Source organism: Lytechinus pictus, chromosome 12 (genome assembly GCF_037042905.1).
Source record: "Lytechinus pictus isolate F3 Inbred chromosome 12, Lp3.0, whole genome shotgun sequence".
Classification (NCBI taxonomy): Eukaryota; Metazoa; Echinodermata; class Echinoidea; order Temnopleuroida; family Toxopneustidae; genus Lytechinus; species Lytechinus pictus.
Genome location: NC_087256.1, coordinates 10,238,029 through 10,310,117, shown reverse-complemented (window position 1 = coordinate 10,310,117; position 72,089 = coordinate 10,238,029). Strand labels below are relative to the sequence as shown.

The 72,089-nt window shown below is 35.0% G+C and overlaps 4 protein-coding genes across 8 annotated transcripts in view; 2 read left to right on the top strand and 2 right to left on the bottom strand.

The window, feature by feature from the left end:
• LOC129273289 (1-phosphatidylinositol 4,5-bisphosphate phosphodiesterase epsilon-1-like) overlaps window positions 1-17,196 on the top strand; it is a 51,604-nt gene extending 34,408 nt beyond the window's left edge. Inside the window, exons 23-33 of one of the 2 annotated variants that reach the window (XM_064107737.1) lie at window positions 5,288-5,412; window positions 5,859-6,022; window positions 6,919-7,180; window positions 7,827-8,026; window positions 8,984-9,109; window positions 9,557-9,748; window positions 10,586-10,657; window positions 12,577-12,723; window positions 13,624-13,839; window positions 14,636-14,723; window positions 15,390-17,196. In XM_064107737.1, coding sequence (XP_063963807.1) covers window positions 5,288-5,412; window positions 5,859-6,022; window positions 6,919-7,180; window positions 7,827-8,026; window positions 8,984-9,109; window positions 9,557-9,748; window positions 10,586-10,657; window positions 12,577-12,723; window positions 13,624-13,839; window positions 14,636-14,723; window positions 15,390-15,529 — 1,732 coding nt within the window. In that variant the 3' untranslated portion in view covers window positions 15,530-17,196. The remainder of the gene's footprint in view (window positions 1-5,287; window positions 5,413-5,858; window positions 6,023-6,918; window positions 7,181-7,826; window positions 8,027-8,983; window positions 9,110-9,556; window positions 9,749-10,585; window positions 10,658-12,576; window positions 12,724-13,623; window positions 13,840-14,635; window positions 14,724-15,389) is intronic. The other variant, XM_064107738.1, reaches the window with a different exon arrangement.
• Window positions 17,197-25,314: 8,118 nt separating this feature from the next.
• Window positions 25,315-41,815, bottom strand: LOC129273513 (ciliary-associated calcium-binding coiled-coil protein 1-like). Of its 3 annotated transcripts, none has more exons than XM_064107740.1 (11): window positions 41,553-41,815; window positions 39,927-39,992; window positions 37,759-37,830; window positions 35,541-35,567; window positions 32,429-32,535; window positions 31,563-31,732; window positions 30,640-30,781; window positions 29,995-30,067; window positions 28,573-28,762; window positions 27,502-27,602; window positions 25,315-27,111 (listed from the first exon to the last, which is right to left on the bottom strand). In XM_064107740.1, the coding sequence occupies exons 2-11, from the start codon at window positions 39,978-39,980 to the stop codon at window positions 27,028-27,030; spliced, it is 1,020 nt and encodes a 339-aa protein (XP_063963810.1). In that variant the 5' UTR covers window positions 39,981-39,992; window positions 41,553-41,815; the 3' UTR covers window positions 25,315-27,027. The 3 variants fall into 3 exon arrangements, with proteins under 3 accessions (XP_063963810.1, XP_063963809.1, XP_054766533.2); XM_064107739.1 differs by lacking the exon at window positions 41,553-41,815 and adding an exon at window positions 40,531-40,769; XM_054910558.2 differs by lacking the exons at window positions 35,541-35,567; window positions 37,759-37,830; window positions 39,927-39,992; window positions 41,553-41,815 and adding an exon at window positions 34,083-34,264.
• A 2,101-nt stretch (window positions 41,816-43,916) lies between these two features.
• LOC129273288 (EP300-interacting inhibitor of differentiation 3-like) lies at window positions 43,917-65,319 on the bottom strand. Of its 2 annotated transcripts, XM_064107498.1 has the most exons (10): window positions 65,228-65,319; window positions 62,588-62,766; window positions 54,258-54,387; window positions 53,143-53,223; window positions 52,495-52,640; window positions 51,671-51,789; window positions 50,213-50,309; window positions 49,471-49,662; window positions 48,500-48,637; window positions 43,917-46,945 (listed from the first exon to the last, which is right to left on the bottom strand). In XM_064107498.1, the coding sequence occupies exons 3-10, from the start codon at window positions 54,358-54,360 to the stop codon at window positions 46,865-46,867; spliced, it is 957 nt and encodes a 318-aa protein (XP_063963568.1). In that variant the 5' UTR covers window positions 54,361-54,387; window positions 62,588-62,766; window positions 65,228-65,319; the 3' UTR covers window positions 43,917-46,864. The 2 variants fall into 2 exon arrangements, with proteins under 2 accessions (XP_063963568.1, XP_063963567.1); XM_064107497.1 differs by lacking the exons at window positions 62,588-62,766; window positions 65,228-65,319 and adding an exon at window positions 60,728-60,888.
• On the top strand, window positions 60,384-63,097 carry LOC129272919 (uncharacterized). The gene is made up of 2 exons (XM_064107499.1): window positions 60,384-60,425; window positions 62,243-63,097. Exon 2 carries the CDS (start codon window positions 62,294-62,296, stop codon window positions 63,008-63,010), a length of 717 nt encoding a protein of 238 aa, XP_063963569.1. The 5' UTR covers window positions 60,384-60,425; window positions 62,243-62,293; the 3' UTR covers window positions 63,011-63,097.
• Window positions 65,320-72,089: the final 6,770 nt, after the last annotated feature.

Below are 72,089 nucleotides of genomic sequence, written 5' to 3'. Positions count from 1 at the left end.
TGTAGTTCATGATATCGGCACTACCGAAACAAAAGAATGTCTGGGCGGCAACTCAAACAAATTCCTTCCGAAAAGAGCAGGATACAGATGGTCAACGCCCCGAACAAAAGGAAGATTAGCGTTTATCGGCAAGATTACCTATTGAATGCCCTTCGTACTTAGCAATACAACAAGTTTTTATGAATACTTTTCCGACCAACATACTTTATCTAAAAAAAAGAAAACAAAATTGTCTCAATTACCAACAAAACAGGTGCTTATGACATCGGTCAGTGATCCATTTTGCATAAAAGCGCTTCCCCTGGGTGATGATGCATATGAGGATGAAAGAAGAATCATTTAGGGAAATTATAGAAAAAAAATGTTTATATGTCACGGTGAACGAGAGAGAATGAGAGACAGAGACGGCTAATAAAAATATATTATTTAATTCATGTCAATATACAGAATGAATTTATAATAGGTTAGGTTCTAAAAGCTCTTTATCTTATTCTCCTTTTTTCTCCCAGATGATTTTTTTTGCATTGAAAAGTTGACGGAAACATTATCACTTCAAATTATAAAACCAACAATGAACTAAGTTTCCTCGCCTGAAATGGAGGAAATAGAATGATATATGATGAGAAATTACGTTAAGGCACCCACTATAAAGAAAACGCGTTTGTCTGGCGTGTCACCAGACAGAACCCGCTCAATCCTACAAACTTTTATTCATGTGTGACCTACACCCCCCCCCCAAAAAAAAAGGTTGATACCGACCCAAATTTTATCGATTTTCCTACTTTTTCGCGAATTTCTTTTATTTACCGGCGAATTGCGTGGTAGAAAAGATTTCATATAGAAAAAAATTGTTTCCTTTACTGCAAACATTTGGGGCGCTTACCCTGGTTAGCATATAAACCAAAATATCTGATTTTTAAAATAAAAAACAGGGGCCACTGAGCGCTTTGATAATGGAGGGGTTGAGCTGAATGTGGGAGGGAGTGGACTTGCCAAAAAATCACAAATTTATATAGACTTCGGATTTTTTTGTACATGTTTGCTGAAAGGGGTGAGGACTGAAACTTCCTACCAACTCCGCAGCCTCTGTACTATTAGATAGAGACAAAAATGAATTCTAACTATTAGGAATGTTTTTTTTTTTTATTTATTACTTTGTTTTCGGTTGTGAAACCAATGAGACAAATTGAAAATAGAACAAAACGAAAGAACAAATAAAAAAAACCCTTTTATTGCGTAGGCTATAATTTATTCAAGAAAAAAATACTTTCTCTTAATTTCAGTAATTGCTAGCATGGCTCTTTTTGAGGGAATAGTAAGATAAAGAAAGAAACGTAGAAAGTGACAAGAAGAGAGTTGGGAGGTATGATTTTTGACTCATAATTTTAGTCACTTTTATTCGATTTAACTCTTTGAAATAATTTCAGGATATTACAAATCGAATACCGGTGCGCAAAGCTCAGGAACAAAATTATTTTATTACTATAATAGCTGCGTGGAAAATCGTATTAAATGAGACATTTGATTTATGAAAAAAATATAAAAAAAGAAAATTACTTTTAGTGAAAGATTGAGGTCTCTGTCTTGCCATAACCCTAAGCCCCAAGTTCACAAAAAATAGTTTAGTTGTGCATTTTCATACGATGATGATCATCATCGTATTGTCTTTTGCGAAGATATCTACCCACGTTATCAATATAGAAAATGGAAGATGATACAGAATTTATTATGAAATGACAGTAACAATAGTAATTTTAAAAGGTTTTCGGGACATTATTTGAGAAACTGGGGGAAAACCCCCAAAAAATTTCGACATAATGACCACGATGCAATAGGACGAGAGGCCCATCTCCGATACAAGTTGGTAAAAACGAGGCATTCTCTCGGAAGCGTTTCCGATGAAGAGAGAGGGAGAGAGAGGGGAGGGAGACGTTAGATGTAATGTAAAATGACAGGTACTGAGAAGGAAAAATCAGAGAGAAAGGATTGAGGGGATGGGGGCGGGTATATACCTCGTAATCCAAATCGGGAAGACGGAAGACGATATGTACAGATATAATTTAAATGAGAAGAACTCAGAGAAAAAAGCTGTAGAAGGGAGGGGCATAGAAAGACGATAGATATAAGGGAATGAAAGCGGTAGATAATACATTCAGTTTATAGGTTAGAAACCAGAGAAAGGGAAAACGAAGAAATCCCTTATTGGTACCGTTTTATAAATACATTATACATGTACATTTTATATTGACAAATGCGCAAAAATTAAACACATTTACCATCCGCCAGTCAAATAGGAGGATTTCAGTAGCTTTTAAGTGTTATTGAAAATTAGTAAACAAATTTTATATAAAACGGGCCCCTGGTAATTTTTTGAACCCCCACCCCCTCCCGCTTTCCCTCGTTCTCTCATCCGATATTGCTCTTATTTTTGTCTTCTATTTCAAAGGAAACAAACAGAAAATAAAGGAATTTAGAACACCGTCTATCCTCCGCTCTTTTGAAAATGAAAACGTCCATGCAGTTCTTGGTCTCGGCAGTCCCCAAACAAAAGAAATTCATGGCGGACACTCAAACAAATTCCTTATAAAAAGAGCAGGGGACAAATAGCCAACACCCTGGATAAAGGAAGATTAGTGTATTTCGTCAGGATAATATTTAGCAATACAAAAAGTTCTTAGGAATACTGCTTTTCATATTAGGACAGCAACATTAAAAAAGTAAATGATTACTCAATTTATATTGACAACACATGCAGGCGCTTAGAACATGGCAAGAACATTTTCTTCTTGAGCATGACAGTGCTTTCTTCACAAAAAAAAACACAATTTCCCCTGGGTGATGATACACATAGGGATGGAAGAAGATGCAAGTGAGATTAAAAAAAGAATAGAAAATGCAAATCGAGATACATCTATAGGAGAATAATAAAACGACAGAAAGGATGGAAGGGAAAAAAGAGGAAATAGACCAAAAAGGTATAATGTAAACCATAATGTGCGCTTTTGCTATTGCATGAATATTTACTTAAAAAGAATTATAGAATACTAGTCCCCCACCTCAATTTGTAATTCACGCCATTTTATAGAATGAATTTGTCATGTTAGGTTTTGGAAGCTCTTCATCTCATTCTCTCCTTCTCTCCCATGTGAAAATTTTTGCACTGAAAATTCGACAAAGCATAATCAGTTCAAACGCTAAAACTAACAATGAACTAAAAGTTTCCTCGCCGGAAATTGATGAAATAGAATGATAATTTACGTTGAGGCATCCACCTGAAAAAACCATGTTTGTTTGACGTGTCCCGACAAACCCCTCTCAATCTTGCACCTTCCCCCCCCCCCTAAAAATGTTATTAATTTTTTCGCCATTTTTTTTTTTTTTTTTTGTCTTTTGTTTTTCTGCCGAATAGCGTAGCAGAAAAGGATCCATTTAAAGAAAAAAAAAGACAGGTTGACCTTATATTTTTTACGGCAAACATACTATTGGGGCGCTTACCCTGGTGAGCTTCAAAACTCAAATATTTAAAAAAAAATGGATAAATAAAAGGGACCGCTAAGCGTTTTTTATAATGGAGGGGTTGAGCTGAATGTGCGAGGGAGTGATCGGCCCCTAAAAATCATAAATTTATGGACTTCGCGTTTTTGTATACGTTTGCTGAATGGGGAGGGGGGGGGGGGTGGACTGACGCCTCCTACCGACTCCAACGCATCTGTATTTAATTGAACGATTAAAAAGATAGAGACAAAACGGGATACAAATCTTTCTTTATTTATTACTTTTGTTTTCGGTTGTGAAAAAATCCAGAACGGTTAAAAACGAATAAAATGAAAGAACAAAATAAAACACTTTTAAATTAAAAGCATCTGAATTAAATTTAGATGCTACCATTTCAGTAGATAAAAATAATTTACTTTCTCTCATTGTGACAAAGAGTAATCGGTAGCATGGTTATTTTGGAGGGAAAAGGGAGATAGAAAAATGAAATGTAGAACGAGACAAGGAGAGCGTTTGGAGGTATGATTTCAGATCCACTATTTGAGTCATATTTACCCCCTTCGCTCTTTGAAATTGCAACAGGAAAACAAATCGAAGACAGGTACGGTATGCAATCTTCAGGAACAAAATTATTTTTTTATTACAAACTATAATTCATGAAAAGAAGAAGCCAAAGGCGATTTTTAGTGAAACATTGAGGCCACCGTCTTGTAGCCCAGAAGCCAAAAATCACAAAATAGTTTCGGACTTTCGTTGCGCAGCATCATCATCGTACTTGCAAGGGAATATTCACCCTTTTTTATTCATTCTGGAAAATGAGGTATTTGGTATGCTGTGATTTTACCCAAAACGGATTATCGTCGTAATTATACACTTTGCAAATGATCTGTATACAAGGGGGTAAAGAGACCATTCATGAGTAGCGTGACAATAGACAATGAAAAAAGAACCAGAGCAGACAACAAAGCGGTATCGATCGAACCCGACTCGTCCGCGCGTGCTGATTGCCCTTACGCATTTTTGTACACACTGCCTATTGACTTGGGAAAAAGCGAAGATTTGACAAAAAAACACGACTTCTTCCTCATAAATTTCTTAATTATTCTGTTGATTTGAGAAGCGAGACCTTTAATTCTAGAAAGAAAAATGTCTGACCTTTCATCTTTACATTTACTAAAAATCCTGAAAATACTTCAGTTTGTCGCAATTAGCAATAGATTAGGAAAACACCGCCACAGATCCATATACCAGCAATGTACAAAAACAGCTCCGCCGCAGGGAGAGGTATCCGGTTTCGCGGGCCCGCACGCAAAGGGTTAAAGAGATATTGTCTTGTAAAGGAGGGGGTGAGACGCAGTCAGACACGGCAGGGGCAAAGTGTTGGAGAGTTGTTGCTGAAAACCAGGAGGTGCATGTGGATGAAAGGAATAGTACTTTGCTGGATGAGATGGTGGTGATGGCCCTCAGGCTGGAAATATGGTGTTAGTGGCTAGATCAGCGTTTAAAGTTGCGATGGTGGAATTGACAGTTTCTTGGGAGACACTGATGGAGAAGACAAAGGGAGTTGGATAGGTACATGTATGCTAGACTGAAGGTAGAATGTGAGTAGCATGAATGGGGAGCAGAGGTACATGGTGTTGTGGTTGGATGCAAGGGGTTTTCTGGGGGATCTGTGGGAAGTTGGAGTCAAGCAATAGGGTGAAGGGGTAGGGATTGGGAGAGGTGATAGATGGGAGTTGTAAAACCACTTCATTTGATAAAGGTTCACCATCCTTAACCATAGTCATTGCACGCATACTGAATATCAGTTGATGAGGACCTATCCAGCAGGAATGCGGATTGACTCTTCTAATTATAACCCGGTCATCTATTGGTCATTTGGAGTTCAGCTCGTAGCTCTCAATTATCAAACTGACGGTAAGAATAAGTTTATTTACACAGTCCAATATAACACATTCATCAAATTTGTTTTCATTTTAAATTTCACTCGAATTCCATCAAGTATGTATAGTTGGCCCCCAATATGTGGGACTTCCTTGAAATGATTCGTCTCCGCTTTTGGTTTCATATAAAAAGATGTAATGCTCTGAAATTATCATGGCTTGAATAGTTCATGAGGTAAAATAATACTGCGAAAATAGGTGTTGGACATATAGAAAGGTTTATTTTACAGGATTGCCCAAATATTTACCTTACATCACTGTAAGGTCTGAAATAATTTGATTGATATTATTCATTAAAACAAAACTGAAATCACAAAAAGCACTTGGTATGCTGTTCATTTCATAATGAAACCACACAACATCAGAATAGACCTGTAGAAAATTAAATCACAGAAATGTTTATTCTCTTTCTATTGTTAGATCCCAGCCTTCAGACGTACTCTTCCATGTTTGAAAGGACAGGTAACAGTGGCTATGTTCTCAAGCCTACGATACTATGGGACAAGAGCCATCCGGCATTCAACCGATTCAATGTGTACAATAAATCATTTGACGGCATGCCCATCAAAGAACTCACAATACAGGTAAGGATGGGATTTAAACATGAATGTCACTAAAAGAATCCTGGGGGGAGTTCCGATTGATATTTAATGGCTTTAAAAATTTATGGAAAAATCAATGCGCTTTATAAAGAACCTAGAGTAATGATTAAAATTTATCTGATCATGTACTTACCATTCAAGAATTGCCCTAAGATATGTTGATTTGGATATTATTTGATGGATTTTTACTATAAAAATTGTTAATAAGTGATTTAAGTACACCTTATTCTCAATTACTATAAACATTAAATGACATTCACTTTCGGATTTTGTTAAAATCACTTCCAGAATTAAAGTTTACAGAATAGTGTAGGAATCAGATGCCAGTATACTAGCAAATACATGTACACTGTATATGGAAGCAAGTAAAAACGTATAGATCATTTGTGTGCCCAAGGAAATGAAGAGCTTTGAACCACATAATGTCATGATATGTTATTATTACATACATGTACCAGGCTGCACAGGTCCATTTTAAAGAGAATAACAACTCTGTTAATTTGTCATTACTGTATCGACTAGGAAAATCTTGATTATAATTGGATGCTGAGCCTGTGACCATGGTAGTTGCCACAGTGGCAAAGTTACAATACCAGGGACCTGTTCCATAAAAGTTACTATGATTATGTTAACCTAGCCATCCAATGGTAACTTGCATGGAATCCTTGATTCTGATTGGCTGTTAATCATCGTTACCATGGTAGTTACAATGGGAGGGCAAAGTTACCATAATAGTAAAATTTATGCAACAGGGCCCAATAGGGGTAACTCTTTATGAAAGAGGTCTCTGATTTGCTTTTATGAATACTTGAGCATATGATACACACAATGTAGATTTTGAGGAAGAAAAATGATGATCTATTTCTGTTTTGAATTAGATTGTGTCTGGACAGTTCCTGAGCCTTACCAATCCTCTTGGCAGTGTTTACGTGGAGGTTGAAGTGATTGGTGTCCCTGCAGATTGTTCCAAGTGGAAAACAAAGGTTGCTTCAAGAAACAGCATCAATCCTATATGGGAGGAAACATTTACATTCCAAGTGTCCTTTGAAGAGTTAGCGTTTGTCCGTTTCACGGTCGTAGACAGTAACAGTTCTAGTACCCTGGCCCAAAGGAGTGTTCCCTTGGTACATCTTAGACAAGGTTAGTATGGCTGTCCTTGAGTCAGTGTTGTCTGTTTCATGGTTGTAGACTGTAACAGTTCTAGTACCTTGGCCCAAAGGAGTGTTCCTCTGGTACTTCTTAGACAAGGTTAGTGTAGCTGTCCTTGATTGAGTGTTTGTCTATTTCACAGTTGTAGATGGCGTCAGTTCTTGCACCTTGGCTCTTAGGAGTGTTCCATTGCTACATATAGACAAGGTTATTGTTGATAAAATGTAATTAATAATAAAAAATATAACATAATAATTGCAATAATGGTTAATACCATTGAAGCATTGACTTTGATTGGTTGTTGAGCCCTGTAACAATGGTAAATGATATTGATGGCAGAGTTAACATAAGTGCAAGTTTAAGCAAACAACCCCTTGTAAATTAACACATTAAACCAATACAAAAACAAATTTCATGGCTTACACAGCAAAATACTGGATTTGTGTCATTGGAAGCAAAAGTAAATGTCAAAGAGTCATGGCGTTGATTAAGTTTTTTTAACCCTAAATAGGCTTTTAATTCTGATTTTGGTTCTTACATTGTATTTTCCATGATTATTATTCACCATTATTAGACTGTTCATTATGATATGGTTGAAAGCAACAATAGTGTTGATGTAAATCGTTGATTGTTGTAGGATACAGACACCTTAGGTTGCGATCGTCTCAGAACGTGGCCCTTGAGATAACAACCCTCTTCATCCATTCTCATCTGGAAGAGATTCAAGATGTAGCAACTGAAGCTATCAATGAATCAAGAAGGAAGAGACAGATGCTATCTAATATGCTCTATTATCATATAGGCAAGGATTCGGATGTCAAGATGGAATTCAAGGAGGTAAAAGAAATTATTATCATCATCATGACCAGTAGCAACATCATTATCATCATTGTTATTGTCATAATTGTCATCATCACCATCATCATTATCATCATCACCATGGCATCATCTTCATCATAATCATCATTATCCAAAGCATGAATTTATTAGCCGTACCTCAAATATCAACAAAATCATATGGCGAACGTTCATTTGCTCATGCAGCCCCTGTTTTATGGAACAAACTCCTAAATTCCCTGAAAAAGATCGATTTAGTTAACAAATTCAAAACAGCTCTTGAAACATACTTATTTAAATTGTACCTATAGCCTCAACAAAATGAACTCAACACTTCTTTTCCTCTCCTTTGTTTTCTCAAGCGCATAGAGACTATTTGTTATGTGCTATACAAAACTGACCATTATTATTATCATTATTGTCATCATCATCATCACCATCATCATCATCATTATCATCATCATCATAATATTGTGGATTAGAATGCGCACACTGTCCAAAGATGCTCTTGATGCTAGTCTTCTTCCTCGTTTTCATCATCTATTCAACATCATCACCTTCTTCATCATCACAACAATAGGATTCATATACATTATTACCGGAATCGTCATCACTTTCTTTACTATCTTTACCATCAGCAGCATCAACATGTGATCATCATTGTCATTTTAGTTGTACGTTTGCTTTGAGATTGAATCCAAATAGCCAAAGAAATTAATTATAATGGCAATGATTTCAGCCCAATATTCCAGAGAAGTTACAGACTTGTCATTTTGCACTATATGGGAAAATATTGATCCATCCTGGAAGCTTTTGTTTTGAAGAAGTGCCTATCATTTATTCTTGACCCCTTAATTCTGTGGTTCTCTAGGGTCTGTACAGGGCCAGTAGATGTATCAAAAGTGTTAAGAATACTTTTTTCATGTTGCTCTGTATTGTTTTTTGTGGTATGTTCAGATGGTTGATGGTTCTGAGGTGAAGAGAAGAGCGTTTCCTCTGACTGTGTTTGGAGTCTTAGATGGAGAGGATAGCACAACCTTGAAAGCAACGCAAGAGACAAAAGCTCATGAGATAGTTGCACAGGTTAGTATCAAACATTTAATCAATAAATTGTCATAAGATCAGTTACATTGCAATTATTTAATTCCTTGGCTCTGTTCAGGAAAATGAAATGGATCTCTGTGCTTGAAAAGGTTCTCTATAATATTTCTTTCCAAGAAACTACAGCCTTTGAGTATGCAATAAATGCTTTGGGACAGAGTTCAAAACAATAGAATATTGCCCATAAACAATACAGGACATTCATTTGAAACATTTTTCATAGACCATGGCTCCTCCTTTTTAGTGCCTATGCAGCTATTTGATATTCTTCATATATGATTAATTTCTAATGGTAACCTCAAATAGTTTTGTATGATTTTCTTTCTTAAAAAAATTGCAATAATTTGCCATTCTTTCTTACACACATATAATGTTGTTTGATTTTTAAATTCAAATAATTTAACGCAACAAAATGCATGTATATTATAGGCCATGGGTCGAGCAGACCGCCCTCTTGAGTCCATGCATGACTATCTCTTGGTGGAGGAGGTTCAAGAGACTTGGGATGATGAAACGGAAGGAAGAACTGATGAACGAGTATTAGAAGGAGATGAGAGAGTTATGGAAGCGCAGGCCAGCTGGACAGGAAAAGGAAGATTTCTCTTGAAGCATCTGCCACAGGTAACGAGCACCCATTTTCTATTTCGTATGGGAATCATGATGATGAATAGCATTTGTATAGCGCCATTTATCTGAAAGAAAAATATTCATCATATTACATTGGCCTGTGTTCTGAAGTCTGGTTTAATGTGGATCATTAACCCTGTGCTAAAGTTATGGGAAGCTGGGAATATCAAGATTGCTTATCATATTGTATGTGTTCTTTCTTTCCCCATGCTTTGAAGGGGAATCAATCTATTTGAGTTAATATCCCCTGATATTAATGAATAAATTTAGCACCAAGTGTGTTGATAAATTGAACTTGTGATGATAGAGGTTTGTGTCATAATTGGCTATCCATAGCTTAACCATAACTTTGGCCTGGAGTTCATTGAGTTCAGAAGACTGGCAATGGTATTTTCAAAATGCAGTACCTATGAAATTAATTAAGTAGACCAAGTGCAATGCAAATAATCCTCGCAATATTTCCATGTTTATGGAAGTGGTGAACTAGTTTTAAGAAAAAGAATCCACAGAGTTTGAAATAAATTGGTTCATTAATGAATGTGGACATACCAGGTGACCAAATCTGTATTAATCTCACATTTTTTAAAATATTCAGTTGGTGGCCCAGGATAATATAATGTAGAATTCAGAGATCCTGAATTTTTTATTTGAATATCTGACAAACACTCACAGTCATGTTAATTTGTATGTAATACCAATATACCATACATACTTATATATTTGTCCTAAATAATATTACTAAATACTAATATAGATTAATAGATGAGTACCCCATACCATCAGCCTACTAACACATTGTGGCTTCATCCCCCCTTCATGCGTATCATGTAGGAAGCTCAATCACCACAGTCAGCTTACGACCTACTGAGAACACCCCGTTCCTTGTTTTACAGAATGTACCGGGTAAACCACCACTCATTTCATCATTCAGTCTTCTTCACCTTGTCCAGGGGAGTGTTTCATAAAACTTGTTACAATAACAAATTTGCAATAACAGTTTAAAGCTACTGAAATCATTCAATTTGATTGGCTGATTGGTGGTAAACTTGTTATAGAAGTTGTGCATTTGTTATTATAACAATTCTTTATGAAATGGGACACAGTTTTCTTTCAAATACATATTCCCTTCCCTTCCAGTTTTGTTTGTATTCTGATTAAATGAAGTCATTTTCTATTCAATTCATTTTTTCCCCCAATTAAATGTTATTATTGTGATCATTCACCTTTCTATTGTTTCCTAATGCTTTCGTTCATGCAGCATGTAGAATTGAATTTCACAGTGATTGTTTTAATTTTTTAATTTTTGTTTTATATGTATTTAATGAAATATTGTAAAACATTTCATGTACAGCACAAAAAATATTCTGACTCTAGAATATTTTCTCATATATTTCCACTCAGAGTAAATGTTCATGCACTTTTCAAAGAAATCAATTTTAATTTTAAGTAGTCCATACGTTCATGACCACTGAACAGGGATGTATTTGAGGCCAGAAGTTGTGAGTTACGAGGTTGCTGGAGAAATCTTCTCCCATAGACTTCGAACTCATGACGAGGGTCGAGAATGAGGCCAAGGCGAGCAAAAGGTAGCCATGAGGCTGGCCTCTCCTACATCCCTGCCACTGAATGACATTTCATTATAATCTTGGTGACCGTTGTAGTATGTTTACATTCATGATCTTGATATTGTAAGAAGGCTCCTACTCATCCGCTTTGGCACCCTTCCCAACATACCTTTGACCTTTTGCAAAAAGAGTTGCATGTTATAAATCTTCACCCATGATACACCTACATGTACATGCACACCTCTGATTATTACAAAATCATTGCGTTTCTTTTCTTTTTCAATTATATCTTGTCTGACTACATCCAATCACTTTCCAGAGACTGCCTTTTTATTTCATACCATACATGTAGCTGTTCACATGTATAAGAATGTCTTTACAACCAACCTACATTTCATGAAATTTCTTATTTACATTGATATATATGAAACGTTTGTTTCTAAATGCTGATCGTTTCATTGCAACTCTCTTTTTTAGGTTATAGGCAATGTTGCCTTACTTTTGTTGAAATAATTATGTTATTAAAGAAAACTTGCAATGTGAAACATTTCTTTTTAAATGCAGAGCATCTTACTATCTTCTGTTTATTTTGTATTTATTTTGTATGTTTGTAGTTCTATGTGTTTTTATATCATGCAGGCCCCCCATGTAAAACAGTATTTCAGTTACTGAAGATGGGGCTACCCTGCTGAAATAAAACTAAATGAATAAATAAACTCTTTAATTGAGGATATTGGCAATATTGTCACACTTGTAAATTGCCAATGTACTTCTGTGTTGCAAATGTTGAGCTGTGGAGCATGTAATCTGACATTCATGATATTCAAATTCAGTATTAAAAATTGTGTTAGCAATGTTTTACATGTATATTTGTCTCACTCCGAGTTGTCTAATATATTTCACTGAGTTAATTTCTAATATTAACATATTAACGTCATAGAGACTCCCATTGGCAGTGATATGCACTATACAACCAACGTTGTATTATTGTTATTATATTGCATCTGTTACGCAGAGTGAGGAAAATTTTAAGGTCAATAATATGCTTCTACCATTGGCTTAGACGTTTTAATCCCTCTCTTTGTATATTTTTTCTATGACATTATTGTTGTGATTATTAGCTTTCTATGTTATAAAACTAAATATTAATGAGATTAATATGATGTAGATAAATAATAACTATTCAATGTTTAAAAAAAGCAAGAAATGTGTTTATCTAAACTGAATGTAACCGTGATATGTTTTTTTTATCTTCAGAGGCATCGTTCTGATGAATGGACATCAATGGATAGCGATGGGAGTGATAAGACATTCTTGGTTTGGGTTTACAACGTCTCTCAGGATCAGCCCTATACGGTCTTCAGAGCTCTTACAAGCAGTACAGCACAGGATATCATAGCTCAGGTAGGTTTAGTGGCGGATCTAACGAGGTTGAACACAATACCATTCCAGGGGCCATGTTGTGTTTGCTCAGTAGTCGGCCTCTTAAAACCAATGTCTAATCTGGTTGGATCTGTGCCTGGGTAGGCTTAGTATAAGCCCTCATCTTACAATCGATCTAATCAATCTTAACTATGGTAAGCCATCAGTGATATAATTCTTTGAAACAGCTAAATTGTTATGGAAAGCCATCAATGATGATCACAATGTGAGAGCATTTATGCATAAATAACTGTCATTAAAAGATTGTCAGAGCAGTGAGGCATACATTAGGCCTACTGTTTTTAATGAGAAAACCTTGTGATTAAACATATGCTTAGTGATGTTGGGATTGCTTGCGTTCTGTAGATGTCATTTATCTGATTGATTACAGTCTTTGTGATCGAGACAGGGCCGAGGTGGTTCATTCATTTATTTTGTCCTTCCGTCAATCTTTTACTAATTTTTTCATTCATTCATTCGCTCAATTTATTTCGTCCATTTCTAGGCTACAGAAAAAGCTCATAGCTTAGACGCTACATTGTAATTCTTCCAGATTCATGCTTTAAGATTTGTACAAGGAATGAAGGATAAATTGATTGGTTGATTGATCAGGTTAGTGATCGATTGATCAATGACAAATTTATTGGTTGATTCATTCAATCCTTCTTTCATTCATTCATTCATTCATTTTTTAATTAAATAAATTATCTCTTTTCTTTAGGCTATGGCCAAAGCTCATAGACTTGACACTAATCCTTCCAGCTTTGTGCTTGTCGAAGATGTGTACAAGGAATGGAGGAATAATTGATTGATAAATCAATTCACTGATTTATCCATCCATCCATTCATTCAATCAGTTTTACTTAATTTGCTATAATCTAGGCTATGGCCAAGGCTCACAGACTTGACGCCAATCCTTCCAGCTTCGTACTTGTTGAAGATGTGTACAAGGAATGGAGGAACCCCGACACCAGCACAGCTAAGAAGAACATTGCTGAGAAGGTTACAAGCAGGGTTTTAGATGATGAAGAGAACGTTGCTGACATTCAGGCTCAATGGAAAACACCAGGAAGGTTCTCCTTGAGAGAAAGAGATGAGGTACATAAGACACTCATGCTTTTCACACTGCACATATTTTCCTTAACCTCAGGAAATTGGTGGGGCTAAGGTCTTAGCCCCACCAATTTCCTGGGGTTAAGCTTAGGCTGCTTAGCCCACTTCAGTTTCACACTACGTTTTAGCAAAGTGGGCTAGCACGGTAAATAGTATGGTACTATCTGGCCCTGCAAAAAGCAGGGTTTCATGCTTATTGTGGTGCTAACACCACAATTGCGGTGCTAAGAAATGCAGTGTGAAACAAAATCGGGCTAAGAAAAAGTGGGGCTAAGCATTAGCCAATCACAGGAGTCGAAGTTGCACATTAATCACGCTCTGTGTGGCAAATCATCAATATTCATGAGCTGTGCGATAGTCCGGGGTTAAGGCGTTAACCCTGGCTAAGCAAATAGTATGGGGTTAAGAAAGACAGTGTGAAACAAAAAAAATAGTATGGGGTTAAGGAAATGCAGTGTGAAAAGCATGTTAGAGTTACTCCTGGCACATACTGCCCAGTGGCTGATCATGTATCGAATCTATCTGAGCAATGCCTGCATATTCTCCATGACTTCTTACACTTTTGCCGACTTTAGGTTATCAGTTTACATGTACATAACTAGCAAACAATCTGATAGAAACAAATGCCAGTTCAAGTACATTATTAATAATAAGCATGTCTATTTCTTATAAAGGATCATAGCAGTAGATTATAAATTGCATGACATTCTGAATTCATTTGTAAACATTTTTTTGGTATTTTTTGTAATGATGTTGATAACTGTAATTACTGTGTTTCTAGGTGCAGGGAAGAGGAAGCAGTGGTACCTTTAAGAGGATTAAGAAGAAATCAAGCAGCAGTAAACCACCATCATCAAGCCAAAGTGCAGGTATGAACATTTGAGCTGATTCTTTGTTTGATCAGATGAGATCCACACTCCTCTGATAATGTGCAGCCCAATGAAATATTTTGCTGGTTTATCAACTGCATATTTTATTGTTCATGACAAGCATTAACCCCCCCCCCCTCCCCCCTCTGGTCTTATTTGAATGGTGCGCTTGGTGTCTGAAATAAAACGCCTGTGCTAATTGGGACCAGCAAAGTTGACAAGCAGACAATTTTTCAAGTATGACAAATATAATTATTAATTCACAATACCTTGGCATAGCAATTAATGTAACTTTATTTAATGAGACTAACGAGCCAAGCAGACTTGGACATCTAGTGAGGCATAGAACATACTAGTAAATCTGATTTGATTAGCAGTAACAATGACGTCAAATCAGTCTGAATTATGTTACAAAATAAAAGATACTACATGTAGGCCTACATAAAATTATTCATGTTCATGTTAAATCTTGTGTAACATTCATGATTTCTCGTATCAGGAAGTCAAGCGTTTTGCATTATTAAATTACATGTAGTAATTATTTTCGTTAACTTTTCTTATTAATTGAATGGCATATCTAATTGACTTCGATTGAACAAAAATTGTGCCATATTGATCTCAAAACTATGCATCATTTTTCCAAATCTGTTTGTTTTTCTTTTTTAGCATCATCAAAGTTGAAGAATCAGACATTGCCTCGGAACTTCAAGCCTGATGAAAAGAAAATGGAATCGATGCAAGCCGAGAAGGAACCTCCTCCCAAACCAGCTTCCCTCCGAAGTCGAATCAAACTTTGGAAGACGTGATGGAATTATTGTTTTATTTTTTTACGTGAATCATCTAGTAGGAGGGAGTATCATCATGGCACCAGGGACCCCGATTCATAAAACCTTTAGTAATAACAAATTTGCAGTAGCAGTTTTAAGCTGCTATAACCATTTGATCTGATTGGCCGATTGCAAACTTTCTAAAGAAATAGGGCATTTGTTATTCTAATGAGTATTTATGAAACGGGACCCAAAGTCAGTAACCCTAATTTGTAAGAGGGCAAATGCTGACTAATATGAGTTATGATGTTGATGATGAACTGCTGTCATTTAAGAGAGGGAGAATCAACATCATTCTAATAACAGGTGTCTAAGACGTCTGTTTAGGGAAAGCAAATCTTTGATTGTCTGAAAGTATTCAAGTGTATTCATGCCAAAGTCATTTATTAATTGCTATCTGATAGCACCTGATGTTCATGTGTCCAAGGATAATTTTTCCTGACTTTATCATGTTCTTTCTATTTCAGATGGATATTAGATTATTATAGTTGTATTAAGACTTTTTAGAAAGGTCTTGTCTTGAGCGTTGGGATGCGTAGAAGGTATGCACTGCTGTTCACGCTATGGGCTGGTTCTCATAAGCATCCATGCTCACTTTACTGGGTAGGTTAACCCAATCAGATCACATTACTATGTAATGTATTACTCATTCTGTACTTATACAAGTACATTGACGCTTTATGATTTTAAATTACTCTGTTTTGAGACACTGTGCTTGCAATTATTTGAATTATTGTAAATGTTCTGTTTATTTTTCTCACCTTTAAATGTCATGTACTTGACCCGTGTCACCGTTGATATTGTTTTTATAAGAAATGAGCATTATGTGTCATATATGACTGAATATGTGTTAACATCTATTCATTTCTTCAATTCGCTTTTTTAAAGTAGATCTAGCAAGCAATGTAAGTTGGTCCATGACTCAGTACTCGGCAGTGGTTATACTTTGCATAGTATACTGTACTGAGATAAAGTATTCCATTGCTATCATTCACATCATAACAAAATCACTTGACCAAGGTAGTATCCAGTCAGATACTCTTGATAAAAAATGTAGATGTACACGTAAAATATTCAATAATTTCATGGTTAAAAGAATGGCTCTAATGCCTCTTGTATAAGACATTCGTTTTACTATTTGACCCCGATGCTTCCATGATACTGTAGTACAGTGCCGTGGATTCATCAGGGTTTGAAACTACAACTTCCTTTGAAACCAATATAAGACTTTGTTGATTATTTGTTCTGATCAATTCAATATAACACTGTTTTTAAGGGTTTTATTATTCTTTTCTATCATATGACTCTGCAGAATTTTTGCACAAAGGCATGATGAAAACACATAAAACTCCATTTGCTTGATGATATTAATATAGAAATGTCTTATATATATCTTCAAGAGCCCCCAAACAAGTATTTTTGTTGAGATTTTCTCTGGAGGATTCAGTAGAATAGTTTCTCATCCAGTTTTTTATACGTTTTTTACAAGTTTGCTTCGACAAACGAAAAAGAAAAACAATTTTTTTTTACTTATTAAAGGACTGCACAAAGACCACGACCTATTTATATACTATAATTCTTCCATCATTACACCCTCCTTGAAAATCTAATCAAGTACAGACAGGTTGCATTACAATTTTCAACTGAAAAACAAAAACTATTACAAGTATTTCCATCACCAAGACTACTACCACCACTGCTACCACCACCACCACAAGTACCACCCCCATATCACCACAACTACCAGGTGCGTATCCAGCATCAGATCCTACAAAGCATTTCATGGGCCCAATTGTCTGGGGACAACAGTGACTCTATTATGCTTAATTGTGCATTGGCCCATACATTTCTTTGTCACAGTTGATGCTGGATACGCTATTTACTACTACCACTACTACTACCACTACTACCACTACTACAACTACTACTACTACTAATACTACTACTCTTACTCCTATAGAGTACCAAAGTGTGACTCATAAATTTTCACTTTTTGCATATCAGCGTTTTTTATACCATATTTTGTTAGAGCATGATGAAAAACCTCCACAACCCAAATTTGGTGGGAATCGGTCCATGGGGCCTCAAGATATGACCTCATGAATACATAATTAGCCTCATTGAAGTCAATGTATTATTGGCCGAACAAACTTCAATGGGGCTAATTATGTATTCATGAGGTCATATCTAAGGCCCCCCATGGACTGATTCCCAACAAATTTTGGTAGTGGGGGTTTTTCATCATGCTCTATCAAAATATTGTATCAAATACGCTGAAATGCTTAAACAAAAATTTGTGACGTCATCACTTTGGTACTTTGTTACTTCTACTTCTGCTACCACCACGACTACCTGTAGTACTACTACTTTTACTGCTACTAATATTGCAAATACTATGTCTGCTACTTCCACTTCTACTGCTACTTATACTACTACTTCTCCTACTTTTTCTTCTACTACTACTACTATTAATATTGCTACTACTATTTCTGCTACTACCACTGCTAATTCTCCTACTACTACTACTACTACTACTACTACTACTACTACTACTACTACTATACTACTACTACTACTACTACTACTACTACTACTACTACTACTACTACTTCTACTACTACTAATAATACTATTGCTACTACTATTCATGCTACTACCACTGCTACTTCTACTTCTCCTACTACTACTTCTACTACTTCTTCTACTACTTCTACTACTCCTACTACTACTACTACTACTACTAGTAATACTACTATTTCTACTCTACTACTACTACTACTACTACTACTACTACTACTACTACTACTACTACTACTACTACTACTATTGCAACTACTATTTCTGCTACTTCCACTTCTACTGCTACTACTACTACTACTACTAATACTACTACTACTACTACTACTCCTACTACTACTACTACTACTACTCCTACTACTGCCACTAGTAATACTACTCCTACCTCTTCTTTTTTCTTCTACTACTAGTTTTACTTCTACCAATACTACCACTATTTTTACTGTACTACTAGTGTGTAGAGTGCTACACGGTGGATTAGTCTCCAAACTTTGAAACAGAGGGTTGTGGACAGGAATTAGCAATGGCGTAAATTCCTTCAGCAGGAAATTGATCCACAATGTGCTGCACTCAACTCAGGTGAGGTAAATGGGTACCTTACGGTAATTTATTCCTTGAGTGTTCTTAATAGCTGCTCTGCTAAAGCCACTGTAATTACACTGCAGAATGTTTTAGAGTTAAGTGCTGTATAAACAAGCATAATTACTACTACTCATGATATTACTACCATTACTACTACTACTGCTACTGCTACTTCTATTATTACTACTACTAATAGTAAGAGTACTACTGCTGTTAAAACATTTTCTTGTAATAATACTATTCCTACTACTAATGCTGTTAGTAACCATACTACTACTACTCAAGGTATACGTAGAGGTGATATGGCTGATTGGATACCACAAGGTCCGGGGTTCTTATTTTTCATCTTTTAAAAAGGAAACAACAACTACTACTACTACTTCTACTTCTACTACTACTACTACTACTACTACTACTACTACTACTACTACTTCTGCTGCTGCTGCTACTACTACTATACTACTACTATTACTACTACTATACCACTACTACTACTACTACAACTATCACTAATGCCACTGTCTCTACTCTACTTCTACCATTGATATTATGAATATGCTTATCCTTACAATACTACTACTAATTCTATATACTACTTATACTACTATAGCTGCTACAACTACTCTTACTAGTGCTACAAATATGGTTATTACTGCTACTACTAATACTACCTTATACTGATATATAACTATTTCCTCGACCACAACAACACTACTACTACTTCTATATACTACTAATACTACTATAGCTGCTAAAACTACTCTTACCAGTGCTACAAATATTGCTACTACTGCTAGTACTACTACTACTACCTTATAGTGATACATTTCTATGTTCTCAATCATCAATACTACCTCTGCCAATATACTATTCCTACTTTATGTACTACTACTCCTACCACTGGTGTTACTACTACTGCTGCTTTCGCTGCCATTAGTACTTCCTCTATTACTAATGCTACTATTATCCCTATTATACTACTATTACTGCTAATTTGATCCTTAAATCAACAACTACTATTACTACTAATAACAATGATATTATGACTACTACTTCTACTACTACTACTACTACTATTACTACTACTACTTCTACTACTACTACTACTACTTCTACTACTACTACTACTACTACCACTACTACTACTACTATTACTTGTATTAGTAGTAGTATTAATATTAGTAGTAGTAGTAGTAGTAGTAGTAGTAGTAGTAGTAGTAGTAGTACTACTACTACTACTACTACTACTACTACTACTACTTGTACTACTTCTTCTACTACTACTACCACTGCCACCAATATTGCTGCTGCTTCTTATACTACTACTACTACTGTTACTACTACTGCTACTATTGATATTCTACTATTTTCTCTACCATCAATACTACTTCTACCATTATACTACTGCTTCTTCCTATACTTCTGCTCTCACTACTATATGTACACCAACTACTTTCACCACCACCACTACATACTGCTACATATATTGCAATCAGTACTGCTGTTGATGTGACTACCACTACTACTATTACTCATTATTCATGTCATATCTACATCTACAGCTGATATTACTATTACTTCGAACATTATTAACATTACTGCTACAGTGTACTTCTATTTCTGATGATACTACTAGGCCTACATACTGTAACTAATTACTACTCTTTTCCCTATTTTACTACTATTATCAGTATACTATTTCAGCTATTACTATGACACTTAATATTACTACTTTTACCACTACTAGGTCTACTACTAGTAATAATAATAATTACTACTACTACAACTATTACTACTAGGACTAATACTACTATTACTATTACTACTACTTCTTCTACTACTACTGCTACTACGAATACTGCTGCTGCTGCTGCTACTACTACTACTACAGGACTACTACTTCTACTGCAACTGCTACTTGTACTTCAACTAAAACTATGACTAATCAATTAGAGCTTTACTACTATGTTACCTACTCACCATCATATTACCCTGTATACTATACTACTGATACTTTACTTCTGCTGCTACAAATACTGAGGGGGGGAGGGGGCTCTCACTGTCATTAAAAGGTAACCCCATACTCGTCCAAAAATGGGCCCTAAACACTGTGAATCATCCTTGTTCACACTACTTGCTTGATTTGATGAAATGTATACCCTTTTCACCTGTCCACGGTTGAAAAGTATACCCTTTCTGATATTGGTACCCTTTTCAGTGTATTTGTGCACATAGCCCCCCCCCCCCCCAGCAAATACCATCCTTTTCCATCATTTCTTCTATTTCTTTTTTATCCAAACTGCTCTTCACTATTTACATATCTCTAATGGTAAATTCTGTTGAAAATATGTGAACCATATTAAAAGCCACAAACTTAAACTGTTTTGTATCTACCATTTAGATTTTTTTTTAATGTAGACATTCAGGCTGGACACGACAATAATTTTCATAATTGCACGAAATTCAAAGTTTAAGATTTCTCACCTATTTTACTTTAAATCAAATTTAGGCTACTCAATGACTACAGAGCTTAGAGTGTGACTTGGTCCATATATACCTGTGTTTTTTCTTCTAACTCCCATTTCTTTAAAAAAAAATCAACCATTGTACTAGTAGTTTTGTAATTTTTGATGGCTTGGTGAAAATACTTTATGTAATTATCTAAAGCTAGATCTGAAGGAAAAGGTCTTGACACTACTGATTCCCTCATATTTATTTATTGTGGAGTGGCCATAAATTGTGCAATAATATGATAAAATGTCTATTTCAGTTCTTTTCTTGTAAGAAAATGAAATTTGGCTTTATTTGCAACTCTTATTGTATGAAAATGGCAATGGCTTTGACAAATCATTTTATGTGAATCATACTTAGGGTATTTTATGTGTAGGGAATTGATTGTAAAAAAAAAATACTCAAATGAAAATATATGTATATTTTTTTGAAATTTTTATATGTTTCAGAATAACATTCAGTCTCATTTTAAGTTAATTTTTACCCTCATATATAAATTACAAAGCAGGTCTTTATGTACATTCATGTCATGTTATTGGTGTATTTTGAAATATTTCGAAACACGGCAAATCCTATGAATAGTACTGCAATGCAGATCACAAAATGGTTAATGATAAATAGATGATTATATAGATATTGATATTCAACAAGATTGTACTTGCTTTAAGCTCATGATAGACAATATATCTTTTATTCTTCTAAAGGTATATGGCAGGAATTGACTGATTTAACTTTAAAAATTTATGAAATATCAATAAATTCATCAGTTCTCTGTTTTTGTGGCATAATTTTATCTAATATTGTTTTTGTGTTCTTTAACATGTACATTGATAAAACATTTTAGAGGAAGAATGAGTAATTTGACTAGCATTTTTTGCAAGGCTCTCTTTTGGAAGTATTGAGGATTTGTAAGACTTGTAATTGCTTAATGGGAAGATTACTTTTGAAAAGAAAATGAAAGAGAAACGAAATTTTATGAACAACTTTTGTGAGGAAAGCTGATGAGGCATTTGAATTCTTTCTTTATCATGCATATTTAATGGGGAACCGGTGATAATTTAACACTTTAATAATGATTAATCATCGTTTTGATGATGAATTTAACCATAGTAGTATGATGTGAATTGATATTGATCAAACACGGTGTGGTTTACAACCAGTTTTTTTGTATCAAAAATAAAAAAAGTTCCCAGATGTAGCTCACACCGCACACGTGTGTGACCAATTAACTTCTGGTAGCTTAAAGGTAAGAATACAGCAAGAGGGATAACGCAAGTAGAAAGTTTTACAATGATTTCTCCTCAAAATGTAAGAAGAGAATGAGAAAGCGGTGCAAGCGCTAGCTATTGTACGAGTAGGCCAGAAGGTGTTGGGTCACATTTTACTTAAGAGGAAGTAGAATTTCTAGGTCAGTGCACAAAGTGAGTGGTAAATTCACGCCACGCGCTATATCCTGGAAATTTTTGTTATTGCCAATAGCGAGAACTGACCAGCAGTTCAACTTCCCCGATTGTTTTAAGCCACTGTGATTATATATTTGGTGTATGGCAAGAAATGTGGTCTTGGGCACTGTCAACAAAAGTCCAACCGGTTTCTTCCTGCTGGAATCCACTCAGCATCTTTTAATCACTACTCCTGCCACGTTTATCATAGACAAAACAATGGAAAATGCAGGAAAGTCACTCTAAAAGAAACTGGGGAAGACTTCCCTCAGCATCGTTTCATCACTACTCCTGCCATTTTGACATCTAGACAAAACAATAGGGAATGCAGGAGAGCCACTGAAAGACAATGGGAAAGATTCATCCTCAGTGCCTTTTCATCATTATTCTTGCCATTTTGACAATGATAAATCAATTGGGAATGCAGGAAGCCACTGTGGAAGATGCTGGGGAGAACTGATGCTTAAATATGAATCACACAGTCTAATATCAGACCTGCCAACCAGTACGTTTTGGGCGAATTTAGTACGTGTTTGCAACCAAAATACGGCAGTACGTTTTTTCTTTAAAAAATATGTTTTTGTATAAAAAACAAAATCGTAATTTATTGAGAACAATCGTTTCTATATGTCTCTATTTCATAAAACTAACACAAATATGGTTATTAGATCAATGTAATTTCAGGTAACTTGTTTTTTTTTTTCAATCATTTTGTTAAAACCAGGGTGAGATATACACATGTTTAAATGTTTTTTTTTTTCATCTGCGAGAGCAGTGCGCATTTTAGCTTGCATGCAGCTTGAGCGCCGCGATGAGCGAGTGCGCCATGCATTTTATTAAGAAATACACTTTTTTTAATCACAGAATACACTTCTTTTAATCACAGAATACACTTCTTCATTCCTAGAGGTTGGCAGGTCTGTAATATATGTACTTGACCAATTATTTTGAAATTAAATGACAATGGGCAAAGAAGCAATTTAGCTAAATGGTTATAGGACAATATCTGGGATTAGACCATATGGGAATGGAAAAAAACAACAGAAGACCAAGTGCGAATTTCATTCTTGTGGCATGATGAATAGACGAGTGTACTCAAAACATGCAATTTAATTGCATTAGTCATTTTGTGAATCGAGGTAAAATGAAGAACTTGTCCTTACCCTTCATCATAGTTACATCATCTATGCGGCATATTTGAAGTCCCTGTAGATACATGTATGTGTATAGTGATTACTGTTTTTATAACATTTGACAACTCAAAACTTTCTCGTTCACTTTTGTTCAAACTGTCTTTTATTGTTACTCTGAATTTTCTGTTGTATGTTTAAACAAATTTCCACCCCATTGGATTCTGCTTAACTTCATTACATTTAGCTTTCTAGAGGTGAATATCGGAGATGATATGGCCAGTGTTCTTTTTATTGTTTTTGAAATGGTATATGATGTTCAAATTTTTGTCATTTTCATCTCAATTGAAGCTATCTGCCTTGTGATTTTTCTGAACTTTTTAAGTAGAGAATGGAAATTGACAGATATTATATAGAAAATAAAAATATTGCACAAAGTTCAAACTTAATTGCTCTTTCAGCATGAAGAGTGTTTTGTGAATACATTGTGATATTAGAATGCTTCATTATTTATTTTCTAGAATACTTTTATTGCATAATTTATATGTGCAGTTTATGCCATGTTCTCAGGCTTTTGATTCCGTATGAAAAACATATTTCGTAGAAAAATTGATAATAAATGACTTATGTTCAAGTCCAAAGAAAGCGAATTTACGTAGTGTGTGTAGCTGGTTGTAATTTTGCCTTCTGTATCTTTTAAGATTTTGATAGAATGAATTTATCTATTTATTGGAACATGAGTCCAAGTCTGATAGTTGCGAAGGTTCTAGGACCACGAGTTACTGAACGAAGCTGCTCTACAATAATTAGCAGAAATACATGTAGAGGGAGGTTTACTACCATGGCAAATGAAATGAGTAAATTGTTTGGGTGTACCAATGAACAATGCAATTATGCATTCTGCCGTTCACTGACAAAAGGAAGCAACTCTTTTTTTTCCTTCAAAATTGACCTTTTTTCTCGAGTTGAGATATTTCCTTTATGCTACTCATGATGCTAAAGGAATTGGGATCCCATAGTGCTCAATTTGTGAAATATAAATGTTTCAAAAGCAATTAAATATATGTTTCCACATACATTGTAAACGCAATGACACAATGACTCATTCCGTAGAGTTGCTTCATTTTGTTTGTAGATGGGAGTACTTAAATGTATTTGAAATAGGTTATGTACTCAATATTCTTTAAAACAGCAGATTAAAATAGAAATTAACTCTAAAAAAAAAACAGATTTTTTTTAAATTGTTCATTATGTTATGTGGTTTTATAAAAGTGAGCCTCATGCAATTTTTTATATCATCAGATCACTGCGTACCACTTATCATGTGCATTTGCACAAAAAGACAGCTGTCAAGCTATACAAAGTCTTTTACAAATTTTGAGACTTTAAGTTGTATTTATATCATAAATTTTATTTAAGGAAAACATGTATGTACAGTGAATCTAGAAATTTTGACCAAGGCCATATGGCCATATAAAAGCATAGCAGGTCACACAACACATGAACCGTCCCAAAATATGGATCATTTTGTAAGAAGTTATTATATAACTGCAACCATACCAGTTTATAAAACGTCCCTTCAATGAGAACAATCTTCAAATATATCTACATAATTTAAATAAAAATGCAATATAAACATAGCTTTATTTTTCATACAAGTATTTACATGAATACACAATGTTTTATGTACAGTCAACATAAGTTTTGCATACAAATATCACTATTAATCCTTAATTGAATTTGAAGACTAAAGAAGAAATCACAATATATCATGCAGTTCCCGTCACAAATTTGTGACAACCGGCCAACACACTATTCATTTTCTTTGATATTTAATTGAGTAAAACATTTTCTTCACATTTCCTCTTTTTAAAAAACCTGAATAGTGTTGCATACATCTACTGACAATAAGTTTTAAATAAATGTTTGTTCTTCACACACCCCCCCCCCAAAAAAAAAAATGCATGGTGCAAGAACAGAAGAAAATACATTTCTATAAATTGGTACACTACATGTACAACAAACTTTGTTAAAATAATTGAGTCACAATTTCATTCATTCACCCAAGTGGTGTAACATTCTGCTTCACACTAGTATCAGAACTCAGTGCTAAAGTGGTTCAATGGTGAATCGGACAAAAACAAAATCCATGTTCTTCAATATCAAATGCTATCCACAATTCTGGGGAGAACAAACCTTGGGCTCAGTTGCTTTATTTGGAGACCATAGGGACAAAATAAATATGATTCAATTCCGTAAAGCATACTTTCCAATGATAATTTAATATTTTTTTGTGTGAAAAAAAAAGACATACAAACGACTGTGTATAGACATCCTTTATTCCTGTATCTGATAGTATTCTGCAGTGTGATAGTTAGCGTCTTGGTTATGATCATAAATTTCAAACACAGATTAAATTCATTTGAGCCAAAGTCAGAAATGGCTATATATACAGTATAGATATCACAGATGCAGATACAAAACTCGGGTTTTGTGGGTACATGGAGGTACATCAGTTTATGTGGCATATACATGTATACAAGCGTTGTGCATTCAGCTGTGCTGGGAGCTGCCACAATCATGTATTTGTAACTTTGCGTAGGTCATTTTAATATTTGATCATTCTAACATTTGCAATGAACCACCAACTGACTACACAACTGTAGACTGATTCCTATATATATATCCCTTTCTTTGTCAGGGGTATAATAAAATGGTTACTAGTATATGCTCCACTTGCATATATTTTTATTAATAGGGGCGCATCCTGCATTATTGAGAAACTTTATGGAATTGCTCGGATATAATTACAAATGAAACACATTTTGGAACAGAGACACATCTGCTATAGCACGCACCTACACAGACAGACAATCAGTCTATAAAGACCACAAATTTGTTTCCCCTGGAATTGAATTCCCCATTGAAACATGTATTATAGGAACCTGTCCAAAGACCCCATTTTCCTTGTATATGGTCTTTCTATACAGGAGTCCTTGTACATTGACACTATCGTACTGTACAATAACATGACTTGTTTGTGGTATTATGTACCAATCCATAAAACCTCGGTGGTATTTACCCTCTATCAAATCATGTCAATGAACAAAAAGAACAGGGATCAAGAATATGCCAATTCTTAAGCAAGAAAATACCATTTCAAACCCCAAAGGATTTGTCATAGAATAATTACAGGTAAATGAAATATACTGTACTTGTCTTGCAGGACAGTGTACTATGTTTCAGCTATTCTGTGTATTCTGTTTATCCTTGTGATTATATCTGCTTCCCTCTCTTTCAGTTTCAGTGCAACCTCAACCTATGATTGAAGACAAATAAAGGGACATAAGCTAAGCATTAATACATTTTTCTTCAACTAACTTCTATTAATATTTAGGAATAACACATGAAATGCATTGTACATGAACAGTTATCAACTGAGAACTATATTTCCAAATTGATAATGTGATATTGAGAGACCAGTTTATAATGCATACATTGTGACAAGATACAATATATTGAAACAAAATTAGAAATAATACAATAATATAACAAGGAGATGAAACTATAACAATAGCAATAGATGAAATTATGTCAGTAAGTGGTCTTGAATTCCATAACATTCTGCCACTTGATTTAACCTCTTGTCAAAGAAAGAAGTCAAACAATAACAGATATGAGAGATAGGAATTAAAGATGAATTTCTTACCTGTAGCCCAGCAAACATTTCTTTTGCCACCTTATCAAAGACAGTCTTGACTTCCTCTACCGTTACTCCAGCTAGGACATCCTTTACCTCATCTCCATCACCTTCAAGATACAAATACAATACAATCAACTTTATGTAAGACATCCTTCACTTCATCTCCTTCACCTTCAAGATACAAACACAACACAATTATCTTTATGTGGGATATCTTTTACTAAGTCTCCTTCACCTTTGAAATACTAACACAATACAATGATCTTAACGTAAGACATATTTCGCTTTATCTCTGTTACCTTTATACAAACTTAATGCAATCACCTTTAGGCATTCTAAATTTGACAAATTCAGATGTTTCTCGAGACTTGACTTTTCCTTTCTTTTACACCCTTCTGTTAGTTTTAAAATGATGTACAAGTGAAAATATGCAGACATACATGTATATTCTTTCATTGATATCAAATATTAAACTGTGTGACTCTATGTATAGCTGCATGCTGATTTCAAAATCAATATGAAGTAAAAATCTGAAGGCTTACCTAAAGATGGAGCAATACATGTAATTCTTTTGTATGAAGTCAACACAATTTGAGGTAGAAAGAAAAAATGTTAATGCAATGCCGTGTCTGACCAAGCCCAAGTATTCAATTTTCCATGTATAATGGTACAGGCAAACCTCCTTCACCAACAACTTGTGCATGTGTATATGCACCGAGTGTCTATAAACATCACAAATTTGGTTTCCTTCAAAAGAAGAAGATTTTTTGCCAATTTCAACATGTCCATAAAGACCACCTGCTCATAAAGATTATATTTATTGTTTTGCTTGGGTGGAAATTGCATACATACAAGTTTGACTGTAATAATAATATTATATTATTCATTATATTTTTCCACATATAAAAATAGCCTTTTGCTACATTACAAAACAGTTGAATATGTGCGAGACAGGTATGGGAAAGTGCAGGGTGTAACTCTGTTTTGGCACTGAAAATATTGCAGATAATCAGGACAACAACAAATGTTATTCATATCAATACATGTAAGTAATGACTGGTTTCCCTGATGACTTACCTTGTTCATTCATGTCATCTCCAGTTATCTCTGGAACCTTCTCGTCAGCATTCTCATCCGCTGCCTCCTCTTCTTCTTTTGTTTCTTGAGGGGGTGGGGCGATGTGGCTGAGATAGACAGCTTCTTCAATTCCTTCTTCCAAAGGAGGAGGGTATGGCATGGAAGCGGCAGGTAATGTCTCAACACACAGCTGGGAATCAAACAAATCAGAGTCAGCACACTCAATCGACAAACCAATTAGAAGCAGATATGCCAAAATTTTAATCAACATTTGGATTAACTCAAGGGGTGGACAATAACTTAATCATTTAATTGAATACTGTATAATTTGATCATAACCAATGAAAGTTTTCTGAAATAAAAAGATTTTTTTTTACATGATTCTAAATCTTATTTTCATAACTTCATAATCAGAGCTGCCAAGTTGTATTTTGCATTTTCAGTATTCTTATCCCCCAAAATCAGTATTTTGACAAAAAAAATCAGTATTTTTACCGTGTGAGATAAATATTTTGTATTTTTCCCCAAAAAAGTGTATTTCATAATAAAATGCTTGGCGCACTCGCCCATCACGGCGCTCAAGCTGCATGCCACTGCTCTTGCAGATGAAAAAAAAAAAACATTGAAACTTGTGTATATCTCACCCTGGTTTTTACAAAATGATTGAAAAAAAAAAACAAGTTACCTGAAATTACATTGATCGAATAAGCATATTTATGTACGTTTTTTTACAAAAAACATATTTTGTAAAGAAAAAACGTACTGCCGTATTTTGGTTGCAAAAACGTAATACGGCTAAAACGTACTGGTTGGCAGGTCTGCATAATGCAAATCAAATCTGAATTATATTTCTGACCTTTTTGTTATATCATTTTAAGTTTAAAACAGGTTTTTCTAATACACAATTATCAGAATCCCAGGCTGGTATTATCTATTAAAATCTCACTTTATTATGCATGTCTCAATCAATCACTTCTTTCTCATTTAAATGTGAATATTTTTAAGTGTATATACAATCTTCAAATGTAAATAACATTCAATGTAAACATTGCACAATTATTCTTTGGACTACAGCATTGTATTCTGTTTTATATCTAATAAACCAAATTGAATTGAATTAGAAAAAAAAACTGTTATCACTAAACTTACAGGCATTTATAATATGATGAAACAAGGATTTCATTCTGACAATATGCCTTTGTCGATTCAATTATTGTCATAATAATCATCTCTATCCAATGTATACATACCTCCCATCACTCATAGATCTGTACCTTTTGCCAAACCTTAACAAGCATTCGTTAAAGAACCTTCTTTCTATTTTTTTCAAAGGATATGATTTTGAAAATCATAATGATTAATGGGAACATTTTGATCTACATGTACTTTTCTTAACGAAGAATATGATGTGTCGGAACTTACATCAGTGCAAATTATTTGTTCTTCTCTTTCACCATGATGAAGGAACTGATACAGACTGTAATGCTGGAATAATCTATGAAACAAAAAAAAGCATAGAGACAGAGTGACAATGATTTAGAAAAGATGGTGAACAAACTTCATTGATATGTTATAATATCATCATGCCCGTCAAAAAAATATGTGGCAACACCTGCCTCATTTGATGAGAACTAATTCATTGAATCCTAATGCTGACTGAAGAATGAAGAATTTAGATTTCTTTTATTATTCAAATTCAGCTTGATTCAGCTTTTATCTCATAAAATTATGGAATTTCTAATTGTTTCAGAAAAAAACCTATTTAATAAACTAAAAAAAATTATATGAAAATTGACATGACCTAGAAATTTCAACATGATTGAATATTCATGAAATTTGCTAAAACTGCATATCAGATAAATCAAAACTTACAAAAAGACATAAATCATTATCTGTGAGAGTTTCATTGAATCCTAATGTCTGTTTCATATCCCTACCAAATCTCGTTTCTATTTGTTTCATGTCTTTTTATTGTGGATATAAAAGACATGAAAACATTTACAGAAAAAATTATCTACATATTGATCATTGTAAAGAGCATATTGTGTGAAATTTCACTCAACTTACGTAGTTTCTAAGAAGCTGGTAATGAGTTTGGCCTGCTTTAAGCTCAGAAAGTCTAAACCTCCATTAGCTTCATCCACATTGGTACCAATACCAACCATCATTTTCCTCAATTCAGTCAGATTTTCTGCAGCTGTCATATTATCTGTTCATAAAGAAGTAAAACCCAAACTTTTCTTACAAACCAAAACTTGATAGATATGGCTAAATGTTAAATCATCTGATGCCTTGATCCTTGGATCTGATAAATTTATTTTAATTTTTTTTTTTTTTTTAAGTTCTCTAAGTACTCAAAATTCACCATTCTGCATTATCTGGGAAACCTAGTTCTCTGCAGGTACATGTAGTTGGATCAAGTTCATTAAGGTTGACTACCAAATCTGACATTCCACTCATCAATACCTATGTGTCAGGGATTGCATTAATCCAAGCCTTTGACGCCACTTTCACTTGGCTCATTTTCTCTCTCATTGGCTTCAGAGACTTGTTGTGCCCTATTTTGTAGAGTGTTGTGGCCCAGTCTCCGGACTTTGAAACAGAAGGTCGTGGGTATGAATCCCAGCCATGGCATAATTTCCTTCGGCAAGAAATTTATCCACATTGTGCTGCACTCGCCCAGTGCCTATTAATATGGCGGCTTAGCTACAGCCGGGGTAATAATATGATACCAAGTATCAAAGCGCAGTTGAGTATATGCACACAGTAACTGCGCTATATAAATGGACATATTATTATTATTACATTTCATCTCCCACATTTGTTCTGTAATAATAGTGATGTGCCTCTAATAAAGTGACCTTATCCTTAAAATGAAATTCATAGCCTGGATTTTTGTTCCATTATAAATAACAATGACGATTATCACAATGAAGAAACAACAACGATGCTAATAATAACGATTCTGGATATAAATACACAATGATTACCTTTGATGTTTGCCATGAGTGTATGTACGACAGTAAAGAACCCCGAGACCTGCTGAGCATCAAAGTTTTCTTCTTTAGCCCACCAGAAAGCAGACGTGTAGTAATCTAATAAAGTTGCATCTTTCAAGTCTGTTTTGAAGTCAGAGAGTGACAAGATCTCAGACAAAGACCTAAAAAAAAATTAATGGATAGGTTTATTCCCAGATTAATCAACTCAATATAACAAAATTCTAAAAAATGTATTCAGATTGAAAACCAATAAAAATAATCAAGTAGCATATGTGGTATATGTGGTTATTATATTCCATTTAAATACAATAACAATTAGAATAATCATTAAATCTATATACATGTATTCATGTGGTAATCGTAAACCCAACTTCTGGATAATACATTGTAAAACGGAACATCAGATAATTGTAAAATCTTTGAGATGAAAAACTTTAATCCTTGACAGGGACATGTTGAGAATTAATTGAATGAATGGAAGACTGTCAATGAATAACAAATATAACACATTGAAGTAATACGAAAAAAAGCAAGAATGATACCCCCCAAAAAAAAAAATTATAATAATAATTAAGAAAAATAATAATAATAATGTATAAATGAATAAATAAATAAATGAAATTAAATAAATAACATAAGAAATGAATAATAAAAATATCAACAAATCAACAAATAAAAATAAAAATAAGACCAGAAAATAAAACCAGAACAAAAATAATGATAATAATAACAACACTTTCATCAATAAAAGTAATAGTAGTAGTTTCCAATCATCTGCACAATAATATTATATTGTAAACAGACATTTAAGGACTTCCTCCCAATTTTACAAAAAAAATAAGACCAAAAATTCTTACTTTTCAACATCTTCTATTTCTAATGCCAATAATGATTGGACTTGTGAGTTGGTGAGAACCTTCCATGCCAATGATTGCTCTTTCTCCACAGCCTTGGCTTCTTCATCCTAAGATATAAACAGATAATAACCAGTAAAATGCAACATAATTACTGTAAAACGTTCATTTGCCATGCAGTATCTAGTACCACAGCACTTATTATAAAATAATAATTGTTTACAATCAATATACAAATTTCATTATCTAATAGATAATTTTAATCTATGAATTCTTCAAAACGGCACTTCGTAACATAGCTCATCGAAGCGGTTCAAGGGTCACGCCTATTGTATTGGTGGTGTTTACAAATGGATCGAGGGATCTACACGAGATCTGTCTGGTAAGAAACCTCTCATTTTTCATACTATCATATTTTTTACCCCTTCAATTCATATGCATTAGGTATATGAAAGTTTATAGGGTCGTCTTGTCTTGTCTTTCCGTTAATGCCCACAATCATTATATTGATTATTATGGCATATGAACGTCAAGATTGACTTGACCTGAATTTTGCCGGGACCGGCAAGTGCAATACATCGGGTGATCACCCTACTCTTTGACTAATAGTGTATTGGTTTTAACGTCCATAGGTTGTGACTCTCCTATACACGGGACCAATATTTGCATCCTTTCCGATGGACGGAGTGTTTTCCAACTGCATTCACACCTGCACTGAATACAGAGGTGAGGCACGCTAACACTCACACGACGCTATAGTATAGGCTAGCATCAGATTTTTTGTCAGACGCGTTTCGGCATAAGCAGGACTCGAACCCCTCACATTGAGATCTACAATCTGAAACGCTCTAACCGACTGAGCTACGCCGACTACGCTGCCTCCTTTTTGCTAAAATTAGAGTATTTAGAAATAGTATCTAGAAAGTTAGACCAAAAGCTTCGGTCTCTGTTATGTTGGTTGTTCAGCTGAACTCCGTTGGCAATACCGTACTCACCAAATACAGTCTTTACAGAGACCGAAGTTTTGGCGCGATCTGTACAGGGGACTCAATGGCCATATGTTTATGTGTATTAATTTCGGATAAAACAGGGCAGTGAAGTTGCGCGACAGCCGAGGTAAACTAAGTCACTGTTTTTGTTCCTTAATTTAACTTGATTTTCCCCGTTTTTTTGGCAATTAATGCCAAGAGGGAATATTAATTTGCATTTCGGTTAAATTTCAAAAATTTGATTCATTGAAGACAAAAATTGAAGAGCCCCGACGGGGGGATTTTGCATTGTAAGTCCCCGAATGGTGGCTGCACGATAGCGAGCCATCTGTGAAGGAGGAATTTTTTTTTTTTTAATGTTAAAACTCCTCGAAACAGACGGCTGCCAGCCGTCTACTAGAAAGTAGATCAGGTCTAGTTCCTATTCAGACAGTAATCTTTGTCAGCGGAAGCTTTTTATGTTTTTATTGCTTTTATATTTTCGATTGTCGACCGCAAAAAAGGGCAGAGGCCTATTTGAAACTATTTCTGCAATTCTGTGTCTGTGATACTGTCTTACATACAACGCAATAGATGGGACTGTTCATAAAAAATAAATCCGGCCCGATTAATTACGTCAAACCCCGGGGCAAATTTCAAACCAATAATCCTCATATCACTTTTCTTACATTCATGGTTTTCCAGTCTACATCTTTGTAAGCATCTGGCCCTTTACCAGTTGGTTGAATCAATATTTGAGACGTTTTGCCTTTCCCTTTTCTGGACGACATCGTAATCGTTGCTACGGCGATAGACGCAGTTTTTTTTATTTTTTTTTTGGCTAGTTAAGTTTGACGCAAGCTGGCGCTATAAATTTTCTACCAAGGCCCTATATATATATGTTTATATATATATATAGGGCCCATAGAGATGTATACTAATATAGGGCCTTGTTTTCTACGAGATCTTAATTATGGAGGTGCCGTGGCCGAGTGGTCTATAGAGGCGACCGCCTTACGATTGGTCTGCGACCCGATTTCGGAATAAAATGTAATAGAATTTGATGCTAATATTGAGACTTGAAATATCATACCGTGTAATATTCTAAATCATCGTAAGAATACCTATGTTCAAATATGTGACTTTGCTATCATCCTTCTTAGAATAAAAGCGAATTTAATATCTGGTCGTAATGACGTCATATCAGTCGTACGATTGGCTACGATTTGAAACTAACTTGGCCTTTACTCCAAAATAAAGGCTTGCAAACTTTCAAAATGGTTATATTAGTATTCTTTTAATTAATTTTAACCTCAAATGAAATGATATGTTCCATTCACATTTTCAGAAAATGAGCAAAATGCAACTTGTTCCAAAATCGGATGGCGAACAGTCGTAAGGTGTGCGGTGGCCTTAAGGCGCCTGGCTATACATAAAATGTCCGGGGTTCGATCCCCGGCCGCGGCACCTATGCCCGTGAGCAAGGCATTTAATATACAATGTTCTTTTATCCTTCTTTCAAATAATTGGAAATGCTATATGCATTATTGGTAACTAAGTGTGCACTTGTTTGTTTTAAAAAAAAAATTATTCGCGGCTCTCTGTAATTTAGAATCTGACACGTGCCCCGGATTCGCGCGCCACTAGCAGGTCATGGACACTGTCAGGATACCAGAACATGATCAATTTAATTGATTTATGTCATATGAGATAGATTATAACATTCTAAATGATTATAATTTGTCAACTATGTTTTCATTGTTTATCTATCTATTGATTTGTTAATTTTATTTACATTTTTATTACATTTTTCTAGACCTATAATTTATCATTCACTTATTTATTTTTTTGTTTATTGTTAATATTTCAAATAACGGCATCGATCAGTTAACATGTTCGATTATAATAGATTCTCTTTTTTTGCGACGCTTGCTCGTAGAATATATATGAAAGATATAGTTTCAGGCAAGGCGGGTCCCCCAAGCATTTATCCCTCTCACTTTCTTTGTTTATTGCCTGTATGAATCAAATGAACCACTCTTCCCTTCTGCCATATTCCCCAAGTTTTTATTTTAGGAAATCTTTAAATTTTCTTATCTATACAGTGCCCCGCAGTGAGCAATGTTGTTATGAGTTAATTTTACTACCTTTTTGGTCTTGCGTTGCTGAGAAAGCTGCATTGGGAAGAAAAGTGAGAAAAGAGATTATTGTAATACGTGAAAATAATAATAATAATGATAATAATAATAACAATTATACTTGCTTTAATCCTATAACGCTTGACTTACTTTATATCAAAAATCTCTATAGCGCTCTACAATAATGCAAAATAATTACCCTGGCTTTAGCAAAGAAGCTCTTACGGTCGCGCTCAAGCGCTTCATTAAGGAATAAATTCCGGCCAGGTACCCATCATGCAACCGCGTAGCCAGGATTTCATTTTGGAGGGGGCGGTAAATGCACGCGAAGCGTGCCAACACTTACAGAGCGCGCGAAGCGCGCTCCCTAGGGGGTGGGTGCAGGGAGGGGGAGTTTCCCCCTCCCGCGCGAAGCGCGAAGCTTTTGGTGTTTCATAAATTAAAATGAAAAAGGAGCCGTCTCTCTGACTCTAGTACCTATATCAGCTCCAATTCAGTTGACTATATTGTGATTTTGAACCTTGTTTTCAAAAGTGATTGTGAACGCACAAAAAGGAATACAATGGAAGAAATTAAAATCATAATAACCCCGCGCGAAGCGCGGAAGCTAAAGCGTTTTATCAATTTTTTTGCCATGAAAAGGGTCCCGAGAAAAGGGTATTCTCAAAGATATATTGAATACTTCCCTTGGAAAGATCAGATTTGAATACAAACAATTTAGCGACAGTGCATATATCTTTAACTCGCAAAACAGAGGAGAAGAAGTGTATATGCCGGGAGGAAGATATTCCTCCCCGCGCAGAGCAATAAAACTCTGAAATTTCAAAGGGCGGACGTTTCATCAAATGCAGATATCTTTAATACCCCATCGGCTCTAATTCAATTGATTTCCTAAGATTATTGAACTTCATTACAAGGAAAATAGTGCGCAAAAAGTTGAAACTTCAGTGATTTATTGAAATTATATAAAAAAAGGATGCCTAATTTCTTTGACTTATCCTGAAGCGCTTCATTTTGAATTATAAAGAAACCTAAGTGTCAGGAGCCGCAGAAGCGGGGGGGGGGGCTGGGGGGCTTCAGCCCCCCCCCACTTTTTTCCAAAACCGTGTACAAAAACGTAAAAATGACCATAAGATTGTGATTTTTTGCATGGTCAGCCCCCCACTTTGAAAACCGTTCCGCGGCCCCTGAGTGTCATTCAAAATTTCAAACTGAGGGCGCAAAACAGGACAGGAGATGAATGTGCAGGGAAATAACATGAAGATTAATAGAATTTGAAAAAAAATATTGTACTTTTTTATTCAATACGACACGAATTTTATACATTCCTCTTTTTAAATTAGGAACCTGTTTGCCGCAAATTATGATTGTTTAGTAAAGAGCTGAAAAGCGGGAGAAGTTGACTTTATGGAGGTGACGGCAGAAATTGATATAAAGATTTTACCCGCCTGGAGCCGACCCGACCAGAAGTTGCGCGATCAAAAAAAAAAAAGAAAAGAAACTTCATATACTTCGGCCTAACCTTACTCTAATTCCATGCCATAATGTATACTGATATTTGAACTTTAAATGGCAATAAACACATATAGCTGAGGTGGAAAGCAGGGTTAGAGAAAGGGTGGAGGAAACAATGGAGAACTTCAATATTGTCATTTAACCGCGCGCAGCGCGGAAGCAAAATTCATATATAAATTTAGAGCAAGAGTGAAGGAGTTTCTCTTTTGAGAAAAAAAATAAAGAATAAAAAGAAAAAAAAAACGACAAAGCTACCTTTCTTCCCTTTCCTCCCTTCCCTTTTCCTTTTTTCCTCTCTTTTTTTCCCTTCTTTTTTTTTCTTTTTGGGGACGTTTTTTTGGGGGGGGGCGACCGCCCCCACCGCCCCCCCCCTGGCTACGCGCCTGCCATCATGATACCTCACCTGGGTTGAGTGCAGCACAATGTGGGTAAATTTCTTGCAGCAGGAACACACGCCATGGCAGGAAATCAACCCACGTCCCTCTGATTGAAAGACGAGAGTCGTATAGACAACGACTACCCCGCTAAACCTTAAAAAACAATAGTTTGGAGGTGGGGTGCCATGCAGTGCCCCTGTCACTGGGGCCTAGCTTTATCATTCTCAAGAGATACTCGTACTCTTTGGAACAATTATGTTTTTAAGGGTACAATTCTATTAAAAATAATAAATAAAAAAATAAAGATAAGTTTTAAGAATGCTTGGATGACGTACTAGTTTAGTGATTTCGTCTGGTGATGTTGAGGCGACGGATCCACGACGACTCTGACGCTTTACTTCAGTATCCTGGTACATAGAAAAAAGGATTAATCAACTGTCAAAGGTCCATGTCCCGGCCGACTGATCCAATGGGTCAGGTCCCTGGGTTCTACCCCGCCAGCAAACGAAAAAGCTCTTAGCTGTTCTTCCTAAAATTCACCTCGGTACTTCTTAACCACTAATTGCCACTGACTGTCGTTATTTTGTAAGCCATTAACATAAATCGCTCAAGGATAAAGAGGTAAGCCTATGTATTATTGCTATACATGTATGAATTTATATTTTATCTCTATACGATAATGTAAGTTCAGCTGTGTTGAAGTTCACGAAATGATTGATTTTTTGGTCGTTTTCCCCTTTGTTCAATTCATTTTTTAAGAAAAATATTGGCCAATAATGTACTTCCATGGTTTTCAAATATTTTCAACACTCGATCATGTTTGTTGATTGAACTCTAAAACCTTATCATTTTTTCTTATAATCAAAATCAGTTGACGTGTCAATCAATATTTTTCATGCTAGGGCCAGTATGGTCAGCTCATCGGAATTATATTTCTACCACAAAGCTCACGACCAGTTAATAATGTACAATAGCTAAATACAAAACTCATAGTAGATTTCCGATAAACAGACTTTGATCCGGCTGTTCAAAAGTCTTTATTATAACAACCTAAAACGCTGCGTTGAAAAATTCTTAAAAGTATATAAATAGACGAGGGACATGGGGCAAAGTCCATCTAAAAATCGACAATAAGTATATGTGGTAAAATTAACTGAGCAGAAACATGGGCCTGTTGCAACCCCCCCCCCCGGGGGGCACTCCCGGGGGCACTTCCATTGACGAGTGGATAGGGGTGGATACTAGGCGCGACCAAAGAAACGCGTAAAAAGGATCTCTTTTTTTTTTCCAAGATCGGGCACGTTATACGTACGTAAAGTATAAGGGTGTTAAAAACACTAAACTGAAAAGGGTATATTTTTTGCTATACTAAAGCTACGTGTTTACGGTCAAATTTGCGAAGGTATAAATAAGACTAAATGTTTAAAGGATGTACTTATTGCCCCATCACTACGTGCCTAGAGTCCGATTTGAGCGAGGTGCATGTGCATGGAAGGTGGGGCGGTACTAAACCCAATTTAAGTAAAGGTGAAGCCGACGTCCGTGATCACGTCCGTGACATGAAATTAAAATATCGCTGTACTTGTTTAGGGGGTCAATTCAGGGAATATTGTCAAGGGTACCGTTTTATGTCCAATATTTGTTAAGGGTATCGGGGTTTCACACAGATACTTGTTTTAGGGTTGCATTTTCAGAATATGGGAAATAATTGTTTAGGGTGCTTTTCGAAACCCCATGGTCGCGCCTGATATCCACTCATCAATGGAAGCCCCCCCCCCCCGGATAAAAAGTGTGCCTTAAAAACTCTGATAAATAATCAATTACTCTGGCAAACAAAATGATTTTTTTTTTCTTTTATGCAACAGGCTCCACATGTTTCCCAAATCGGGGGGAACTAATCAGGCATTTTGATTTTGTTTTCATTGTTAAGTATAATAAACCTTCACAACAAAACTACTTGAATAACTTTTATGAATAAGTAAAAGGGGATCGTTTCATCAACATCTGCATCTATTGTCTGACAAGTTGTCAGATTTGATAATTTTCCTTGATTTTTATTGATTGAGAAGCATTATACTATGGTAATTGTCTCAGGCTTTAGACTTTATCGAATAAAACATCCCGACAAGTCCTTTCATAGACCACTTTTGTTAAATATCATTTTCCCATAATCTTCCCTTTACAGGAGTCAAACAGTGTGACATTCTTTGTAATGGACATAAAACAGAAATTATTTAAACTTTGAAAACATATCATCATATTATAACAATTTCGACTCATTATCAGCAATTTGACTTCCAAAAAAACCCAAGAAATTCATACATCTATGTATGATAAAACCCTGAAATTAAAAATAATGCCAATTACCCCCTTATGTTTTTTTCAGATTCATCTGATATAATTTGAAAAATGTTCTTTTTAGAAGAATCTACCCTGATTCATATCAACCTGGCCATAGAATAGTGTTGTTTGAATAGGACAATAATAAAATACTGTATCTCACCACTCTCCCAAAACTCGCCATAGACATGCGCCTACTGGCACGTCGGTCTCCCATTCTTCTTGCACTCTGTGAAAAAAAGAAGGAAGACATCGGCATTGATCATTGACAACTTAATGGTCGACTCTCCTTTTCAGATAAAAAAAAAAAACTGTCCCATCTCTCATGTTTCTATAGTTACGCCAGTATAAGAATCAAATTCCATGTCTGATCATGATTCCCGTCATGATTCTAAAATCATAAATCTAAAATGGCTTATAACATCGGTAGAAAAAACAATAATCATACGTGGTGATTCTTATTTCAATATTGTAAAGTCAATTGATATTTTTATGATAAACTTCATCCTCAGAAATCAATCAGGTTGAGGTTTATCACTTCAATAGTGATCCAATATAACATTTTGAATAGATTGTAACATAGTTCGTATGTCACAACCTTACAAGTCATTATTGATTGAAAAAAAGGCACAATGGATAAAAAACTGCAAGCGGTGATGAATATAAGACTAACCTTTTTTCAGCAAAATAAAACAAAACAGGTCAAACACATCAAAATAATGATAGGCCTAAATGAAATAGAAATAAATGAAATTTTCAAGACATACCATTTTGAGTATTCCTGATTCTTTCCTTTTCTATGCAGAGCCAGCAGACCAGCCGATCTTACAATGATATAATCACTTCATTTTAAAACTAATTTGAGACCATTACTCGAGTAAATTTGTTTATTTTTGCCAGCGGATAGGGGCAAAGTGCTTGTGGGTCACTTCTATTAGCCTTATTTTAATCCCAACAAGGTAAACTGCTATTTATCATGGTCATAGGCTAGTTGAGACCGTTGCTTAATTAACATGACAACAAAAGAAACATCGGGTGAAACATGATAAGCATGGAGCAAATAGAGTAGATAAGAATATTTAGAAAGAGATTGATATAGAAACAACCAGAATAGCTTTAAGAGGCGCCCAGAACTATAGGACATGAAATAGGTCTCGGATTCAAAACGTAAGTCTAATTGCCTTCATTTGTGTTCGTTAGGTGATTATCTGAGTGTTTAAAATTGTATCAATTAGAGAAATATATAGATAGACGGACGGCTGGATTGGATGGATGGATGGATAGATAGATATATAGATAGATATATGGATGGATGGATAGAAAGATAGATGGGTAATAGATAGATAAATAGATAGATAGATAGACAGATAGAGGTTTGGGGAGATTATTATACTACTAATAATGATAACGATATCAATGATACTAATAATGATGATACAGAATCTGCTCTTTTTTGCAATGCCTTCTTATGCTTAAACATTTTTTTTTGGGGGGGAGGGGGAGTTAATGGTGAAATAAATACCTTAAAATCAATTAAGACCTCAATTTGCCCTATCTTTTATAATTATTTCATAAAATGTCTTGAGTTTGCAGTCTGTACCAAACTCCTCGTCATAATCGAATCACTCCTATTTAATACTGAAACACCTTGTGAAGATGGTTATTATCTTTCGTAATGTTGTGGATATATATTCTCATTAAGTTCGAACACTGATTCATAATTTTCAGCTGTTTTACTTCAGGTCGAATGAATAAAAATAATCATGTTCACTTTATCATGTTTACTCACCAATTTCTTTCTCACCCAGAATGTAATTGTTTCGAAAAGATGAATCACTAGTCACAAGTCTTGAAGATAACATAAAAGTTAATAATGTCAACTGGTTGAATTTAGTGGCATACAATCATTATAGTTTCCGTTATAATCCACGAGGAAATCCAAATGAACTGCTTGCTTATCACATAGAGAAATGATATTTTCTTTTGGAGTCAGTTTATTTCTTAAAGAGTATTTAAGACACTGTTTCCAAGAGAAGGATCCTTTTGATGTATACAATGATGAAAGCGATTCAGCCTTTCCGATTCTTTATACTAGTCTCAGCTTTCAATCGCTTTTCTAATCAACAATCGTGATACAATATCAATGTCATATTTTCTTTCATTTAAATTGTACTGCAAGAGTGGGTCAATCGAAAACATTTTTTTTAATTGTCCATTAAAGATATAATCACGATACTAGCGCTCTAAAAAAAATGAATTGAATTTACTATCATGTCTATTCATATTATTCTCTTGAGTATTTGAGGTATATAAGTGTGTTTGTGACGTACAACATGGAAAAAATGATTAAAAATGAAAATAAGAAGACATCTTGACATAATCATAATGTCTCATAAAATCAATATCCATATAAGGATAACAGTTTATCAACACATTTCCTAGGAGTACAATATCAACTATTTGGGCTTGGAATGACTTCCTTATGAGGTCTGTAAGGTAGTTTGTATATTCTACTCACAAATTTCCCGCATACACTTAAAACGATTGATTTTCACTTAACATGGTTTCAGATCGATCTTGGGCTTAAAGTAGAATAGTCACAATAAAGGAGAGTGTTAATGTATGAAAGAGAGCACGTGCGAACGATCAATTCATTCTGTCAATAGGGGTTTGACTTGATCCGAATACAAGACCCCTAAAATTCTCTATTTTTCGTACGGGGGCAAATCTATGGGGCTTACAGGGTAAAGGTGATAATCTTTCCTAAATGCATTATGAATTCAAGAACTAATTTGATAAAAAACAAATTGGCCTCGAAAGCTACCCCAATTTTGACTGAACTACGTGGCACGATTCAGTGACGGACACCAGTATTATCTCTTAGAAATTATACCGGGGAGAGAATACCCTAAGTTATCAATTAAATGTATAGTAGTGGTGGGGTCATTTTATTGGGAGTGAAAGGAGCAGAGTGACCCGCCCTTCACTGTAATTTCAGCCAAATGAGATACCAATTTGACGGGCCTATGAATTGAACGGTTTAGATTCAAAAGATGTGTAGAAACATAGACGATTAATCATGAGAGGGCGAGGGGAATACATCACTTAATCAGTCATGTTACTCATTCCTTCTATCCTCCCTTCTTTCATTCCTTCCTTCCTTCATTCATTCACACTATATTACTATTATTTTTATCATTTTTATTATTATTATTACTATTAATATATTTTTTTCAAGTTTTAATTTGTATCTATTTATTTGTAATCTCTTATTCATTTATTTTATTTATCTATTTATTCATTTATTATTATTATTATTATTATTTCTTTTTTTGGGGGGGGGGCAAACAGCAGAGGAACTCACCTTTTTAGGGGGAAAGGGGCTCATACCACTACTTTTTGCCTAGGGCTAAATACGCTTGTTATATTTCTATCTATTTGTTCATGGATCAAATTCAATTCCATGTTACGGTGGACTATGCCTTTAAAGGAATACCACTTGGCAATTATGGTGAGAATTTCAAATGACTCATCATGTGGGGGGGGGGGGATATCTCTTCATTCAAACCAACACCAAATATATAATTCTAAAGTATATAACATTATCAAACTCAATTAGGAGTTCACTTTTGAAAGTTTTGATTTTGCGTTTGATATATCAAATGCAAGTTCCAAATGCATTCTCCTGATTTGAGGAAATATCAAAGTGCGATTGAAGTTTAGAATTAAGATTGACTGTAATTCCTTCTGTGAAAGGCCCTGAATCATAGGAAGATTTGAAATAAACATTCTTACAGTAGTCCAACAATTTCTTTTAAAACAGTTTATATTGCTCAATATACAAATTTATGAAAGATCTAAATCTAATATAACACATTTACAACTTTTATATACAGGCGATATAAGGCACATAGTAAGTAAACAGAAAGATATGTGTTGCTGACCTGTGGTTGTTTCAAAGAGATTAAAGGGCGACTAAAAATCATCCTTAAATAAGTTGTAGTATACATATCATTACACATAAAATAACATGTGGGAGTTAGCACTTAAGCATGACTTTTAGTTAGACCTATTTCTTTGTTAAACACCGCATGGGTCACAACATACACAAGTTATGGCATAATTTCAGTTTTGACCCACCAAATCCAAGTGATTATTTAGTTGTTCAGATGTTTGATGAAGTGCAATATTGCATCCCCTTAAAGTAAAACAGACTGACACATTTTGAAAGGAATATTTTTGACGAGTTGGTACACCTTTTTTTGCAGCAAAATGATGGATAGAATATCTTCTGCATTGGTAGCACATTATTTCATTTCATCACATTATTCGTAGTTCATTTCTTATCTATTTCATTTTAATTCACTTATTTTTTGAAAGAGTTTGCAGAGTAACATCTGAACAAGCCACTAAGAGTACTGTTTTTGTAATTGGAAGAAAAACGTAGTAAAAGACAATATCTAAGAATAAGTGATACATTTTAGAATGTAATACTCTATAATGAATCATAAGACAGAAATATTTGTAAACAACTAGAAGTGCATTTTCACGCAAGAAATTAAGCAAGCCTTTACGTCTTCAAACAAATTTCTTCTAAATGAAACAGATTTTTGTGGTCCAAAAAAACTAAACTTAGGTAAATTCACCTGACTTACAGTACCAGTAAGAGGGAAAGAGAGCATCTCCACAGTGCAGTTTCCATGCAGAGACATTCATTTTGTGAGATCTGCTAATTTGTTTGAATTTTAATGTTTGAATCAATTCACGGTTGTGGGCGTTGTACATGAATGTTGTGATCACGCAAAAAACATTACGCAGGCTGCATGGAATATTTTGTTATTTGTAGACTACACAACAATGGTTAAAACATATGAAAAATATTCTTTACACTGTTGGCCCAAGGTACATGAATACATCACCCAGTCATTATGCATGTAGAGATGACTTGGTCTACTTTCCATTTGGTTTAATTGCCACGTTTAAAACCCAATGACCATTCTGTCTAATTTTCAATAGGATACATGTATGTCAATTTTCATGTAATATCCACTTAGTCTAGTACTTATGAAATTTTTATAAGACTAAATGTGGTAAAGTAATAGATGAAGTTGAAATTAGACCATCTATGCATTAGACTACATGATATGTATCCAAAATGAATATTAGGCCAAGTGGAAATTGGACCAAACTGATACAACAGTGTGAGACAATCTGAGAATTAGACCATCTACCGGTAGACCAAGTGGGTACAAACCAATGAACACATGCTTGATAGGATATAACACAATAAATGAAATAGTAGCTCAAACTAATTAATATGCACAACAGTGAGCACTTTTAGAATCGTACGTCGACATAGACGACTGATATGAGATGACGTCATTTTTTGGCCTTCCATATGCCTCAGGTCCTCACGCACGTCGACTATCAGAATCAAGAACCTCGCCACATCCATTCTGCGGTTCTCCTAAATCATAGTCGACGTGCACATGAGTGAAGTCATTTTAACCGCTCAAGCTCAGCATGAAGATCAACCTTTCCCTTTTAAAACACAGTTTTCAGTCACTTTTCACAAAATTAATGTAAGTCGTACGATGCATTATGTTAATCATATTTGAAATTGCTTTCTGATCTCCAAAATATATATCGATATAAATCCTAACTCGTGTAAAAAGGAATCAGAGCAAGTGAAAGGGCAAGTGTGCACAAGTTGCACCTTCGCATCACCCGACCAGGTCGCCAGATCTTCCGGGTCGGGCAGCGTGTCATGAACCGCTGGTCATCCCCCACGCTGTTTCACGTGGATGTACATACATGTCGAGTGAATTCTAAATTATTTGCAACTGTAGTGAACAAGGGCAGACGACGACGTTGACACGAACGATCAGACGACTGCGACATTGTTCTCGTTCACTGCTCCTAAAACACTGTACCCTAACCCCACCCCCTTTCAGACGTGGCCCGAGACGGATTAGACACAATACCATTTAGGGTGCCATATTGTTTTTTTTAACAATACCCGGCCTCCCAAAAACTATTATATCTAACCCGGCTGGATCCAGATCTACATGTACTTTCATTGTAGCTTTGCACTATCTGCTAAAAATATTTTACGAGACTACTAGCAAAACTCTTGGGCCCGTATAATGAAGTCAGGTATAATTTAAACTCTGGCATAAAGTTATGGTTTCACTATGGATAGCCAATTGTGACATAAATCTCAAACAGTACAGGTTCAATTTACTAGCTCATTTGACTCTCAAATCATTCTTAACTGTCTGTGGAGGATGAATAAGATAGTTGTCTTCTTCATTAAAGTGTTAGGGTAATGCACAATAAACATAAAAAACATACAATGTAAAAAATATTCTGAAATTTGTGGCTTTCCATAATTTTAGCACAGGGTTAGACCATGGTCTAAGTTAAACCAGACTTCAGAATATGGGCTTGGGGTTTTCACACTTATGTTTTGGTCCAAATCATAATGGAAATAAGAGTTAAAAGTTTGGCATTTTAGCACAAAGGTCTGACAATTCATTCAAATCTTTGTTATTGCATGTCACAAACAGTCAAGCCCCTTACCATCAATCCACAAAATTATTTGACAATGTTTTTCTTTGGCCTCCAATAGCTCTGTATCTTCATGAAAGGTATAAGAGGACATAATATCATAGTCAGAACATCATTTGGCATCTCTTGTGATAAAAAGCATCTCTGTCCATATTTATCTCTCAATAAGCTGCAGCAAAGAAAATTCTATCTAAAGATTTTCCATCCAATATTTTTGGTAACACACCAAACAGGTCTCATATGTTTTTTTTGTCTGAAAGTCGTTGGAAAGATGTAGTGGCTCAATCTTTGCCACACTCGTCTTCCCATGAACTGCTAGAAGAAATAGTTCACCTATCAGATTTATCTGGCCAACCGAGCAGGTCTCTTAAGCTTCAGTTTCTTAATGTTGAGTTCTTGATGTAGATCTTCTCCACAGTAAGCATCAATGTAACAGACATTGCTACTAAGCATCCACTTCATTTTCATTTGCATAGACAACTTTGTACTCTTCTTCTTCATAGAAAAGTTCTCACTTGGCTGAAGTAGAAACTACCGATGCCCATTCCTTTGCTTGGTTTCATGTCTTGTTGGAATGAGAGGTTCGGTGATATCAAACACTTCAATCAGCTCCTGCCATGAAGGATGAAAACATTGACAATCATAAATTTTCATAAGATATTACGGAATCATTCAATGATGAATCAGAATAAATTGTATTTTGGGGGCAATTGTTTTATAGATGGGGGCGTCGTGGTCTAGTAATTACGAATATCATCTTTCAATGAAAGGAACATGGGTTCGAATCTCAGCCATGGTGTGTTTTCATTCAGCAAGAAATTTATCCACATTGTGCTGCACTCAACCCAGGTGAGGTGAATGGGTACCCGGCAGGATTAATTCCTTAAATGCACCAAGCGCCTTAAAGGTCAAGTCCACCCCAGAAAATTATTGATTTGAATCGATAGAGAAAAATTAAACAAATATAACGCTGCAAATTTCATCGAAATCAGATGTAAAATAAGAAAGTTATGACATTTTCAAGTTTCGCTTATTTTTCACAAAACAGTTAAATGCACAACTCAGCGATATGCAAATCAGAGAGTCGATGATGTCCATCACTCACTATTTCTTTTGTTTTTTATTATTTGAATATTACAGTATTTCAATTTTTACAGATTTGACAAGAAGGACCAACGTAACTTAACCATAAACTGTTAAAATAATGGTAATTCCACATGTTCAGGGAGAAATAAAACTTTGTTTCACTTGACAAGGAGGAGAAAATTAGAATATTTCATTTTTCATATAATAAAATACAAAAGAAATAGTGAGTGGGTGACGTCATCAGCCTGCCAATTTGCATACTGACCAGGATGTGCATATAACTGTTTTGTTAAATTAAGCGAAACTTAAAAAGGTCATAACTTTCTTATTTTACATCCGATTTTGATGAAATTTTCAGTGTTTTGCTTGTTGAATTTTTCTCCTTTTTTTCAAATCAACTTTTTGTTGGGGTGGACTTGTCCTTTAAGCAGCTGGAGCTACAGCTGGGGTAATATATAGTGCGCCACTGAATAGGAAACTACATAAATCAGCGCCTCATAAATGCTATATCTTATTATATTAATATAAATTTCTTTTTGATATTCTTGAGGGTTTGGTGACCACTCATTAGACCCTACATTAAGAGTTTACTCTCTCTTTGACTACTTGAAGGCTTTTTATGGAAGAAATGGAACTGCCTATATGGCGGCTCAGCTACAGCCGAGGTAATAATATGATACCAAGTATCAAGCACAGTACAGTATATGCAATTATAGTACTTGCACTATATAAATGGACCATATTATCAATATTATTATAAAATATGTCTGGCCTGTACACAAATTTCTACAATTTTCAAGATAAAGCCAAGCATTCCAACTTCATATACAAATGATTTCTTACTGGTATGAGACTCAAGAAGAGGAAAAAGTTTTTATCGTCGTTTATATCTGATATTCAAAATATCTTGTCATAATTTTATGGTTGTCCACACTGCCTTTGGAAATAACCCAGCTGATCAATTGCATAATTGCACAAAACAAAGACTCAAAATGTCTGAGAAATTTCAGCTGTAAGGATTGAGTGAATAATGGAGAGTCGATTGGCAACTCTGGAATAGGACTCGGGCTAGGTACTTACTTTCCATTGGTCCATGTCAATAGAGACCAGGACCTGCTTCTTGGCAACTCGTTCATTTCCTTGGTCTTCGCTGAATGGCATACAAGGAACTATGACTGGAAGATCATCATCGTCCAAGTACACTTTAGCATGGCCATCCTGATGAGGGGGGGGGGGGGGGTATATACATTGAATGACAAAAGCAGAGTGGCATACACTGACTGGAATGACAAACATGCACGTTTGCATTACTTTCAATAATAATAATAACACATGCAATTTGTACAGCACACTTTCCATCTTAATTAGATGCTCAAGGTGCTTCAGAGCAAATTACAGAAAGAAAGTAATTATAATAAAAACATTACATGTTAATAATAATAATATAGGTAAATTTACCCAGGGAAGCCACTTCAGTTCTGAAAACTGTTCTCCAAGCGGGCTGCTATTATTACTGATAATAATCAACATTGCATGTTGGTAGATATCTTCAACCCATTTTGAACTTTAGCAAATACAACATTTAATATTTTTTCAAATACAATTTAGTCACTTCTGGATCAACTTCTGGATCAAATTTGCTTGAATAAACAGTGAATATATTCTAAATCAATAAACAAAGATTGTAAAATGAACTTGGTTTCATTCCAGCTGACAGAGTATTTAAATATTGAAAGCACCATCTCTCCCAAAACCCTTTAAGGTATAAGGTTTTAAGGCAAAAGAACTTGATAATCTGGTACAATTTAGAAGACTGAACCCAAGCTATTGACAGACTTTAAACCAGTGATTGAAACTATAATTTATATTAAGTCTTTGATCAGAATATCACCCCTAACCTTTCTTCAATCAAAGATTTTTTTCCCATGTATCCTCTAATTGGAAACCAAGCAAAAACAACTTTCTGGTTTTATCAAAACCATTCATTACCTTTATTTCAAGAGAAACATGTTATAGGAGTACAAAACAGGTAAGACACTGGATAGACATACCTTAAGCAAAAAGGATAAGTGGAAAATGTTCTCCACAGTTTGGCTAAATGATTCGGGATTGATGACCAAATCGAAGTAAGAGATAGGTTCATATGATCCGTCACCACTGTCACAGACTTGCCGCAGAATGGCCACCAACTTCTCAACCTCCTCTGAAGTTACCTCAGTTGGAGTCTTATCCTTGTCTTTGACCTTTGAAGGAAAAAGGGGAGCATAAAACATCTTGGAGTGTTTCACGTAAATTTTTGCCACAGATTTTGCACCAACAGATGTTTAAGCTAATGCAAATCCTTGCATCTGGCTGAAAGCAAATAAGCCAATGAAAATAACTGAAAAAAAACCAATTATGAAATAAACACCTTGAGTTCAGTTATCAGTCTGGTATGCAATCCTCTCATACATTTTCCTCCTTATATTCATCCATGTGATTAAGTTTGAAATAAAAATCCCCAAAAGGCAACTTTTTCTTGATATCAAGTAAATTGAACCACCATACCATTTAATTCCTCTTATAGGTATAATCTCTGTGTGTTGCTGGCGACCTGTGCTTAGTTTCACACCCCTGTATGAAGTTGGGCATGGTGAATAGCAAGCCTCAATGATTTTTGTTGCTTTCTCAAATTAACGACTTCCACTTGATCACATTATATCAAATACCTCTTATTCCATCAGAATCAAATCAGTCTAGTTCTGATGGAAATTAATTTATGGCTATTTGTAATGGATTATTATTATTACTTACCTGCTTGGCAACGGTTGTAGGGCCAGCTTGTTCTTCAGCATTTTTATCTTTGTTTCTCTGGATTTTTCGAGGTGGTTCACGTTCAAAGGTACCAAGCCTGAAATAGGGGGATACAATATTTACCATAAGACTAGACTCTCTCTGTCATATCAGTCAATCAATTATCATCAAAGAAATCGCTTGTCTTAACACTACAGAAAATACTTCAATTGAGGTTCAAGCATTTTTCATGTCTTGCTAATAAGGAATGGTTCCAATATTGACCAGGAGGCCCTTCTAGGGATGTAAAGAAATGCTGCCTAACAAGCATAGAGATCTAGTGGACCAAACTTATCCATCACGGCTAACAGTGTTCACTTTTTTTCCCTTTTTTTTCTTGAGGTGCACCATGCTTGGTAGCCCTCTAACTCTGCTCTTGTAATTTGTATTGTTTTACTGGTTTATGTACAGTCTTGTGTTATTGTTATTGAAAAGTTGATTGTTGGATACACTTGGGATAGTTCTAGGTTGCTTCATGTGAAGGAAATAGTATTTCTTTGTAGATTTTTCTACTACATGTGAGTATGTACTGAGCTTATTTATGTATTAAGTTACTACAGTATACCATTATACATGTACAGTCTCCTGTGTAGGAGGTGATAAGCTGTTAACAATGGAACTACATGTAGTCAAGCTTATTACCATTGTATTTTTCATATTATTCCTTGAGTGCTCATACACTTGTATGTACAAAGCTAAGCTTTTGATGATTTACCCATCAAGTGTACAAAGCAGTAGCTTACAATCATGTAAAACCTCAATACAGTACACTGGTGTCCATGAATCATACTATGCAAATTCAGAAGCATCATTTCAGATATCGCTCCTATATAATAATAATAATACTTGGTATACAAAAATCTATTTCTTTTACGTCATGGTACAGAATAAATTAGTGGTTTTGATGTAAAAAAAATTCTTCCATGCCTTTTTTGTGTAGGAATATATCAGTGTATAAGTTGGAGAATGGTAGTAGATTACAGCATGAATAAGGTGTGTATTAGTTGTGGTTGAGCACTGGTTTTCAGTCAAACACAATCATCACATCCTGTGATTAATTGATCCACAAGGATCTTGCCAAGAAGTTCAATTGTTACGCAGTGTCCGCTATTTACGCTGGTAATCCATCTCTTGTTCCCAGCTGCTGTCTTGTCTCCCATTAAAACCCCCTAAACCACTATTTTTTACTTACTATACCCAATAAAGGCCACAGATCTTGTATATCACATGTAATAATATATCAAATAATGAATGTTTAAAAACTTTCCTGAAGATATTGATCAATCCACCGAGTTCTTGGAAATTTTCTGACCCGAGGACCCCAACCTGGAATACTTTGGTTGACGTATCTCATTTTGATTGGGGTTTATAGAGTTAGTGGTTCTTACAACCAACTTTGATAATTGTAGGTTAACTTACAGGAACTGAAAGCTGGTAGCATTGCGGAATGCTGGTGTTGCAGCTCTGCCTAAATTAATCCAATGTTCTTCTTCTATCTCAATATTATTACCAAGTCTTCTACAGTCCATGAAAGTTATCTGTTAAAGAATCAAGTGTGAAATAAGCTTACTGGTATTCAGTGACAGTGGATTAATGAGTATGAAAAATCAAACCACCTAAGCTTTCTCAGCGGTCGGGTTAGAGAAAACAAATTTCATTGCGACTCACGTGACATTTATTAAAAATTTCAACTTATTTTGTGGACTCTTACCTCTATACTTATTCATAGGAGGTACATGTACTAGTATTTGGTGATATACAATGTTAAAAGGAAATTATTTTTGTCATACTTTTCAGGGATGTTTTATCCTTTTAACTGTGACTTGGGTGAAGTGTCACCATGAAAGATTTCCAATCTCTATACTTAACTAGTACTTTTCCCATTCATACAAAATTATGTTTAATTGATTTATAACAGTAAGTTTCAACAATCACATCATCTTTTTAAAGCTGTTCTCTCTAAAAACGACCAGAGATCTATTATAGTAACAAATTTGTAAAAACAGTTTAAAGCTACTGATAAAATTTGAATTTATTGGCTCTTAGTAAACTTGTTACAGAAATTTTTATAAAAACAAGTCTTTCTAAGACATGACCCAGGTTTCTTTCTTCTTTTAAAATGCATTTTCTGGTAAAATTCATACTTAACCAAACTACAACAAAGAAACAATGCTCTAATTAAGTAGATGACACTTTTTTATGGAAGAAATCCTCCCACAAATACATCCAAATTAATATCTTACCAGCTTTTGAACAAAGACCTTAGGGTCAAACGTGTTGTCGACATGGAGTTTCTTGGCCTTCTGGTAGCCAAGGCTGGCAGCTGTCCTCAAGAACTGAGCATCTAAAGCAGCTTCTAAGGTCGGAGCTCTGTTAGCCAGTCTAGTGACTGAGTAAACAACAAAAATTTAGGGATATAAATACAAACAAATTAAATACCTATCTTAATATGCCCTTGTTTAATGACCAAAAGTTGATTTTGAATAATGGTTGAAAACTGATCTTACTCACTCATGCCTGATGAGCGGCAGTAAAGCTGCTTTATAGAACATCAAGCCTCCTCATCTTATCGCTCATCAATTCATCTGTTCCAAGTAAATACATCTTTTCTGGTGACTTTCAAGTGGTGTTAAGGATTTTACCTTATGAAGAATTTTTACCTTTGAGAGTTTTTTGCAATTTCATTTTTTTTTTCCTCGCCTTTCAAATCTCTTTAAAACTCATTCATTTTCAGTTCTCAGTAAATATTCATTCCACTATCTGAACAGTCTTTACATGACTAATTGCACAGTCAACCTTAAACCTCCTCTACTTTGTCTTGGTATGTTTTATTTCCCATGTGGGTAGTATACTAGGAATCAACATATTGAAATGCCAGTATATTGACTTACCTTGGCTAAATAATTCATCACCGCGGTCCAATAGCCCACTCAGGCCATCAGATTCAGGTCTAACAAGCTCGGAACTTTCTCCTGTAAAATGAAACAAAATAAGAATTGAGTCTCATATCAATTATGTAACCCATGAGGCCAAAAGAACAGAATAAATGAATAAAGCCTTGCATTTGAAATGATTTGGACTGAAGTTGGATTAAACTCTAGTCAGCTCATAAGTTATTCAGATAATTCGGAACTGTCTGGGAATAAAAACTAAATCATGTGTAGTTCTCTATGCAATTACAGCCAGATGAAAAAAAACAAAAACAAACAGTGAACATAAAAAACATTCAATGTTATCAAGACTTTGGCATTTTCAGCTACCCATAATGTTAGCATAGAGTATTAAAGACCATGACCAAAGTTAAAACGGACTTCAGAATACGGGACAAAGCATTTGTTAATTCATTCATTCAATTTTAATATGGTTAGCCCAAAATGCAGATTTCTTAACAGTATAAATCATTACATAAAAAAAAGTATAAAAAACTTAGTTCCATATGTTCAATACACATAATATATTAATAGCAACTGACCAATTCTTCCTTATTTTGAAGTATTGAAAAATTGAAAATTTTGTTTCTTGTGGAATTTTAAACTCCCACATGATAGAAAAGTTGTGAAGTAAAGCAATTACGCATTAGTAGAGGTATACTTGAGAAGGATCAAGAGAATATCTATAGCTAATTTCTCAAATTGGAAATCAATTATTTTTTATAACTTGAAAAAAAAATGGATATAACAATATAGATAAAAATGAATAATAGCAAAATCATGAAGGTATACTATTTTTCATTTTTTGCAAAGTCATCTTGTTGGTACTCACAGATTAGTACAGTACTATATTTTGTATCTATTGATGCTTTATATTTTAATGTTAATAGTGGATACCAGTAAATGAATTTCCATGAATAAAGGAAATTAATTGATTATACTTGTAATTTGTATTGATCAGCATTTTTTTTTGGGTGTGAAATCCTAAATTAGCATTAATGCAGGAATTCAGTGAAAGATATATGCATTGCAATTCAAGTGCTGGTCATGAATGTCATACAGTGTAGAGTGCTTACTGTTTGTTTCAGCGATCAATTCTCTGTAATCTCTTCTTAGTTCACGCCTCTTGTGTAGGTCAGCTCCATCTCCTCCACTGAGTCTTCTGTTCTGCTCAGCCATTTTATTTATGTTCCGTAGGTATCAGGTCTGGTAATACAAACATGACAATAAATGATAAATAACAAAGAAAGAACTTGTGGCCATGCATTTTAAATTGGGCCGGTAAATAGGTGGAGTTGTGACATCTCCATAACAATTTTTGGTACAGTGTATATTCCTTTAATTTTCTATGCTGATATACAACATACAATGTTGAATTTGGTGTCAAAATAAAGCTTATGATGAGAGCAATACAGTCATACCACAAGATTTTAAAAGTAATGTTGTTTCCCCTCTTAATCAGGAGTTAATTAATTAGCAGCATGTGTGGGGTGGAGGTCTGGAGGATGATCAGGAGGAGCACATTGATGGACCACCCCCACCATCCATCATGCTATCGTTGACTTTTCTTGATAATTCATAATGATAGGTAGTTTAGATTAAAATTGTAACTAATTAATGATTTAAAAGTGTAATTAAGCTTTTTTATATACCAATCAATCTTATTAAAGACCAACCGGTGTGTTGGCTCAGTTGGTAGAGCGTCCGTCTCACAACCGGGAGGTCGGGGTTCAAACCCCGGCCGCGTCAGACCAAAAGACGTCAAAAGATGGGAGTTGCTGCTACCCTGTTTGGCGTTCAACGATTAAAGGGATAGAGCCTCGTCGATCTGGCGCTGCACAGGGGCTGCCGGGCCCACGATCAATTGGGCAAAGCAAATTTTCGGAGTATTTCATTTCATGTCTATTTCGAACAATAAATTATGGATTTATCATTATCATTTATTTATCATTTTATCATCATTTTTATCATTTATTTATCATTTATTTATCATTTATATACCCGGCTGTATGATCGCGCATGCAAAGTGTCCTTTCCTAATAAAGCAATGTGCATTAGGCCTACATGTGAACACTTCAGTTAAGGTAACTTAATACAGGAAGATGTTTTATAAATTATATAATGTATTCTCTCATTTAGTCTTTCTTCACAGATTGATTCCCTCCTTGGATTTGAACTTATGGTTTCCTTTAGAAGGCAAGTCCGCCCTGGGCAGCAAAAGTTGGTTCAAATGAAAAGGGAAATATTAAACTAATAGGCCCTATAATGCTGAAAATTCTATCAAAAGAAGGTTATGAAGTTTGAAACTTTTGCTTAATTTCACATAAATACAAATCCAAACCGGTAAACATGAAGTAACTGATGTCACCAACTCACTATCCATGAATTTTATTTTTTTCCCTTGTGAAAACAACAAGGTGAAACAAGGCTTGATTTTTCCTTGAAAATGTAGTATTGACATTAACTTATTGTGATTCCTAAATTCTGCAAAAAATGAAAAAAAAAAAATCTTTAGACTATTATTATGGGTGACAATATCAATTCCCTAATTTGCACAGTATCACTTGAGTTGTGCATACTTTTGTGAAAAATCAGCAAAATATAAAAGAATTTTCAGCATTATTATACTTGTTTGATATTCCTGTTTTATTTTAATCCACTTTTTGTTGGGGTGCACGGACGTGTTTAATTAATGTTTTCAGATCGACCTCAATCTTCACTCTGAAAATCCTTGACTTTTTAGTTAGAGTTAAATCTAGAAAAAATCTAAAAAATTAATAGGCCTAAGCCTACATAGATCTAGATCTTGATCTAGGATTTAAAGGTGTCTTGTCTCCGGGAAAGATCAAGACTTCACTGACGTTGTCAACAGACGTATCCCCATACTCCAGTACGGGTGTTGGATTGGACCTGTGATTTTCCTCATTTCTTTCTCTGTCATCTCCATCCAGGGTTTACTTGCATACTAGTATATATATCTAAGCATATTTTCAGTAAAACCCCTGGTTTTGATTTAATTTCAATTTTTGAGACAAACCTACTTGACTTTAAATCCTTGTAGTAGGTACCCTAACAAAAAAAAGGAAGAAAGAAATGGAAAAAAAAAGAGAAAAGAAAATAAGAAAGATATGTCTTGAAGATATATATATATATATATATATACATTCTATATACATCTATAAATATATATATTGAATTGAATTGAATGTATTTATTGTCCTGTGTTGGAAATTCCTTTCACAACAGGTTTACAAAATTACAAATACATATGCCCATACACAGAATGAATAGACTTACAATACTGTGGGATTGCATACACATACAAAATATTGTATACGTTATTTCAAATATAGTAGAATAAGTACAAATGCAGATGTATAAATTAATTAATTATTCAAGTATTAATTGGTTTGTGATTCCATCTCCAACGAACGTGAATAATATATTTATGATGGCAAAAATAGTCAAATTGACTGGTTGCCAAATAAAAAGAAGAACCCTCCCCCCCTCGATGTCACACAGTCATACTAGACTAAAATAAGGTGGAAATAGGAAATTAGATTATTACATCTAGATCTAATTTTAGACTAGTAAATGTCTAGATCGAGATCTACACTGTGTGACTGTGTACATATGATAGATCTATTATTAGACAAAATCATGAAAATTAAAAAAAAGACATTTTTCAAATCAGGTTAATACTAGATCTTTTTATTAATTAGCAGATTTTTTTTAACAGCGCCCCCTTCTGCCACTATTTATGCTAACAACTTTCTCAGCCAGGCAGGGTCGGCAAATCAATACAGATTTGCATGATTGGAAAGAAGAAGCATAGCTTAGAAATGTTCGGTAAGCTTCGACGACCAAACGAAATGGGCGCTAATGCAGTTTCACACCGGCCGATTACCAGCATACCTCATCACCAATACTTGTTCCCAAATGTCATGACAAGTCTCTCAGTCACATTTCTAGGTCAATATACCCACCTCTTCCAAATATCGCGATCAGGAACGGCTGTATTTCAGCTTTGATCTCGATGTCGTTGTTCGAATCCTCAGACATCACTTCGCGGATCGCTTGGATTCGCCTAGTCTTGAGGACGCAATGATGATGACTTTTAAAATAATGAAATATACTTCTTATCATTGACGTCTTGACACTCTTCCCATAGTCGCAGAAGAGAAGGACCAAAACAAAGATGGATTTCCCTCATTCACTTGAATTTAATGAATTTCATTGATTTTTACACCTTCCTACACCTAATGCGTAGGAAGGTTTTAAAAATTATAATATAAAAATGTGATAAAAATAAGGTTTCTTACCTATAAACTGATGCTGAGTAGACCCCTCGATCCACATGTAAACAACGTAAGTACAATAGCGTCGACAAAAAAAATATTATTTCGCAAATGTTAAAATTTATCACGTAATTATAAATAATTACCGGTAGTATAATACTAATAATTATTTACAATCACGTAATAAATTTTAGTATTTGTGAAATATTTTTTATCTATAAATTGTTCGTCAAAACGGCATTGCTAGCCGGAAGTACGTCATACATAAGCGGTTCAAGGGTCGACGCTATTGTACTTACGTTGTTTACATGTGGATCGAGGGGTCTACTCGGCATCAGTTAGGTAATAAACCTTAATTTATTCACATTTTTATATTATAATTTTAAACACCTTTGAAAGGTGTAAAAATCAATGATCAAAATCAAAATCAAAATCAAAATCAAAAAATCAATCTTTGTTTTGGTCCTTCTCTTCTGCGACTATGGGAAGAGTGTCAAGACGTCAATGATGAAGAAGTATATTTCATTATTTTAAAAGTCATCATCATTGCATCCTCAAGACTAGGATTCGCCGTAATGTTGATATGGACTGAAGTTATGCGACCAAAAGATTCGCCTACAGCATGCTGGCAGTTTGTTCGCCTTATGACTATGTTCGCATGATTTGGATGCTAACTTCAGTCCATATCAACATTACGGCGCACGGCGAATCCATGCGATCCGCGAAGTGATGTCTGAGGATTCGAACGACGACATCGAGATCAAAGCTGAAATACAGCCGTTTCCGATCGCGATATTTGGAAAAGAGGTTGGTATATTCACTCATTCAATGAACAAGGTTATGATATAACCTTGTTCTCAGTTATATCTCCATGTGTGGCAAAATAAGGGTGGCAATGTTTGGCTTATTTTCTCTTTTTCTTTGGGACAAATGCTTGATTATTTTTACACTGACAGTTTTATATTACACCTATTCGTCATACAACTTGGCTCTTAAGTAAATTTGATTCTTTAAATTATTTTTTTCTTTATTAAAAACAGAGATCAAAAAATGAAAATTTTCTTGCCATATTACTTTCCACCAATAGAGGGCGTACACAAAAATATGCCAAAAAATCAAGTTTTTGAGCGCTCTGGTGAATACAAAAATTATTACCAAAGCTAATGAAAAATAAATTGCAACTGTATGGAAATTAGTAATTTTGGTCACAAAAGTGATATTTCAATGATTTTTAAAAGTGTGTGCTCTGTACAACATTGGCATACCATAGTCCTACATGTAGATTCCCCACCACAGGCAGGATGGTTGCAGTGAACAAGTTGGGTATAAATTGCCCTCGAAATGTGACGTGACCGAGTCCGAGACTCGGTGAGAGACACTCATTCAATGAACAAGGTTATGATTAGACCAAAAGCTTCGGTCTCTGTTAAATTTGGTTGTTCAGCTGAACTCCGTTGGCTTCACTCACCAAATACAGAGACCGAAGTTCTAGCGCGATCTGTACAGGGGACTCAATGGCCATATGTTTATGTACTTATTAAAGATCGGATAAAACGGGGAAGTGAATTTGCGCGACAGCCGAGGTAAGTCACTGTTTTTGTTCCTTTTAACTTGATTTTTCTCGGTTTTTTGGCAATTGATGCCAAGAGGGAATATTAATTTGAATTTTGGTCGCGTTAATTTTCAAAATTTTTACTCATTAAAGACAAAAATTGAAGAGCCCCGACGGGGGGATTTTGCATTGCAAGTCCCCTAATGGTGGCTGCACGCTAGCGAGCCGTCTGTGTATGAGGAGAAATTAAAAAAAAAAAAAATGTTAAAAAACTCCTCGAAACAGACGGCTGCCAGCTGTCTAGGTTATGATTAACCCAGAGAGCTCCCGCCCGCTGCGCGGGCGGGAGCCCAGAAGCTTACCGTGTATTTTACCATTGTCACCGGACTAGGGTGATTTATGGTCTAAATATTTCTCCAAATGAATTGTGAAAACGGAAAGTATACAATTACCACGATTATATGGATGAAGGTCTAACGAGTGGCAGATTCCTGACATCTGGGCACAGTCTGGAACCTCAAAAAAACGAAAAGTTCTCTCCTTCTACCCAGTCTCGATCGGCCATTTTGTTACGATTTTTAACAAAAATGGCCGATCGAGACGGGGTAGAAGGAGAGAACTTTTCGTTTTTTTGAGGTTCCAGACTGTGCCCAGATGTCAGGAATCTGCCACTCGTTAGACCTTCATCCATATAATCGTGGTAATTGTATACTTTCTGTTTTCACAATTCATTTGGAGAAATATTTAGACCATAAATCACCCTAGTCCGGTGACAATGGTAAAATACACGGTAAGCTTCTGGGCTCCCGCCCGCTGCGCGGGCGGGAGCTCTCTGGGTTAGGTTATGATATAACCTTGTTCTCAGTTATATCTCCATGTGTGGCAAAATAAGGGTGGCAATGTTTGGCTTATTTTCTCTTTTTCTTTGGGACAAATGCTTGATTTGTTTTACACTGAAAGTTTCCATTACACCTATTCATCATACAACTTGGCTCTTAAGTAAATTTGATTCTTTGAATTATTTTTTCTTAATTAAAAATAGAGATCAAAAAATGAAAATTTTCTTGCCATATTTACTTTCCACCAATAGAGGGCGTACACAAAAATATGCCCCAAAATCAAGTTTTTGAGCGCTCTGGTGAATACAATAATTATTTCCAAGTTACTAATGAAAAATAAATTGCAACTGTATGGAAATTAGTAATATTGGTCACAAAAGTGATATTTTAATGATTTTTTAAAGTGTGTGCTCTGTACAACATTGGCATACCATACTCCATAGTCCTACCTGCTGTAGATTCCCCACAGGCAGGATGGTTGCAGTGAACAAGTGGTGAGACTCAGAGATGTGATTTGGGAACAACTATTAGTATTACTGAACTATTGGTGATGAGGTATGCTGGTATTTGGTAATCGGCCGGTGCAAAACTGCATTAGCGCCACGAAATGAATCTTTCATGGTTTCCCCCTAACCTCAGTAAAAATGATTTTTTTTAAAACGATTTGGGTTGATTGTACTGGACGACCATTCCGTGGCCGTTTTCACGCATGCATGCGATTAATTGTTTGTTCGGCCCGGTCCCCGAGGCCGAGCTTGTACCGGTACACGAAAGAAGCAAGTCGCAGCTCCGCCGCGCGCGATTCAATTGCAACCATGGCATTATGTTATCTACATTTCGAAGTCTAATTATCTCACCTATAACATTCAAAGTGACGAATATAATTTGTTGCTTTTGCTGTACTATTTTGGATTCGGAAACCACGGAAGAAAAAGTAAAATTCCAGGAGGATCCAGTTCAGACTCGTGTTGTGTTTGTTAGTCTGACTGGGGATATATGCCGGTAGATTCTAGATATCAAATAAAAAAGGAAAAAAAAAATTGTGCCAAAAATACGTCCAAGTTAGAGTATGGCGCGTGTGGCACGAAGAGCTCATTCAATGAACAAGGTTACTATTACTACTAATACTATTATTAGGTAGATCAAAGCCCTACCTTGAGCGCGGAGTGACATTGTGATTTTTTGATGCCCTATTCTTATTTGTGGTTAAAAAATATAGGCAAGACCATGAAGACTATGATAGATTATACCATATGTCCCCTCCACGAAAATTGGAAAAAATATGGAAAGGGTTATATCTGACAAATTTAGAAAGGTAAAGTTAGATTGAGATAATAATCAGCAATGAGTTGTGACTTATTCCGTCAAATTTTGGTGTAGGCCTAGTACGATTTGAGTGTTGATAGTGTATATGGTGTATGTAACCCCCAATGGCATTGGTCAGAAATAAATAAAATTCACCACAGTCTTTGGAGACGATATAGACAGACTACTAGTATAGTTGCAATATCGGCATAATGTTAATGTCATGATCATCTTTCCCATTTGCTCCCCTTCCAATAAAAAATAATTGCTGCTTCCTCTTTTTACATGCTTATAAGGTAGGACTAGATCACCTATTTTAAAAAGAAAATTCCTTGGATTATTTGGAGTAATTGGTTATGATCCCCCTAATTTCGAAATCTCAATTCTATATCCCGCTCAGAACAGCTCACCTCAGCCAGGAAGATGTAGACCTATAGATATATTGAATAGCTGCTGTTATTTAGAAGGCTCCCTGATATCTTTAGTGAAATTGAAGAAATTTAAGGAGTAAGGAGTCTAAGGACTAGTCCAAAATCCATTATTGTCATAACCACTTGGCAATCGGAGTGCCTTCATGATCACAGCTGATCGACGGCTGCCTTCACACAACAGTTGCATGTGTAACCCTTGTGGTATTGTTGGAGAAAACTTATTACTTGATTTTATTTTCTTTGTTTGAATTCTTAAAAATGTTTGTAGGCCTATTTGTTTGAAATCTATAGCATTAACAGCCTGGAGACAAATTTTAATCAGTTCATTTCAATTAATTTATTCATTTCATTTCTAATAACAATGAGTACAAAAATATGCACATCAAATCGAATATATACATCAATAATTTTAAATGAAAGCATGCAAAAACAACTTAAAATAAATGCAAATGACATTTGAGTATAATAAGGCCTTCGTAATAATATAAGAAATGAAAAGGGAGGACTTAAAATAAAGCCTATAGTAAATCCAAATAAATAATTCATGACCTGGTTCAGACCCACAACTTTCCTTGACAAGGGCTTAATGTATCATTTGCGATTTTCTTCCTTTATCCCCCCCCCCCAAATCTACAGGTGTGACACATTGAGACCAAGATTTTTTAGACTAAGGAATTACAGACCAAGATGTTAAGTGCTTTGAAATTCCATGCACCATTGAAGAAGTGCAACCCAGCCTTGATCACAAGTGTTTACCTTCAAGGTCAGCGCTACCAAATTAAACCCTCAAACTTTGTCATGGCTAGCAGACATACAATGAGTGACTCAAAGGCAAGAGGTGGGACAGAGCTATCACCATGGCAACAAGGATTTTACAAATATTTTCTTCCGATTCAGACGAGGTTTCGAGATACTGATATGTTTGGTCATGTAAATAATTCAGTCTACTACTCCTACTTTGATACGGTCATTAATGAGTACCTGTATAAATACTGTGAAGTCAGGCACCCAAAAAAGAATCCAGATGAGCCAAATATAGTTGGGTTCATGGTTGATACCAGATGCTCGTATCGGCAACCACTCAATTTTCCTGAGGTCATCCTGGCTGGCATGGCTGTCACCAAACTTGGAAACTCCAGTGTGACTTACACAGTTGGTATCTTTGCGGAGAGAGAGGCGAGCAAAGAGGTCACCAAGGCATTATCAATAGGTGGTCATCTGATAGAAAATAATGATTTGGCTAGCTTTGATGGTTTCAAGGAAATGGCGGCCTCAGTAGGACAGTGTGTTCATGTCTTTGTAGATCTGAATGGAGATCAGAGGCCTCTAAGAATACCAGATGAAAGTAGAATACCTCTATCAAATATCATGATCCCCTTTGAGAGTCAAATTAGCAAATTATGAGCAGATCAGGATTTTAAACTTAGTTAAATGATATATCATGATGTGGAAAAGGTTCATCCTGGCGATGGATTGAGTAGAAGAATAGTAATCGGTTGTCTCACGATGGATCAAACGTTGGTATATCATTTCAGAAATGATGGAAAAGCAAAGGAAAACAACAAATTGTCATTTAATAGCTCTTGTGTTTACTCCTGTTTGAAGGAATAAATGTAATCATGGTGCCAGTGATATCAACTAAATTTTGTTTTAAAACAGTTCTTTGTAATTTAAGTTTGCCTGTAGCTGCCAATGTATTTACCAAGCAAACCATAAATATTTTATAGCTGTATTGAAATACCAGCAGTACTTTAGGCATTTCCCAGGACCAAAATCCAGTTGAAACCAATTAGAGCAAAACCAATTGAAACCAGTTGCCAATTGGTTCCAGTTAGAAACCGATTGGGCAACTGGAACCGGCAGTTGCCAATTGGTTTCAATTGGTTCCAGTTGAAACCAATAAGGCAACTGCATCTCGGTTGGTTCCAGTTGTTGCAAATTCCCTATTAAAACCAGTTGAATCCAATTGGAGGCAACTGGTTTCAATTGGTTCCAGTTGAAACCAATTGGAGGCAACTGGTTCCAGTTGAAACCAATTGGTTTCAACTGCATCCAATTGGGACTTCCAGTTGGAATGAACTTAATTAGTTACAAAGTAATTAGCATTTGTACTAACAATTGCTCATGCCAACACAGAAGCATTGTTATATGTCTACAAATACCAATGTAAAGGGCATTGATGTAATGTAGATCGACTCTATATATACATGTATATTTACATGGAGGAGCTTCGAATATATGTATTTGTATTTGATGTAATTTGGTAACAGTTAGTGGTGTACTAATGATCTTTTAATTATAATATTTATGAACATGGTTTTCACTGCTAAGTATTCGAAACATTAATCTTAAAAAGTGTGGCACTTGAGAATGAAAAGAAATGAATAGATACATTGTAAATAATGATGAATCACATAAAACATTAATCTGTGCACATTGGCAGATAATATGCAAATGAACTGGTTTTCAATTGGATCCAGTTGGGTAACTGGAAAATTTCCAATTGGAAGTCATTTCCAGTTACCCAACTGGATCCAGTTAGGATTTCCAGTTACCCAACTGGTTCCAATTAGGATTTCCAGTTACCCAACTGGTTCCAATTAGAAGTCATTTCCAGTTACCCAACTCTCCAGTTAGAAGTCATTTCCATTTACCCAACTGGTTCCAGTTAGGATTTCCAGTTACCCAACTGGTTCCAGTTAGAAGTCATTTCCAGTTGGAAGAAATGTCCAGTTACCCAACTGGTTCCAGTTAGGATTTCCAGTTACCCAACTGGTTCCAGTTAGAAGTCATTTCCAGTTGGAAGAAATGTCCAGTTACCCAACTGGTTCCAGTTAGGATTTCCAGTTACCCAACTGGTTCCAGTTAGAAGTCATTTCCAGTTGGAAGACGTTTCCAGTTACTCAACTGGTTCCAGTTAGGATTTCCAGTTGCCCGACTGGTTCCAATTGGTTTCAATTGGAAATTGGTGTATTCCAGTTAAAACCAATTGAAACCAATTGTAACCAGTTGGAAATCTAACTGGTTTCAATTGGATTTTGGTCCTGGGTTGATACGCTAACATAATATATTTACCATAATATATTGATATTGACAATGTTACGAAAAAACAACAAATTGACATCAATATTATCAAATTATGCAATAACATAGTATTTGCATACATTTATCCTCAATAATTAAATTAAAACTGCTTGAACCAATTATAATCCATATGATTAAAGTCTCCTGTGCCAAGCACCCACCAACAGATATGGTGTCAACTGTCAACTAAAAAGTAAAAACCTATATAATGCTGTAAACAAATGTATGACACAACTATACCATATTTGTTTTTTAAGTTTTTTTTCTTTACACTGCTCATATAAAAGAAAATAAATAAATGACTTTGAAACCAATAGAGCAGCTGCCATCCAGTCAAAGAAGGAGAGAATAAAACAAAATCCCTCTTTTGCATGGTGTCGGTTTGTGTTGTTAATCTATTGTTCATGGGGGATGATCTATTGGTTCATCCCCCCCCCCCCCCACTTGAATAGTATGACGTCACGGATTGACACCAGTCAGTTCTTCTTTCGATTGCGTGCATCGCGAATTGGTCTTCACTTTCATATTAGGATCCACGTCGGCAAATGTCTGCCATTTAATCTGTTGCATCAACAGGAGATTTCATAATAGCTGATAACCCATTTATGTTCCAGATGAATATAGGCTCTGTAACTATTATGTCGTCAATGATACCAGGTCATTCTTAGCTAATCTTAAAGATCCCAGACACCCCAGCAAAAAAGTTGATCAATGGATGAAAATAAAGCAAACGTAATGCTGAAAATCTCATAAATTCTTGAAGTAAGATTTATAAAGTTATCAAATTTTTATATTTTGACTTATGAAACCAGAGATATGTACTGTACATATGTACACCTCTGTGATATATGTAAAATTAGAGAATCAATGTCACTCACTATCTCTTTTGTATGTTATTGTATGAATTGACTTTTTAAAAATGTGATTGACAATAAGAACCCCCATGATTAAACGACAATCAAGAGCTAGCCAATTGCAATACCGCATATTCAGGGAGCTTGTTTCACATTACAAATTAAAATATTTCATATAATAAAATACACAAGAAATCGTGAGAGGGTGGTGTCATCATTTCCCTCATTTGCATTATGACCAGAACGTGCATGTGAAATTGCCACATTTTGAAATGTCATAACTTTCTTATTTAATCTACATATGAATTTGATGGAATTTCCGGTGTTTAGCTTGGTTTATTTTCCTCTTTATGCAAATCAACTTTTTATTGGAGTAGACTTCCCTTTAATTCTCCAGATGCTGCAAGGGTGTTATATTTTTTGTGTATTAGTTAAGGGATGGTCCAGGCTGAAAATATTTATATCTAAATAAATAGAGTAAAATTCACAAAGCAAAATGCTGAAAATTTCATCAAAATCGGATAACAAATAACGAAGTTATTGAATTTTAAAGTTTATCAATATTTTGTGAAAACGGTTATATGCACATTGTCATGAATATTCAATAGGTAGGCTGATGATGTCACATCCCCACTTTAGTTTTTCTTGTGTTATTACTTGAAATCATAAATGTTTCATTTTTTCATACATGTGTAAATGATGTGTCTCCATTATGACGAAATAAGTTGCGGCAATAAATCACTAATGCATTTAATCAATTTTCAATCCAATTGTTTTAGTTCTTGGTAGAAATTTTTTGAATAAACCTAATTTCATGTAATAAAACATAAAAGAACAAGTGTGGGTATGACATCATCAGCCCACTTAATGAATATTCATAAAGACATGCCTAGAACTGTTTTACCAGAATAATACAAATCTTTAAATTCAATAACTTCGTTATTTGTTATCCGATTTTGATCAAATTTTCAGCATATTGCTTTGTAAATTTTACTCTATTTATTGATTTATTTAGTGTCCTAGCAGATTTACTACAGTGATTGAAAAAAACTGCATAATTTACCTTTTCTAGCTTTTATTTACTTTTTAAAAATCTCCATACTGTGTTTTAATGAGGTATCAGTGTTCAAAAGAATATAATTGATGAATAAATAATCAGGTTACATGAAACATTGTTTCTTTTGTGATTGTTACAGAATAACCTGTAGGATGAAGACAGGAGAGTGGTATGAGTGTGGCATTAGATAATGACTAGAGTGGGGAAAGATAAAAGGAAAGATACGGAGCCCCTAAGGTGATTTGACATGGGTTTTTTTAATTATTTTTCTTTTCCCAACTTGTTCCCACTAGTACCTTGTTCCCTCAATTTAGTAAGTTGTGCGAACGAATTGCAAGTTGAGAGCATGAGTTATATACATAGAACAAGTTATAAATCAAGGGAACAAGTTATAAGTTAAGGGAACAAGTGAGTAATCCATGGTAATGAGTTAGGGGAAAAAACATTTTGTTTCACCTTAGTGGCTGAAGATGAACGAAGGTAATGAAGTTTGAATATTAGAGGTGCTATAGTTTGATTGATTGATTGACAACGAATTTATTCATTCCAAAATTTCAACAAAGTTACAAAGTAAAGCAAAATATAATATAACATTTTGAAATGAAATAGGAACCTTCTGGAAAGCAAAGCTTGTTATTGAAGGTTTCCTTCTTAATGACTTAATGCAAAAAACAATATATATATATAATATACTAATCATATGTATCGTTCTTGTTGAAGTTCAAAATAGATACAATAAACAAGTCATCATTTCTTTCTTGTAAAAATTATATGTAAAAATTTTATGTAAATCCTTGTTAAATGTATTTTTTTTTAAAACATATTCTCCCAAGTAAAAAATAAACAAGGCTGGATTATCTTACAAGATATGAAGAAAAAGTGAAAAGGACACACAAGACAAAACGTTACGAAACCAGGACGTGACAGAACGGTACAAGATCAAGACATGACAAAAAGTTATACCAAAACAAGAAAGACGAAATATTACAAGAACAGACAAATTGAAAAAAAAAGACAACAACAACAACAAAACAAAGGACAAAAACGAGTAAAAGAAAGAAAGAAGAAGGAAAAAAAAAAAAAAAAAAAAAAAAAAAAAAAAACAGGTAGAGCGAAAGAAAGGAGACGGGAAAAGAAGCGAAATAAAGGCAGGGTGGGGGAGGGGGGAATCCGGAAGAACAGAAGATCCACAAGATATCCTAAGTAGGATGAATGATGTGAGTGTTATAGTTATTGGTTAGATTTTTTTTTAGTGCTCTATTGAAGCTATGAATAGTTGGCTTATTTCGTAAAGTTTGCGGTAGTGAATTCCAAAGTTTGATACCAGAAGATATAAACAGTTTGTTTGTTAATAATGTCCTCGTTCTAGGTAAATGGAAAAGTCCAGCAGATCTTGTAGGGTAGTGATGTACATTGATATTTCGTGTGAACATAGAATAAAATACGTCTGGTAGTTCATCTTTACTAAGGTTGAACATAAAAGATCCAAGCTTATAATGGTAAAGATCATGTATCTTAAGAATTCCATGAGTTTTAAAAAGAACATTCGTATGTGCCCGATAATGAGAATGGCAAATAACGCGCAAAGCTTTTTTCTGAAGTAGTAAAAGTCTATTCAAATGAAAATCAGCACAACTCCCCCATGCAATAATACAAAAGTTCAAATGCGGGAGTATCAGCGTTGAGTATAAGTTTAATAATATACGAGTCGGAAAATAGAATTTAACTTTATTTATAATTCCAATATTCCGTGAAATTATTTTGCATGTGTTATCTATATGTTCTTTCCATGACAGTCTGTCGTCGATAGTTACTCCTAGAAATTTCGTACTTAATACTCTTTGAATATTAATATTATCAAAAATAATGTTACCTGGGAGTTCATCAATGATATTGCTGAAGAGCATGTAATTTGTTTTAGTGAGATTAAGCGATAATTTGTTGGCTTTGATCCACTCTGAGACTAGTTTTAATTCTTTATTGAGTGTGTCAAGTAAATGTTTGGGGTCCTTATGAGAAAAAAATATATTTGAGTCGTCGGCAAAAAGAATGAATGATAAAGTACTTGATGATTTATAAAAATCATTAATGTAGACCAAAAAAAGAAGCGGACCCAAGATTGAGCCTTGAGGGACTCCACATGAGATAGATTTGGGAGGGGAATTTACATTTGCTATGGAAACATATTGCTGCCTACTGCTGAGGTAGTTCCTGAACCACTCCAAGGCTATCCCTCTGATTCCATAATAATTAAGCTTGTATAAAAGGATATCATGGTTGATTGTGTCGAAAGCCTTGGAGAAGTCCAGGAACACCCCAACAGTATGCTCATACTTGTCAATTCCATTGGCAATCTTATTAATCGTTGCCAACAGGGCATGAGTAGTACTATGTTTTTCGCGAAAACCAAACTGCAGGGGATAAAACAATTTATGTATATTAAGAAACTTTGTCGTGCGTACAAAAATTACTTTTTCCAAAACCTTCGAAAGGCATGTCAATAATGATATGGGGCGATAATTTCCCAACACGGTGTTGTCGCCTTTTTTAAAAATAGGGATTACTCGGGCTTGCTTTAATGAAGAAGGTACAACTCCTGTAGAAAGAGACAAATTAAAGATATAAGTCAAAGGTTTAATAATGTGTATCAGGTTTCTTTTCAGGAGAATGTTACTTATATCGTCACATCCTGAACTCATTTTATTCTTTAGTCCAGAAATTATATCAGCTAGTTCTTTTACGTCTGTTGGTGTGAAATATATCGAATTTGGATTAGGGACATTAAGAAAAGATGTGAAGTGTTTAGAAGAGGCAGGGATTGTGCTGGCAAGATTTTGGCCTACGGATGCAAAATAGTCATTAAAAACATTTGCCAAGGCAAGGGGATCCTCTACCAATTCACCATCAACATTTATTTTCGTGGGCGTAGACATTCTGAAGCTACCTTGTATAACGTTTTTTATAACTTTCCATGTATTTTTAACATCGTTTCTATAGAGGTCAAATTGATTATGAAAATAATTCTTTTTACATTTTCTCAGTATACCTGTCAGAATATTTTTGTAGTCAGTGTACTTTTTTCTATTACTGTCGCAAGGCTTTGAAATAGTTTTTAAATAAAGGTTATTCTTTCTGTTTATTGAGCGCAAAATGCTAGGTGAAATCCCGAAATCCATGGGGACCTTGGAACCTTTTTGTAATTAGAGCGTTTGAATCGCAGTACGGGAAAAGAGCTATTCATTAATGGATTCAATTTATTCATAAAAGCGTCAAATGCATCCTCGGCATTTTGAATACTGTAATTCCTGACCAGTCAACATTTCCTAACTCTTCATTGAACAGATTCATATTATTTTCAGAAAAATCACGTCGAGTATTATGATCAACTTTGTGTTCAGTGGCGTTGGTATCTAGTTTAAAATGCGAAAATATGGGAAAATGGTCCGACAAATCAGAAAGAATTATTCCCGTAGAGAGAGTACTTCTGGTATTTGTAAATATATTGTCGATGAGAGTAGCCGATGTACCTGTGATTCGAGTTGGCTTGGTTATCAAAGGAAGGAAACCTGCTGTCATTATTACATCCGAAAAAGTTTGAACAAAATTATCAGTATCGTATTTTAGTAAGTCAATATTGAAATCGCCGAGTAAAAAACACGTTTTATTGACCATCTCATGGAGTGCCAATAACCCATGGAATGTATTTAAAAAGTCATCGTGGGAGGAGTTAGGCGGCCTGTAAATCGTTCCAACCAGAATATTTTTGTCGTTGGGCATAAGAATTTCAACAAAAAGTGTTTCAATAGCATCATTCATTAAAGTAAGATCAGGCCTTAACCTGTAATCGAATTGTTGGGATACAAAAAGAGCAACGCCTCCACCTGATTTCCCTATTCTATTATTTGTGACCAAATTATAACCTGGCAGCGTATAAAAGGATAGTTGAGTACAGTGGGAAAACCACGTTTCTGACAAACCTATCACAGAACAAGAGAGCTTAGAATTCAATAAAAGGGAACGAAGTGATTCAAAATTTTTGTTGGCACTGCGAATGTTGCAATGTAGCATTAGAAAGTTACTGTTGTCAAGTTGTTTCGACGCTATCTGTTTATCAGTAAAATAGAGCGAGGGGGTATGTTGATACGTATTATCATTAGGATCAGAAAGAGAATCAAGATTAGCTTGTGCATTGAGAGTTTGAGCTACGGAGTCATGAAAAACATCATTATCTATATCAGAAAATGGGAAATTTGTGTTTACAGCCATCACAAAGGATGTCTAGGGGATCTCCAGAGATAGGGAGGAGTATGCAGATCAGCTAAACGAAATAACACAAGACATGATATTACGAGAATTGCAGATACGAATACAGACAAATAACGACAAACACAAAAACACAAAGAAAACAAATATACAGTAGCACTTAAATCCTAGGAACCTTCAAATTATAAAAAGAGGGAGAATATTCAGAGCTGACTATATAACATGAACAAAATAAGCAAAGTATTTTAGGCAATATTACAGACATTAACCCTTCGAGGGAAGACGTAAAATGTGTCTATATTTTCCATGTATATACCTTTCCATGAGGTGAAAGAAGAACCAACAAGCACCAGCAATAATGAGAAAATTGAAAGGTTATTGGAGGAACATGCAAGCCCTTTAAATCGCAAAGCATAGCAAATGAACTAATAATAGACATTACGATAAGATACTTCGATATAAAAAGATTGGGACAGCAATCAAAATAAATAAAACGAAAGAATGAGAAACATCTGATACAGTATTGTGTTGGATATGTATCAATAAGTCCAATATGTAAATAATGTTCATATATACCATTTGTGTAAGAATCTCCCAAAAGTAAGACAGTATGAGGAATTAATTTGATACATTAGCATGAAAAAAGAAAATTCTGCATAAGAAGTTCTTTGCAGTAAATCGCTTTGTGTACAATTCAAAACCTAACAAGGGTGGTGCATGCTCCCCCATAGTCACAATACCGTCGATCACAATGCCTACTATCCAAAACTATTGGCAAGTAATTGTGTCTTCAATTTAATAGTGAAATAACAACAAAAATAATGAAATATAATATGTCTCTGTGTCCTCAGATAACCCTCACTCTTTATTTTTCATGTTGACCCCCTTGCATACCCTCGCCCCCCCCCCCAAAAAAAAAGGGGGGGGGGAGAAAGAGAGAGAATGGCCGAGGTGTGCGCGCACTATTGAGTTTTTACAGCTGTGTATAAATAAAATATGAATATTTTCGTCTGGGGCCGACCTTTAACGTTATGATAACATGACTGGATCTTGCCGCTCGTGGCATGAAATCAAAGACACAACAAGGGCCAGGGGTAAATGATACCAAGCCACTTTTCAAAACGGAACTTCCTGGAATTTACTCTGGAAGTTCTTGGAATTTTACAAAATATCCTGGAACTTTCCGAATGTCCCGCCGAATGTTCTCCAGTCTTCCATAAGTTAT

What these genes read in the sequence shown, in the direction of transcription:
- LOC129273288 (XM_064107498.1), bottom strand. Translation starts at nt 54,360, where the DNA reads ATGGCTGAGCAGAACAGAAGACTCAGTGGAGGAGATGGAGCTGACCTA. An exon ending in TGATGAATTATTTAGCCAAG is followed by an intron (nt 52,641 to 53,142) that starts GTAAGTCAATAT and finishes TTGTTTACTCAG; the next exon opens with TCACTAGACTGGCTAACAGA. An exon ending in GCTACCAGCTTTCAGTTCCT is followed by an intron (nt 50,310 to 51,670) that starts GTAAGTTAACCT and finishes CCCCTATTTCAG; the next exon opens with GCTTGGTACCTTTGAACGTG.
- LOC129273513 (XM_064107739.1), bottom strand. An exon ending in AGCAACGCAAGACCAAAAAG is followed by an intron (nt 32,536 to 35,540) that starts GTAGTAAAATTA and finishes TTTATATCTTAG; the next exon opens with GATGAAGAAGCCAAGGCTGT. An exon ending in AGATGACATGAATGAACAAG is followed by an intron (nt 27,603 to 28,572) that starts GTAAGTCATCAG and finishes TGTATCTTGAAG; the next exon opens with GTGATGGAGATGAGGTAAAG.
- LOC129272919 (XM_064107499.1), top strand. Translation starts at nt 62,294, where the DNA reads ATGTTAAGTGCTTTGAAATTCCATGCACCATTGAAGAAGTGCAACCCA.